Here is a 72,089-nt window from a genome sequence, read left to right on the forward strand (position 1 = left end):
GGGTCCTAGAATGCTCCTAGAATGCTCCATTTCCTTTCCCTGCATATCTTGACTTTTTTTTTTTTAGCCAGTCGTGGAGCTTGAACTCTGGGCCTGGGCGCTGTCCCTGTGCTCTTCAGCTCAAGGTGAGCACTCTACCACTTGAGCCACAGCACCACTTCTGGTTTTTTGAGTGGTTTATTGGAGATAAGAATCTCAAAAACTTTCCTGCCAGGGCTGGCTTTAAACCCTGATCCTCAGATCTCAGCCTCCTGAGTAGCTAGGATTACAGGCATGAGTCACTGGCGTCTGGCTATAAAATAGTATTTTAAGGAAACTGAAATAAACATCAGCTTATGAACGGCATGCGGAAGGATTTGAAGGGGAACCAGTTGGAAAATGAAATTATGAATCTGAAGATGGAGATGGAAAGATGGATGCCCTGATATATTCAGGGGCTATTTTTAGCAGTGATAGGGATCTCATTTAGGGAGTAATTAATTAAATGTGCCTCAATATTTTCACTTGTTATGATGAGTGTGGCTTGGGTGATCCGTCTTCCTTGTCAGCTCTAGTAGAGTGGCGGAATTTCCCGTCTGAGATGCAAATCAGGCCAATATTCATCAGCCCTTAGCACTTCCGTGGTGACAGGAATTCCTGTGAGCAAGTCCTCTAAGTAGATTAGGACCCTGGGTGTTGTGTGGGCTTTCCACAGCAACATAAGCAAACGATGTGTTATTTCCTAGGAGTCCAACCTGGTGTGGGGCCTAGAGACAACATCGCTTCCCCTTCTTGCCGAAAATAAGGCTGCTGTGATTTTTCTCTGACCTTCGCCCTTTACAATCTAGAAACATCGGCTTCTTGGTTTTTCTCGTCTTTCAGACATGTCATTCTCTTAGATAACTTGCATTTTGTATGAGTCTGTTTACTGCGACTGTAGTAAGATAACAAAACCTGCTAACTGACAAAGGACAGAAGGTTGATTTGGGCTCACAATCGGAGGCCCAGTGTCTGGAGCAGGTCTCCCTGCTGGCCAGGTACGCGGATGGGTGGTCCAAGAACAAGGATGTGTGTCTGGTATCTTTCCCTCTTGGTAGAAAGCCATCGGGATTCACTTCTGGGGCTGTCTATACTGATGGTTGTATACCACCCAACATTAGAGTCAGAATAAGTTAACCCCAACCTAGTCCTCACAATGAGATTCAGTTTCAACACATGGACTTACATACTTGCCATTCTTACACGTGCCCATGGTATTTATGACATCTTTCCTCCTCTCCTTTGTTCTATCTCCCCATACGATGCTGTTTTGCTTACTGTTATTTACCTGCCTCCTGTCATTAAGCATATATGTTTTTAAAGGGCAGCAGGAATAGGCCTCTTGTGGGGAGTGTTTGGTGGTTTCTGTCTTTCTTGGTTTCATTGTACCTCCAGAGCCAGGATCAAGCCTGCCATGTACAAAACACTTCACCTAGCGTCTGTGCCCATGAACGATTCTTGACAGTGCCTCTCGGGGTTCGCTGGCTATGCAGACACCCCAGTGCTGCAGGAGTCACTCTTCCTATCCATACTGCTGCTATCCAGCCTTCCTATTGTCTGCTGAGCACAAATGAACACTTAAACACGATTCCCAGGGTTATTATTCTATTCTTAGAAGGTTCAATTTTAGCTAAAATTTTAATTTAAATGTACAGTTCTGAATATCTTTGAAAGAGGGAAAAAATCCTTAGATGTGTGTCAAATATCTAACATTTTAGATCAGAATGAAAAATAAAAGGAAGCAAATTCATTGCCAAGTCTGCTCTTAAATACAGTCTCTGTACCTATTTCCCTACATGCTCTTGGTCTGGCAGCCTTCCTTCCTTGTGATCGGTATCTTCTTCCCAGTTAATCAGGTAAGTGAAGTAATAAGTAGAACTCTATGTGCCTCTCTGGTAAGAAAATGCTAAGTTTTTTCTTTCTTTCTTTTTTTGAATCAATTGAGAGAAGCACTGCACACCTAACTGGTTCTTCAATAAACACTTCTGGGCTGACAAACCTAAGCTTCTTGTTTTGTCCTAATGAGCATCAGCTCCTGAGCTGCTGATAGGCAATTCTCTGTCGGCCTGCAGAAGTTGAGCAGGTCTGGAGCAAAGTCAGGACCATTTTCAAGATGAGCCTAGGTGCCAGAGAGATCTAAAGAGGAAACACAAAAACCCACCTGCTGCTCGCAAACACCCTTTCCCGGAAAAGGGTTGGGGAAAGCATTGTGATGTGGTTCTGGTGCCCCCTGGTGGTATTTCTTTGAATTTTCCTGAAACTTCAAAGACACAAAGCAATGGATGGTTCTGGAAATCACTCCCTAAGGAAGGTTTGTCTGGTGATTCCATGAAATTCAAAACATTCATTAGGTAACACTAACGAGGTAGCTTCTAGAGGAAGAAAGAGACAGAACAGGAAGTAAGAAACTTGAGATATCTGCTTTTGAAGGTAACATTCACACAGTGGTTTTGACTAATTCTGATGGGTACAAAGCCCAATTGTTCAGGATGTTCTCTGAGTGGTTGGAATAGCTTACTCATTAAAATATTCTTATTAGTGATTTTAATTCATACTCACATCAGGGGTTTGGAGAGATGCAGGAAGAAAGCATTCAGAGTGGGGTTTTCACCCAGTAAGTGGGGGCTATAAATCAGAAGGGATAATTTGTAAGTTAGCAGCCAGAAGCATGCTCCCCAGTGACTTGGTGACATAAAAGCACCGGGTACAGGAGGTGATTGAGCAACTGTTAAAATCTCCATGAGAAAAAAACGAAGAAAGGGCACTGGTGGCTCACGCTTGTCATCCTAACTACTCAGGAAGTTAAGATCTGAGGATAGCTGTTCGAATCCAGTCCAAGCAGGAAAGTCCCTGAGACTCTTAGTGACAATAAACTACTCAGAAAAAAAAATGGAATTGGCATTATGACTCAAGTGGTAGGTTGCTAGCCTTGAGCAAAGTGAAGTTCAGGGACAATACTCAGGCCCTGAGTTCAAGCTCCAGGACCAACACACACACACACACACACACACACACACACACACACACACACACACACACACACACACACACACACACACACACACACACACACACACAGAGTGAAAAAGAAAAGAAGAAAAAGAAGAAGATGAGGACAAAAACAAAGAGGAGGAGGAGGAGGAAGAAGAAGGAGGAGGAGGAGGAGGAGGAAGAGGAGGAGGAGGAGGAGGAGGAACAGAGGAAGGAGAAGAAAGAGAAGAAGAGGATGAAGAAATACTAAGGTGGAAAGAAATGGTACAATCACCTGAGGACTGGTAAACTCTGTATGTCTGTCCTCTCTGATTTTACCTGGGCTGGAAATTGCAGAAGGCCTGTGGCAACCCGACTCTGAATCAAAGATCAGATTGAGTGCTAAGTGGACTGGAGGCAACTGGACACTGGGAATCGATAGGATGGATTCATGCCGATTCATTAGAAGAAAAAGAAACAGTTTTCACTTAACATCAGGGACCCTCAGATCTATCTTTAGTTAAACTCTTGGAATTTGCAGCTGGGAAGAGATTACATATATGCTGATGCTCTTTATTTTAAATGTTTATTTTTCTATTAGTCCAACTTGGGACATATTTGAGTTGCAGGGAATAGGAATAGATCCATCTTGTCAAGAGGAAATTAGACAGATTGAACTGTACTTTGCGAAATGGGCTTAATAATTCCCCTGAAATTTGTGTCAGGACAATCAGTGCAATGCTTTAGGTAAGTAATCAGTAATAAGTAGAATAGAATTTCCACTCGTGTATAGAATCGTAGGGAATCTGCTCTCCTTGGAAGCGTGGCTGATTTAGATATCTGTATATCTGTCAGCTATTGTAATAAGCCCATGCGTAGAGATTAGATTGGGGCCTTAAAAAAGCCAACATGTGTGATTAGGTTGAGAAAAGTCCTTATCAGTCTAGGTCTTGCTAATCTTTGCAAAGTAGTAATCTGGAAACATTCCATAGTAAACACAGGATACAGGTGTTTTAAATTTATTTCATGCTTCACATTTATGAGTGACCTTTATGTTCCCTAATTTGCTCTGGCAAAATATCATTTTCCTGGAGAGTTCTAGAATGCTTGAATAGGCCAGACTTCTCTGGTAGATTGTATGACTTGGCAATTAGGGGAAAACGGTTGGAATTCCTTTTCAAAATCCTTACCAACTAGGAAGCAAAAGACAATGGCTCTTGGATGTCCTATTAGCTCGTGGCTTGACTCTAGTATGAGGCTAGTTTGGGCAAAAGGCTCAAGACTCCATCTCAACCAGTAGCTGGGTGTGTTGACACCTGCCTGTCATCCTGGGTACTGCATGAAGTATGAAATAGGAAGACTGCAGCTTAGGCTGGCCTGGGCAGGAAACAAACAAGTGAAATCCTGTCCTACAATAACCAGAGCAACATGGGCTGGAGGAGGGGCTCGAGGGTGAGCATCTCTCCAGCAATCGTGAAGCTCTGAATGGAAGCCCAGTACTGCTCCTGCCCCACAATCCTTAGCGAATAACGGCCAGTCAACTCTACAGAAGGAGAAAGGGCTGTTCAGGGGGGCTGAGGGTCCTGATCCCTGAGCAAGAGGGGAAGGGACAGGAAGGGCTGGAATTCTAGCCTTGGTCTGTTTGGTTGGCTTCAACTTGAATGTTGCCACTGCTTAGCAGATCTGGATGGCGTTGTGGTTGGGGAGCTGGTTGTACGTGTGGGAGGGTGCTTCACAGGTCAAAGGTCAGCATCTGTGTTGGGCCACTTGGAGGTGTAAGAGTCACCGAGATGGGCCACACAGGGTCAGAGGCCAGGCACCATGTGCCTGGATGGTCTAATGAGCTGGAAGGTTAAAATAGAAAGCCATCTTGTCACTGGCTCTATCCATCTGGCCCAAAGCTGAGCTTCAGGAAAAAAAGCCACCAGTGCCACCAATTCTCTAATCAGAAGACATTCATGTGGCAGGTCTACGCTCCAAGGATGAGAGCCTGATTTCTTAGGAATCATGTAGCAAAACACTATTTGGCTGCAATTAAACAATAACCTTCCTTGTAAGCAATACATTTAGTTAATTTTGCTTACATTGGATCACTCCTGAGACCTGAAGGGAGGCTTCACATCTTTCAAAGAGCAGACGCGAGAAGGACGTTGGAACAAGAATGTGTACCTGAACCAGGAAGAAGGCAGAATGGGGCTCTAGCAGAGTGGACAGGAGTCTAGCATGTCTCCATCTTGCAGTCCCTGGCTGGATTCATGTAATCTGAGCTAATGGGTTAATTACTCCATTAACTTATGCAATTAATTAAATTAGGAATTGTTTGGAAAGCAGTCTTATAGAGAAAAATCTGCTCAATCTTTCCCGTTGTTAGAGTGGTAGATCAAAGTCTATTATTCCATTTTCTAGTATCTTGTAACAATGTCAATGTTTAAAGTGAACTAGCTAGCAGGCTAGTGGGCAGGGATACTTTAAGTTGTGTGAATAGATAATTACTATATAAATATCATTCATTTTGCTAGCTCTTCTGCTAGGTGGGACAGTGGCTTGTAGTGATTTATTATTCCTGATACCCACAGAGCCCACCATTATCAACTCCAAATGGTTGCCCAGCCATGGTGGATATGGTTGAAAGAAAGAGCAGTGGCTCACGCCTGTCATCCTAGCTACTCAGGTGGCTGAGATCTGAGGGTTACGGCTCAAAGCTAGCTCAGGCAGGAAAATCCATGAGACTCTTACCTCCAATGAACCACCAGAAAACGGGAAGTGGTGCTATGGCTCAAGTGGTAGAGTGCTATCTTTGAGCTGAAGAACTGAGGGACAGCACCCAGGCCCAGAGTTCAAGACCCATGATCGACAAAGGAAAAAAAGAGAAAGGAGTGTGGGTTCTTCATGGGTCAATAATTGGACCTAAGCTAGGTTTCCCCACTGACTACAAGATGTAAATTAGAATTGATGGGGACTTCTTAACCTAAAAAAAAGTTTCCTGCTATGTAACAAAGAAAATGACATCATACAATTGTGAAGAGGAATAGAGATAATTCCATATATTAACATGTGCCTGACACATGATAGAGATTTAGTATTAGGTTTTCCTCTTTTTTTCTCTCTCTCCCTTTCTTCTCCTCTCAGTCTCTATCGATCTCTCCTTCTCTCTGTGTCTGTGTGTCAGTGTGTCAATCTATCTTGGTCTTTCATCACCCCCCCACACACATACACACACAACGCAACTTTCTTCCATTGTGGTCATTGCTGCTGCTCTAAATTTGAGGTCTGGGTCAGAATACCAGTGTTTACCTAAAATTACACAACTATTATTATAAACAACAAGAAGGACAGTGACTCATCTGAGGGGAAAAAATAGTATGTGAATTCCTTCTGCACCAGGGGGCATTTTAAAATTACCTGTCTTCCTGCTCTCATTCATCAGGGAAGATCTTAAGACTTTTATTGCCTGTTCCCAATGAAGAGTCACGTAAGGTGATTTTGTTTGTCTGTTTATAACTTCTCCCTTCTGGATGGAATTTTTGTTTTTTTCTAGTACAGACACTTGTAGCGTGTTTGCAAGTTGTACAGAGGACAGGCAGTTTGACTATGCCAGCTCTGAGCTACAGGGGTGATGGCAGCTGTCACAGTCCCCTGGGATCTGCCAGGACAACCTCCATCCCAATGGAAGGTGCTGACCCACAATCCCCTCTGGCACTGGGACATTTGAATGTTGCTTCTACAGATGCGAGTTCAATTTTCTTCTAGTTGGTTAAAGACATTTTTTTGTGTGTGTTAATCTAGCTTGGCATATCCCCTCCCCCCCCTCCCCGATCATTTTGCTAACCTTAGATGCAGCATCCTTCCTCTTTTCCTGGAAGAGGATCCTTCTTTCCCTGAGCCGGCTTGGGCTTGACTTGTGATTGACAAGCTTCCCTACCCCCGCCCCGGCCCACCACGACCAGCACCCCCTGCCTGAACTCCTCTCTGCTTTCCCTGTGCTCCTGTCCATTTTGCATATTTTTATTTGCTGAGTAGAAACCATCTTTCACCTTCTTCCTTGGTAACAGGAGACCATCTTGTTCAAGTATCAGGTAAGCGGCCTGATGTACAAGGCAGGACAGAACCTCACCCACCCCTGGTGTTCATGCTGAGAACAAACAACCAGTATCCACCCAGTTCTTATAGCTTGGCACCCATGAGCTTAAGCTTGGGAACGTGGGATGTGGAGAGGTATCTCTGAGACCTTCTGGGTAAGGTCTTCTTCTCCATAGGATAGAAGGTTGCGAGGATGATGGAGGCACGGGCGCATCTGTGTGTGTTGTGTTATTAGTGTGTAGATCTATGTCTATATATGTATGTGTGTGAATGCATATACACATAGGCACGCATGTTCACATCATTTTTGCATTCTTTCCCTTCTCTCTTTGCTGCTCTGCTCTTCCTCTGGTTAAACTCACATAAGGAGTTCCTTCTCACGGCTTCACAGCTACTCTCTGTGACTGAGAGAGTCACAAATACATTTACCAAAACCCTCACATCTTAAAGCTGAGTAAAATGCCTGGAAGTAGTCACCTCCAAACATCTAAGCAAAGCTCAGAAGCCATTGTTGAAATGGTGATTTGTAGAGTCTATTCCTTGTAGCTTACGTGTGTGTGTGTGTGTGTGTGTGTGTGTGTGTGCGCGCACGCGCACGCATGCATGTCTGTGTGTGTGAGTGTATGTTTGTGGTGTGTGTGCATGCACGTGTATACGTGCTTTATACTATATGTGAGACAGAGTGTTTAGAGTTTCAGAAAGAAGACAACTAGCCTTTGACAGCTGTGCTGCCACAGGACAGAGAACAAAGAGTGATTCCAGATGTCTGGGAAGAGTGGAGGAGGTTCCTTGAGAATTCGAGATTATAGGGAAATCACTGCTGTCTGGTACCCGCTAACATAAACTCCTCTATTCAACATTCCTACACGATGCTAGCAAGTTAAAATAAAAGCATGGCAAACCTGGAAAGAGGAACATGTTCTGGACCTGAGCGAGTCATTTTTTTCCATTTGCAGAGAGAAGCAAGACTTCCACATGGATTGTGAAATGCACGAGCCCAATGACTTCCATGTTTTTAGAGGAAGTTGAAAATCATAAACAAATCTGAAAGGACCGGAAAAAAAAGCAAATGAAAACAGCCTAGTAGTATAAACTCCAAGTACCAGTAGAAAGTCATGCAGTAGAAAGGACACTCTACTGGAAATAAACTAGATACAAAGGTAATGAGACTTGAGTCCTCATTTGTAAACACACTTGGCATCATTTGCAACCATAACAAGAGTCATCTTTTATTTCTTTCCAATTTGAATACAAGTACCATAAATAATAGCCAGAGACAGACTCTCAAGATGGCTTTTTGAATGTCAAGGCTATGTGTGATACCGAAAATACAAACAAAAGGCTGAAAACTAAGTTCCCAACTGTATGCAATGGTTTGATTTTTATCTTTGGCATTGCTGTTACAGTGCTTTGGCCAAAAGGAAGCATTCATGCCTGGCTTTCATTGAGGGAGATGGCCCAGGAGAGTCTGTGGCTCACATCTGTGCATATTATGGGTAATGATAATAAGACCTTGTTTTTATGTAATGCGAGCATTACATAAGTTAGCATTCACAGGATGAGTGTTGTTTTCTTCTGACACAAATTGAACAGTGTTGACACTCAGTGAGGAACATGAAATTCCCAAGACAGAAAAAGTTGAAGTACCTGTTGGATTCTCCAAGGCCACAGATATGAACTTTGCCCTCTGCTGCCGGACAGGGAGAAGGATGGCAGGTAGGGGGAGATCCTCTAGTATCCAGCAGCTTCCTGAGTTCAAGACCCTGGATGGTCCTATAATAACTGGAGAGAGATCAGAGGACACAGCTTAAGCGTCCTTAGACACAGCTGATGTTAATTAGAAAATCACCCTACAAACCTGAAGACACGGTAGTGGTACAACAGAGAGCTCCCAGGGTACAGAAAGTGGCTGACAGAGATCCACAGCAGGGAAGATAAATAGGCAAAGACAGCTGCTGGCCAACGGGACATTCTGTTTAGCATGGAAGTGTTCCCTGTGTTCTGAATGCTGATAGGGAAGGATTTAAAAACAGAACAAATGTGATGAAGGCACTAGCACTAGGATAATTATAGGAGCACCAGAAGGTCTGTGGTTCAAGACTGACCTAGAAAGAAAAGTTTGCAAGACTCCATCTCAACCCACTGCAGGGCACCATGGTATGCTCCTGTCATCCCAGGGTACCTGGGAGGCTGAGATTGGGAGGATTGTGGTACTTGGCAGAAAAGTCCACAAGACACAGACTCCACAGAGAGGAGAGTTCCAGGCCCCATTGTAGCCAGGAAGGGCAGGAGGTGGGTTAGGTCTCCAGGCCCCGTCTGGGGCGAGGCTCTAACTTAAAACTAGGCTCTGACCCACAGGAGGCATGGCTCAGCGATCTTGGAACAGCTTAGCAGCTGGGAGGCTCTTAATCAAACCCAAGTAACCTCACCTGAGTACCACGCCTGAGTACCTCACCTGCCCTCAAAAAGTAGCCGCTTCTCAGTGGGAAAAGCTCAAAGGCCTCAGGAATTGGAAAATGTCAACTACTTGAAGCAAACTGAGAATTCCCCAAAGCTACAACAATGGCCGGACCTTCATTTTCAAATAGATTCATTCAAACGTCACAGTGGTAGAGGCCTGTATTTCTTTGGAAGATAAATAAGGTTTTCTTCAGGTCGACTGCTCTTTTATGTATGATCTCTACCATGCATCAATCTTATGATACAAGTCAAAGCTGAAATGTGCAACGTATAATTAAGATAAAAATAGTCAATGAAAGCAGGACCAGACATGGGTCAAATTTAAAGATAATATCAATGACTTTAAAGTAAATATGAGAGTTAACAGATAAGGAACCAAGGAAAACAAAATTGAAAAATAGCTCATTTCTGGAACTCTAAAATAAATACACTAGAAATGGAAAAAATACAATAGCAAAACTCAAAAGCTCATTTGGTTGACATAAAGCAAGGTACAAACAGAAAAAAATAATTATAGTGAATCTGAAAACAAATCAATTAAAAGTAACAAGAAAAATGTAAAATAAATGGCTATACATATTTATATAATGGGATCCAGATGAAAATTAGAAAGAGAATACCTTACAAATATTATTCAGAAAGATCAATTTAAGAAGTTTCCAAATTGAAAGATACCAATCTGAAGATCCCAGAGCAGAGCTATTCTAACCAAAACAAATAGAAAACTATGCTCAGGAAAAATTAAATCAGATGGAAAAAGCAATAAAAGATACAGAAAAAGTCTTACACTCTGCCAGAGTTTAAGAAAAAGATAATTTATAAAGCCATGAAAAAAACATAAGCAGCAGCTCATTGCAAGCAATACTAGAATAGAATTGTTAAGATTAGCAGAATGTAAAACAATGAAATGGAAGGGAATAAGATAGAATAAAAATAAAACAGAAGAAAAATAGACTAGGAAAGATTACATAGAGTGGATAGAGCAAAAATAATTCAATGGCAGGTTTAAAATTCTGAAGAAAAAACATTTCAGCCTAAAGTTTATTTGCCTAAAATAGCTTCTATAAACTCAAGATTACAAAATTTGAAGACAGAACAATACTGAAATAGTCCATTCCCAGCAAAGTTTTACTACATGAAAATAATGAAAATAATACTAATACTAAATAATACTAAATTAATTATGAAAATAATACTATGTTAATTAGTGTATAAATAATACATTTATGTATATACACATCACACATATCATCCATCCATCCATACATATATGTCAGTTGCACACTTCCATGTACACATATATAGCTCTTAAATAGCTTTCACTATAAGCATGTAAATCTAATAAATCACCAATAGGAAAGGGAAAAAAGACAGTTATATGCATAAAATTGTCGAATTGATTTTTCACCAAAGAAAGCATGGGTGATCTATATATCATTAAAATTGTTTATTATCATTAGTTGGGTAAAAGAGTTGTTACTAAATTGAGACATTATTTCACACACATGAGAGAAGTTCAAATTACAAAGATGATGCATTTGAGATAGTCCGACTCCATGTTTGAGGTCTGAGTGATGGCTGTATACAAATGTGAGAAAAGCCGTTTATCAAAATGTGTTGCTTAGAAGTTTCTTCTTTGGCCTGGTAGCTTGGCTGTTGCTGATTATTCTGCTAAAGCAATATCAGCAAGTAGAGAAAAGAAAACAGGAACTGCTTTGGGAAAAGGAAGGATTTTTTTTTTTTTAGATGTAAGGTTTTGTCTTAACTGGTTGTACTAAAATGAAATTAAGACCCACTTCAAAAGACACACCTGAGAAGTAACAGAGGAGCTGGGTATGTTTTGCAATTGTCTGGGTACTGTTAATCTTATTTCAAGGCCTTTTAATGGTCACCTTATGTAAATATAGCTCACCCTCTTCAAACTAGCCAATCAGGAACAGATTGTGAATCTGTGCTCAACCAATCCATGCAGAGGAGTGGAGCCTGCTACCTTAGCAATAAATAGAGAGCAGCCTGCCTTCCTGCTCAGGGTGCTTGCTTGTCAGAGTTTTAGCTGTTGGTGCAGCCTTCTGCCAAGGCAAATTTTAGCCCTACTGAGACAGTTCTTTGTTTTTGTGTGCATCCTATGACTCTGGTGGGTCTTGGAGAGTATATTTGTCTCACAAGTCTCCCCTTCCGCCTCCACTTCCCGTCCACATCGAGACAGTCTGGTAAGAAAGCCTGCTTATCCCTTGGCTGATATCCATTGGAAGTTGTGAGGTTTGCACGCTGGAAACTTCACCCAAGTGCCCTAAATGCCATAAAACCCCAGCCAGTCACCAATTCCTGTTTGCTCAAAGCATTTTTTGATCTAGTTGTGGGCTTGTTCTGTTCTCCCCAGGAAGTTCATTGTGTCAGTATTAAATCTTTTTTACAACTTTCTGGTGTGAGACTGACATTGTCTGTCTTTACATTTGAACCAAATTTTGGATGGGGGTCCGTCCCACACATCAGATTTGACTATAGTTCTAAAAGTACAAGACATCAAGCATGTGCAACTATGGGACATTTCTACTTGTCCCAGTGAGTGTGGCACGATTTGAGAACTCAGAGCATTTGGGCAGTTTTTATGAAACCATATACCCAGCTCTCTGCTAGCATTGTTTACTTATGAAATCATATACCTAGATCTCTGCTAGCATTGCTTTCTTTTTCTTTCTTTTTCTTTTTTTTGTCGGTTGTGGGTCTTGAACTCTGGGCCTGGGTGCGATCCCTCAGCTCTTCAGCTCAAGGCTAGCACTCTACCATTTTAGCCACAGTGCCACTTCCAGCTTTTTATGTTTATGTGGAATCAAACCCAGAGCCTCATACATATGGGGTAAATACTACCACTGAGCCCCCTTCCCAGCCCCTAATATTACTTCCTAAAGAGATGTGAAAAGAAATGTGCAAAAATATTTATTGACGAAAATTCACCGGTGCCTTATTCTCTTAGCTCCAAACTGGAATCAACCCAGTGTTCAACAATGGAACAGATCAAGTATGGTATATTCATGGAATTGGATAGTCATACATCAACAATGGAACAGATCAAGTGTGGTATATTCATGGAATTGGATAGTCATACAAAGAGTAAAGATTCATACAGCCACATGATGAATCTCAGAAATGATATGTTGGGTATCAAGAAACACATCCCACACAGATGTGTTCTGTGTTCTGTGACAATCCATCCATTTGAAGAACCAGAAAAGGACAAGAAGAAATCTGAAAGTGGTTGCTTGATGGTGGAGTTAGGTAGCTGGAATTGTCTAGAAAAGGTTCCAGTGGAATTTTGGGTCATTCTAGGAAAGGTCTAAATCCTGTTTTCATTGAGAATTGTGCAAGGGAATATAATTTCAATACAATTTATTTAACTGAACTCTTTCGATCTGTATGGACTGGTATATATAAATTACACACAATTTACGGTAGTTTAGAAAATCCAACTTTTCTATATATTGAGTTAATCAGTATTATTAAGCTTGTATTATCTGAACATGTACACTTGCTTATTATGGGCTGGGAAGTTGGCTCAGTGGTAGAGCGCTTGCCTTGCATGCATGAGGCCCTGGGTTCGATTCCTCAGCAGCACATAAGCAAAAAGAAAAAAGCCGGAAGTGGCACTGTGGCTCAAGTGGTAGAGTGATAGCCTTGAGCTGAAGAGCTGAGGGACAGCGCCCAGGCCCAGAGTTCAGGCCCCATGACCGGACCCAAAAAAACCAAACCAAACCAAACAAACAACCCTTATTATAAAGGAAATAATATGATGAAGTAGGGATTTAATTTATAGCCCTGTTTTCCATATTAAAAAAACCTGGGCTCGCCGGACGCTGGTGGCTCATGCCTGTAATCCTAGCTACTCAGGAGGCTGAGATCTGAGGATCGCGGTTCAAAGCCAGCCTGGGCAGGAGAGACCGTGAGACTCCTATCTCCAATAAACCACCAGAAAACCGGAAGTGGCATTGTAGCTCAAGTGGTAGAGTGCTCTCCTTGAGCTGAGGAGCTGAGGGACAGCGCCTAGGCCCAGAGTTCAAGTCCCACGACTGACCAAAAAACAAACAAACAAACAAAAAAACCTGGGCTCAGAAATTCAAATAAGTTGTAAAGTTTTTGCAACCCTGCTATAAGGCATATATAGATGGAATGAGAGACGAGAGAACTACATTTTTTTTTTGTCACAAATCTCCAGAGGCTCCACCTTGTGGGAGGTGCAAATAGTGAGGATTTTCTGGATGGGGCTGTATCTTTGTGTTGCTGAGCATTGGTGAACCAAGAGCATGAGTTCTCACTATATCTCACACGTCCTGGGATTTGTGATTTGGAAAGCTACAGGCTTTCTGGAAGTCTTTTCTGTGAGCAGCCAGCACACATAAGCCCCAAGAAGTTAATACAATCTTAGAGTATGAGGTAATGATTTATATGACAAGTTCCTCAAGTGTTAAAAAATGCTGTCCAGTCACATCAAGGAGACCACATTCAGAGGAGCTTTTCTCTTCTGCCATGGGAAGCTGATAAAATACTTCTAATTATATTATTCAATCAGTGCAAAGGAAACAGATAGCTTTCAGCTGCTGAGTTTCCTTCCAGTGACCTGATTAAAATGCATCAAGGGAGACAGAACCCAGCTGTCCAGACACTAACTGATAAGCAATAGCTAGTAATCTTTAAGGATTGCTGAAATTAAAAGAAACGTACAAAAGAAGAGCAAAGTTTTAATAGCCAACAAACAACATCTTCTATAGGGCTGCATCTGCGAAAGGATTTTTTTATGCTTTTCAATATTTATGTGCATTTCCTCAGAAGTTGCAATGCAATCTATGCTATCTCCATTTGTTCATGGGAGGAAATACAACACATGTCAGGTGTGTTCATTCAACCACTTCTTTACATAGTGTTGATGTGAGACAAAGGATTCAAAGAGCTTTACCTCTTCTGCCACACGCGGCTACTCAGAGATTTTTTTCCTATAGATTTTATTAGTATGGGTTGTATGAGAGGATTTTATTTTGACATGCTCTATATGTGTGCCCTGTGCCTTGGTCAGATCACCTTCTCCATCATTGTCCCTCCTTCCCTATGCTATTTTTACAAAACAAAGTCAACTAGTTTCATTATTCAAGTTTCACACATACGCACAAATTATTTTGGCCATGTTCACCCTCCTGTACCTTCTTTGCTTGCTCACCCATCTCAGTGCCCGGACAGTAACTGCTTTACATTCCTGCCATCCATTTTCCTTTAGTGGATGCTAATTGTTAAAAAAGATGCAACTGAGTGAAAAATACCAAAGACATTGCATCTGTGAATGAAGATGGCAGAACTCACTAAACTCACTAAAAACTGTTGAATAATAGGGTGGTAATAGGGATGGGCAAAGTGATAGTAACCAGAGGTGACAATCTAATGAAGTTATAAATTTTGTTATCCTCATAATTGTGCCCTAGGCATTAGCATGGTTAACTTTGCATATGAGAAACAGGAGATATATTTGTCAAAGATCAAATTTCACAGACAACGGTATAATTCAGAAGTAAAGTGCTTCACTAATGTGGTAGAGGCCCTGAGTTTGAGAGTTAGCCCAAGAGACACACAGAGAGAGAGAGAGAGAGAGAGAGAGAGAGAGAGAGAGAGAGAGAGAGAGAGAGAGAAAGAGAGAGAGAGAGAGAGAGAGAGAGAGAGAGAGAGATTATAAAGAAAGGAGATGAAAAGGAGGAGAAAGAAGAAGAAAAAGAAGAGTAGGAAGAAGAGAAGAGGGAAGAAGGAAAGAAAGAAGAAAAAGGAAGAAGGAAAGAAGGAAGGAAGGAGGAAGGAAAAGTAAAATCAAGAACATCCTCTGGTGACTCTTTACATGAAGATTTTCTTATTGAGCTTCTGTGCCTTCTCTTTTGAAATGTAAGTTTCTTTAGCTAGTGTTTTTCTAATAGAAATATTTCCCAATGTTCAAGGATTAAAAAATAGACATGACACAAAGGTGTACCTACCCTAATCCATGGGTAAAGTGCTGCACAAAAAAAATTGAAGAGCAAAATGGCTGCTGTATAGTAAGTGCAAAAATACAGTCATCATTATTCTTGCTGTTCTTTACTCAGGAATATGATTATGAATACAATTACATACAACAATGTACCGCTCAGTAAGACTTGGTCCAAATACCTTGTTCTTTAGTTTTCAAGATAAAAACCATAATTGGCGCCCTATTTGTGTTTTCTTCGCATGAAATAACCGAAGAAAATAATAGGCCTCATTGTAATATTTTCATGCAGGTGTATAATATACTTTGATCATTTCTATCCTTCTGTTCCCCTTTCATATCCAGAATAGAGTATACCCTCTTCTGCTTTTGTTGCAAAGGAATGCTGTTACATAATTTTAAACCTTTGGCATCCCAGTATTTTAAAGAGAGCGTTGGCTCTTATCCTTCTATAAAACTGAAGGTGAATTTGTATGTTTGTTACTTGACTGTTAAATTAACACATGTAGAGAGAGGGTTATTCAATATTTTCATACATTAGGGTAACAAAAGAGGGAGGAAGAGGAGGAGAACGAAGTGGAGAATGTGAGAAAAGGTTTGCATTTTCATCCATTTCCAGGTAATGTATATAAATAATTCTCTTAAAGCCCGTTTTAAAATATTCTAATGGAGATTACTAATCCCAGGTGGGTTCTCTTTCTCACAACAACATTTGTTTTGGTCACTTCCTTGTGCTTCCACTTGGACATTTCTGGTAGAGCTGTGTCGACAAATCCTCCCACCTCCTCACAAGTCCTGGTTCTCTGTTCAGTGTCTGAGCATGTTCCTACATCCCCTGGTGACTCTTTGTATTCTTTATGTGAAGATTTACTTATTGAGCTTCTCTGGCTTTTCTTTCAGAATTGAAATCCCCTACAGTCAGAATACTTAATAAAAGAGGGAGAGAAAAGGGAGGAGGATCTGAGAAGCTATTTACAGATTGGCTTTATTTATGATTTTCAGTGTGGTTTTACTTTTAATTCAGCTCGCATCATGGCTATGACAGGGATAAGTTGCATCTTTCGGATCCAGGCAAGTCGGTTCATTCCCAAACCCCTTTCAGTTGCCAAATCTTGTGCTCCTGTGGCAAAGGATTCTTTTGACAATGTTCTTCCTGTCTGCCCAAATGAAAGAAGCAGAGAGTGTGGCCTGAATAATAGTTAAGAATGACTGATATTTTTAATAACAGAATTTTGTTCCTGAAATACAGGTTTGCACTAAACTCTCCTGATGAAGTAAACCTTATATTGTTAAACACAGAAGACAAATCTCAGAGGCCAACATCTCTTGATAAAATGTTTTATCTGAAAGGAAAATAATAATGCTCTAATAGGAGAAGAATTTAAGTTCAGTTCTGAGCATTTATCATGATGCATAATGTTATTCAGCCTGTGACTCAAATAATTTACATCAACTGTACTTCACCATATTGGAAAGTAACAGTCAGTGGAAACTCAGGAGGGCAGATAGAGGCATTATTCAAGAAAGCTGGTACCAGTTCAAGGGTCTTAAGAATCAATAGATTCAATGTAGAGAAGGAGGGGTGAATGTTTCACCTTATCATTTAGTAGATGCAGACACCAAGGAAACAAAGGAGGGGTGATGGGGGTTAACAGAGAAAGCTGTGCTCATCTGAATGGCTGAGTAAAACAGCAGAACAGATGAATGACCTTGGATGACATTATCCTTGACAATGACACAGAACAAACCCTAGACACAGATCATTGTAAGGTTTGCCGAAAGGAAACTGCCACGTGGTTCAGGCAGAAAAGAGTTTATTAGGAAGAGAGCAAACTGCCTGTCCACCCCACACTGGAAGGTACACAGGAAAAGGGTCAACTCCTGGCATTGTTGGAGTTAAGTAGAAAGGGGGTGGGGAGGAGGTGTGGCCACAGAGGATGCGAATGATTTTAGAGTCTGAGAGGTAACTGCTCCCAGGTGTGCTGGTCACCCAGGTAATGCAGATGCTGGGCAGAGACTTCTAGAGTAGGGTACAGAGGTCCTGTATGGAAAACAGTGTAGGAAGGGGAGAAGTCTTCATGCAGACTGACACAGAGAAAAGCAGCCTTCCCAAGTGGACCTATCATTCCAAGCTTTTGATAGTTATAAAGTAAAAAGGGGCATTGATTCTCTTTGACTACTTCCTGCTGGCAAGGAGTGTTGATATTGACATTAGGGGTAGAAAGCTGAGTTGTTGTCTGGTCTGAGAGAAGCCAGCAAGCAGCAACTGTACCTTGGTGGTGAAGGCATGTATGTGTCCTTGGATAAAGTCTGAAAGAAATCTTACAAACCAGGGGTTGAGCAATAAGAAAAAATACAAGGAAGGGTTCAGGGTAGAAAACTAAAGATTGGTTGACTTGGCAAGTTCAGCTAGTTCCTATCTACTGCATTCTAGAGAGTCCTGGAGTTGGTGAAGAAGGTCCCCTAGCTACTTCAGACATCTGGCAACTGGGTAGTGGAGAGCATGGTAGACTGTAAGTCTAAGCATTCAGAAGCTGGGGCTAGATTGGAGTGATTTACAGCCTGATGAGAGGCCTTGGTAGATGTGTGGATTGTGGAGTATATACGGGAGACAGAGGAAGCTGCCAAGGCAAACTGTCCTGAGTCGAAGACTCACTTTGAACCTTAGGCATGATCATTAACTATTTCTCTTGCTCTCTGGGCTCTGGTTAATTTTCAAAGGACTTGTACAAAGTGACTCCATTTAGGATGTGACGTCATCTCATCTAACTCTTTCCAGTTGACATGTTTGCTCATTGGCCTGGGCACTGTCCCTGAGCTCTTTAGCTCATGGCTAGCACTCTACCACTTTGAGCCAGTGTCATGTCTGGCTTTTTTAGAGCAAGTTGTTGGAGATAAGAATCTCAGAGGGATTTTTTCTTCCCAGGCTGGCTTCGAACTGCGATTTTTTGACCCACTGAGCTTTTGCCACAAAACCCTTTTTATTTCCAATTAAAGCAACAAGGAAATCAAATAGAATTAGTTTTATAGGCATGAGTTACCTGGGACCTATTGAGAGCCAAAGTTACATCCGATAAACTTGTAAGAGTCCATGCCCCTCTGTAGGCCTACCTGTAATCATCACAGAAGATCTGTAAATGCAAAATGAAATAGCAATTAAGCAATCATATTTTCTTATTTTTTTAACTGAATATAAGGCACTAATTAAAACCACTATTACCAAGTCAAACCTTTGTGATTACAATGAAGAATGAGGAAGATGTTTCAGTTTTCAAGGCTGCCCACATTCTTGAGAAACAGACATATAAGGACCTCAACATAAACAAATAGCTATTATTGTGTATAGGTGGATATAAAGAATTTGAGGCTGGTTTTACATCGATATATATCTTGATCTTATTTAAATCATATTACATACTAACTTTATTCATTACATACTAACTTTATTCATAAGCTCTATCTTTAAAGACATAATCATACCATCTGCTACATACTCAAACCTTTTGGGGTTTGTCTGTCTCCCTTTAATAAACATTTAAGAAGATCATTGCTTTCCAAATCCTTTTCTAGACAAAGGAAATAATTTTTTGTTCCCTCAATTGCTTTCCTATAGGTTTCTTTACTAACTTCCCTCCTTCTTTTCCTTCTTTACATTTCTCCTCACTGGTTTTCCCCATCACGGCTAGCTAGAAGCAAGTCTGGATCTCATTCCTTTTACTTCTTTTACTGATAAAGATTTTTCCCATTTTCCTTTAACAAGAAGCACACTTAATAACTAAGTCCCTTCACACAAGTTTCACATTAGTTGCAATTCTGTCAAAAAGCAAATAATTTCTACACCATGATGTATTGTATTGTAATGAGATTACTTTGGACATGTTCACCCACACACACATACTTATGCACATAGGTTTTAAGGAGTGCATAAATGAATATCAGCTGTAGACACTTTTGGAATTCCAGCAGCAAAATGACATTATTTTGTCCACATGGTCACTTTTAGAGTTAAAAATTTTAAAAACCAACACTTTTGCCAACAAACACAATTTTACACAGCTAACCAAGATCTAGATAGATAAGGCATATTAGTATACATGCCTGGATGTACAGGACTTCTCATCATTTGCCATTGAATTTGCAGAAAGTTAAAAGGTGTTTTTAGTCCTTTAGTGAAAGGGACATCTAGATCTGGTAACGATGGGGGGGTGGTATTCTGTAGAACATAGAAGGGCAGGGAGTAGTTCTGTAGAATGTGAAAGGGTATGTTCTCATAGGATGTAGAAGGGGAGGAGTCTGATGGGTGATCAGAGGTTATGGATGGAAGGTATCCCTGTCCACCTTGTGAATTTTAGAGTGAAGGTCAGATCCCCAGGTTTAGGCATCCCTGAAATGGGAAATGACCAGCCAAGGAGGTGTAGAAGCCCTCTGGTGTGGTGCCACAACTAGACAGACAGAGAGTCAGAGGCTTGTAGTCACTCACCAGACATGGGAGGGACATCACTCCCCAGACACAGGGAGGAGACAAGGTGGTGACTGTGTAGCCAGCAATGGTAAAGGCAAGAAGTTCAAAGTGGGGTTCTTCCAGCTTTTGGCAGTTTGGTTTGAAGAGGGGTGGTCAAGGAAGCAGATTGACCCTCAGGAAGAGAAGGAGGGGGCGGGGAATCCAGCAACTCCTGACTCTGTCCCCTCCCGGGTTTTGGTACCAGAGGTAAGATTCACTGAAAGGAAACCACCACATGGTTCAGGCAGAAGAGAGTTGATTAGGAAGAGATCAAACTGTTGGCCTGCCCAAAAGGGTCCACCCCCAGCCGGGTTGGAGTTAAGTAGGAAGGGGGTAGGCAGGAGGTAGCTCCTGTCACAGCGGATACCGATGTGATCTCAGAGTGTGAGAGGTAACTGCCCCCCTGTGTGCTGGTCATGTAGGTGATGCAGGTGCTGGGTGGATACTTCTAGAGTAGGGAATGTGGGTACTGCAGGGAAAACAGGGAGGGACAGGGGAGAAAAGTGGCCTCCTCGGGCAGAACTATCAATCATTTTGGACTTGAGTCCCAGGTCTTCTATTTCCTACCTATGGAACACTGCAAGGGTGTGATGATTATGTCTAATTGAAAAGCAGAAGTTAGCAAACAACACTTTTAGATGTGCCAGTGAGAGCAACAGAGCAGAGATGAACTGCCCCGGTATGGATGGCAGCATCCCATACAATGAAGGTCTGCATGGATACTTTTTATATAAAAAGAGAAAGAGGAGAAAGCTAACTAGCCAGCCATATTCTGTTCTGCCATCTTCCTGATGGTTTTCCATCATCTGATGTCTGAAATGTTTCATATGGGAGAAAAATAAAGTTTCCTTCCCTTATGTTCTTCTGCTCAGATATTTTGTCAAAGTAGTGAAAAAATGGCTAACAAAGACAATTGTGAGATTGTGGTGTTTATCTAACTCTGTGGTTCCAAACTTTGAATTGACTAGTTTGTGGAGGAATTTGGAAAAGCTTGGAGATGTGGACTAGAAAAGGCCTAGAATGCTGTCTTTAGAGCTAGCTTAATTGATTCTGGAGGGAGTTTAGAAGACCATCATGCTGATAGAAAGTGCAGACAATAAAGACTGAGCGTGTCAAACTGCAGAAAGGAACAGAGACAGAAGCCGTTTAAGTTCACTGGTGTTGAAGAACTTGTCTGTATTCCATCCTGGCCCTGCCCCTGGTGACAGGCTGCAGTGAAAGGTGAGGGGCTAATGTGGCAGAAGAAATTTCAAGGCAACCAAGCATTCAGAATGTGACATGTTTATTGCTGGGAGCTTTAAGGAAGGCTGGCAGTGGGAATTGGAACAAAAAAGTCAGAGGAAAGACTTGAAACAAAAATGTAGTTTGGCAAGAAAAGGCGCTCTTTGAACATTGTAGATAAGGAGGAGGTTGAAGTCATGAAGGCCATGGAAAGGAAGCCAAGTGCTTTGCATTAGAACTGCAGGAAAGAGGCCTTGAATGCAGCTCAGGAATTGGCCAGACCCCACCCATCACTAGCTCAAGGATGTCACAATTCTTTGAGCAGGAAGCTCAGGGAGCCCAGTGTTTCCAATGTTTGGTTATCCAGGCACTGGTAGATGGATGCAACGAAGATCCAAGGTTACCCAGATACCCATGGCGGTCTCTGGTATTACCCACATGCCGAGGGTTTTTGCAGGCATGTAAACGCAAGAGTATTAAGTGGTAGAGGCTTTCAGCCAGCTATCAAAGGATTCAACTTCCTCATGAGAAGTGTCAAGAGACTTGTTTCTGTCACTCTTCTGGCCATGAAATGAGTGAATCTGTGTGAGAAAATAGTGTCTGACATCTAGTAAGATCTGTTTAGATGAATGATCTATCTTTATGGTATTAATTACACATATTATAGGAAGGAGTCTTTGGTAGTCAGAGACCTATTTAAATATGAAAAGGTCACAGCCAATTAAAACTGATCTTTGTCTCTATCTCCTCCTTGCCTCTTAGTGGTCTCTGTTCTAAACTCTGTCTGTTTCAGGTCCATTCTCCAGTAGGCAGCAACTGTGGCTACTATCTTTCAGAATAGTCAGTCTTATTATTTTTTGTGTGAAGAAACTCCAAGCTTTATGTCAATCCCTACCAAAGCCAGACCATGAAAGATGGGGCACTGAAAGTACTGTAGCCTTTTCTCGACTCTGCCAGCATTTGTACTTCCTCTCCTCCCATTGTCCTCCACTCATCCCCAGCCAAATCAAATCCTGACTGCTTCTCCTCTTTGCCTACCTGTGATACTCATGAGTGGCTATATTCCGTGGTAACTTTTATTCCTTTTACTTTAGGCCATTTCCTCATAAACTCTCTTCTGAAAAAACATATACTTTTTGAAGCAATAACAAAATTACATAAGCAAGAAAATCTTACTCTTTCAAAGTCTGGATAATATATATATATAATATATATAATATATATATATAATGTTGATTGCATTTTAATAATGCAATTGGTTCACTGCTGAATTCACTGAGCAGAAAGCACCTGAGTTCACATCCCCAATGGAGCATTCATTGCTTCATTTTAAGTCACCCTGGATTGAGTTCCTCTAAAACTCCAATCTTCTTTCTTTACTTCTAGTGTTGGGTTCCATATTTATTTAAGAATTTATTCTTTGAATTTCTCAAGTAGCTTTTCTCCTGCATTGTCAAATATAAACTTTTACCCCTAACTGAACCTGATGTAACACAAAGACAAAATAACCAAACATAAATAGATTATAATCGTCTCAAAATAAGAACTCACTCAGGTTGCATTCACCAAAAGTGATTCAAAGAAATAATCTTTTTTTTTCTTTTTCTTTCTTTTTTTAATTTAATTTAACTTTATTTGTGAACATACTGTACAGAGGAGTTACAATTACGTGGGCAGGATAATGCGTACATTTCTTACCAAGCATTGCAGCCTCCTCCTTTGTTTGCCCTTCACATCCCTTCCCAGCCTCCCCCATCCCCCCCAATCCCAATCCTTCTCCTTCCCCCCCCCCCCCCCCGCACCTACGTTGTAAAGCTAGTTTTGGACATGACAACTTGTACTTCTCATTGTTGCAACAGGTCCACTTGTATCCTTAAACAACTGGTTTTTCCCCATCTCCTCCACAAGTTATACTGACATCAAATATAGTGAAAGCAGGGGTTATACTGTGGGGGAAGGATATACAAAGCAACAAAGAGATAATCTTATAAATGCGTTAGAAACACATGCATGAAAGAAAAAAACATTAAAATACACATCTAAGGGTTCATTTTCCTGACATCACATTATCTGACTTTTTCCGCTTGACTCATGCATATACTAGATATTACAAATAAGGGAAACCATGGGACCTATGTTTCTTTGGGCCTGGCTTACTTCACTTAATATAATTTTTTCCAAGTTTTCAAAGAAATAATCTTTATCTCCTGATTTGCTTTACTGTTATTCTTTTTTTTTTTTTTTGTCGGTCATGGGGTTTGAACCCTGGGCCTGAGTGCTGTCCCTCAGCTCTTCAGCTCAAGGTGAACGCTCTACCACTTGAGCCACAGTACCACTTCCTGTTTTTCTGGTGGTTTATTGGAGATAAGAGTCTCACGGACTTTCCTGCCCCGGCTGGCTTTGAACTGCAATCCTCAGATCTCAGCCTCCTGAGTAGCTAGGATTACAGGTATGAGCCACTGGTGCCCGGCTTTTACTGTTATTCTTAGTGAGTTCATTTTTTTTAATTAATTAATTTTTTTTATTGTGAAAATACTGTACAGAGGGGTTACAATTACATGGGCAAGATAATGAGTACATTTCTTATCAAGCATTGTAGCCTCCTCCTTTGTTTCCCCTTCCCATCCTTTCCTATCTTCCCCCCCACTCCCCCCAAATCCTCCCCGCCCCCCCAAAGTTGTAAAGTTCATTTTCCACATAACGACTTGTACTTCTCACTGTTGCAATGGGACCACCTGTATCCCTATTTAAACGACTTGTTTTTCCCCTTCCCCTCCACAAATTATACCGACATGAAATACAGTGAAAGCAGGGGTTATACTGTGGGGGAGGAACATACAAAGCAACAAAAAAAAATCTTATAAATGCATTAGAAACAATTGCATGAAAGAAAAAAAAACATTTGAATACATATCTTAGGGTTCATTTCCCTAACATCACCTTTGTCTGACCTTTTCTGCTTGACTCAGACATATACTAGATATTGCAAATAAGGGAAACCATGTTTCTTTGGGCCTGGCTTACTTCACTTAATATAATTTTTTCCAAGTCTTTCCATTTCCTAACAAATGGGGCAATGTCATTCTTTCTGATGGAGGCATAGAATTCCATTGTGTGTATATACCACATTTTCTTCAAGAAAAAAGTGAGTTCATTTTTTAAAGATCTATAAGCATTGCTTTTTGGAGAACCTATTCTGGGCAAATGTTTTTGTCCTTTAGCCTTTGCAATTTGCTTTTGAGAACTTCCTTTTGTATTTCTGGTGGTAAGAAGAAGTACTTTTTAATAAAAAAAAAAAGATTTAGAGCCAATGAATATTTTCAAAAATCTTCTAAATCACTGACAGAGCTTAATTTAACTCTGAATGAAAGCATGTCTTACAGAATTGAATTGTAATTAAGCTTGACATTTCTAAGAAATTTATCTAGTTAATTATAGATGTTATTTATTTATGTATATATCTTATTATGCAATTTGTTCACCCAATATCAATTCAAAACTATATCCACGCAAAATTTATTTCTCACCGATTCCACATGTGGCTGAATTGAAGTTTCTCTCAAATTACTGAACTAAGGAATTGGTACTACTATTAAAGGTATTTTTTATACTTTAGAAGTCTAATAGTATAGAAATGTTCTCAAGGATATTTTTATGAATAGTGAATAATAGAGAGATACTGTTAAAGCTAATGAAAAATCTAACCAAAATAATTAGTTCTATATCTTACATACTGAAGCACTCTGCTAGTTACTTTGGTTTTATCATTTGAATTATTTACAGGCATCCTAGAAATAATTATTTTACAAATGTCATAATTGGTTCATTAATTTTGACGATATTCCTTGCCATTTCATAGCTGTAGACGCTAACTGAGGTTTCAGAAATGTCTGCCTCTAAGGTCTGCTCTCTTTCTTTCTTTCTTTCTTTTTTTGTCAGTTGTGGGGCTTGAACTCTGGGCTTGGGCATTGTCCCTGTGCTCTTCAGCTCAAGGCGAGAGCTCTACCACTTCAGCCACAGCACCACTTCCGGTTTTCTAGTGGTTTATAGGAGATAAGTGTCTCATGGACTTTCCTGCCTGGGCTGGCTTTGAACTGTGATCCTCAGATCTCATCCTCCTGAGAGGCTAGGATTACAGGCATGAGCAACTGGCACCTGGCTGCTCTTTTTCATACTCTGCCTTGTCTTTGCTTTTAACCAAAATTATTTTGTGTTATTGTTGCTCCAAGTGGTTTAAAATTGTTTAATTCCTCCTCCAGCATATGATTTTGTGGTTAGCTGGTAATAATCTGGAATTGTCCTTTTGGAACTGTTGAGGACACATTTTTTCATGTTCTGTTCTTTAATAGGTTCCACTACAATAATTAATGCAGGTGTCAGGGCCAACATTAGGCTTCAGTAAAGATAGCATTCTCAGTGCTTCACTTGCATAACCAGCTGTGGGAGAGTAGCATCGTGTAATTGACAGCGGGCTCCTGGAGTTTCTGAGATGTGGAGCACCAGTGCAAGACAGAAGCCTAGCCTATGGCTTTCAGTGGTGTCACTCCTTCTGGTAAATAAAAGTGAAGAAACCATGACATTTCTAAAACCACAAGCCCAGAGTCAAATCTAACTCGATTGATTACTGTACTTAGGCACAGGACTTGATTGTGGACCTAGTTTGTTGTCCTAACATAGATGCTGTGCAGAGAAGGTTTACAAAGTCTCCTGTGGTTAAGGGAGAGGACCTTCAAATATAAAACATTATTTCAAAGTACAGTATATTGAACTTTATTTCAAAGTACAGTATATTGAACTTTATATACCGTATATGGTTTGGAGACATTACCTTGTCTGTTTCTGAAAATGTTTGCCTTTCTCAGTCCCTTAAGGCCTACACTTAAAATTTAAGAAGGGATGTGATGGAAGAAGAGCTGAAAGTTAGATAATATAGAAAATTGAGAGTGCATCCACAAGGTTTCTACAACAAATTGGTAACAACAGATTGGGAAGACAGAAGAGCCTCCCTGGGCAGCAACAGCAAAAGCACTGCAATGCTTTTTTTTTGGGGAGGGGTCCGGTCATAGGGTCTCAACTCTGGGCCTGGGCGCTGTCCCTCAGCTCTTCAGCTCAAGGCTAGTGCTCTACCACTTGAGCCACAGTGCCACTTCCGGCTTTTTTCTTTTTGCTTATGTGGTGCTGAGGAATGGAACCCAGGGCCTCAGGCATGCAAGGCAAGCACTCTACCACTGAGCCACCTTCCCAGCCCCTGCAATGCCTTTTATGCCACAAGGATGTCTGGAGCACCAGCCTTGGTGACCCCTTCAGTGAACACAAATGGTTGAGGACCATAAGAGGGGTTCTGGGTGTCAAGACAACTAACTTAATGAGCATTTAATTAAAAGTGAAGATAAATGAATGAGCTTGAATCTCCATAGACAGCAGCAGAGCTAAGCTCTGGTCCAGTGTAGAGCAGGAATATCAGATATGTACTGTCTTGATTTGTTTTTGCTACTATAACATAATACTCAAGGCTGAATATAAAGTAGAAAAAAGCAGAAGTACATTTATTATAGTTTGGAGTCCATGATTGGGACAAAATTGTCTGTCTGAGGACAGCGATTCTTTTCTCCAAGGATGCATCTTCTTTTTGTATCCTCTTGGAGAAGAACTCTGGGTCCTCATGTGATAGAAGGCAGAAAAGTAAGTTAGCCAAAGACCACATGAAATCTCTTTCTTCTGGGTCAGCCTCGTGGAAAGAGAGGTGCACCCATGGCCACTTACTCCTCAAAAGTCCCGCATCTTAATAACAACACACTGGAAAGACCTGAATTATGTATAGTGGGATATGTCTAAACCATAGCATGTACTTACACGTTTAGACTAGGAGTGAGCAGATAAATTACAGAATAGAAAGGAAATATGTTAAAGTGCAGTCAAGCAAGCCAGTTTTGACTTGTTTTTGAATAGAGAGCCCTGCAGAGAAAGAGGAATGAGTCTAACGTTTTAATACGATCTTACGATACCACTTAATTCAATTCAGTGCATTTTGTAATATCTATTTCAATGTCACAGATTTAATAAAGTTTAACATTAAGTACGATTAAAGTGAAAACTCATCTTAGGATAATGAGCACCACTGGTAAGCTATAATTACAGAACAGTTTCTCAGTTCATGAAACTTTATGCATTTTTCATCCTGAATTATGTATCTTATATAATATTTTGCAGAAGAATGTTGAGGCTTCATTAAAGGGATTTTCCCCCAAGTTTGAACTGCTAACAATAAAGGGTGATATTGACTATTTTGTATTCTAATTTGCTGAATTGATTATCTATTTTTAGCTTATAAATAAAATAGGATTACAAGTTATTTATTTTTAAATTACTATTATTTATAATATAATTTATTTAATACATTTGTATTAAATTCAATGCATTTTATTACTTAATAAAATTGTTAAATCTCGCAGCTCCAAAGAGTGTCAACTGTGATTAAATTCAGATTATGCTTATGTTCCTTATTTTTGTGAATTATAAATGGAGCCAGATAGTATCTAAGAAAACAAACCTGAAAGATTAATATTAATTTAATAATATTTAAATAACAAATTTCTAAATAATTGGTTTTCAATACCCCAGGTAGATAGTTTGATCCTAAAGCAGGTTATTGGGGATTCCTTTAAAGAGGTATGGTGTCACCTGCTACTAATCTTCTCCAATTGAAAGGACAGAGGACATATGAGTAGCATCGACCCCTAGGTGTCAGAACAGGACTGTGAGCTTTGGTTTAATGTAAGCAGACTTAGGTACCTCTAAGGGAATTTTGAAATGGAAGCCGTCTTGATTGTTTCCTGAGTAGGATGTTGAATAGAATGTAGAATGCCACTGCTAGAATCCCTATCTTAGTCATGGAACTTTGGAATCTCACAATTCCTATCTACCTGTCTAGTCAGGTCTTCTTTTCTATCTCTTGGAGTGAAGATTTTTGCAAATGTTTTTATATTTAAAGGATAGTTGTGGCTTTGTTATGCCAAGGGAGATAAGTCAGGAAGAGAGAAAAAGAAAGCACTTTTAGAAATGCAAACATGAAGTAAAAAAGATAAGAAGTAATACCCTGTGAGGAATGATCCAAACAAGCAGAGATTGATAGAAATGTTCCAATATAGAGACTAGTATAATAACACAGAGAATAATAAGTGTACAACATGCTAAAATTGAAATTTAACTTAATAGGAAAATATCATTGATGCAAGATGAATCTATCTATATATATATATATACACACACACACATATATATACACATATGTGTTTGTCTATCTATCTATCTATCTATCTATCTATCTATCTATCTATCTATCTATCTATCTATCTATCTATCTGTCTATCTATCTAGTCGTGGGGCTTGAACTCAGTGCCTGGGCACTGTCCCTCAGCTCTTCACTTTGCACAAGTGCTCTAGCACTTGAGCCAAAGCACCACTTTCAGGTTTTCCTGAGCAATTTATCAGAGATAAAAGTTTCACAGTCTTTTCTTCTTGGCCGGCTTCAAACCATGATCCTCTGTTCTCAGCCTTCTGAGTAGCTAGGATTTCAGGTGTGAGTAATCAGTACTCAGCTAAACTAGTCTTATACACAGTTGTATTTAGGATGAAATGAGTCTTAAAACAAATGAACAAAAAACCCAAACTCTTCTGATAGACTCAGAAGAGACACTGAGAGATGTACGACAGTGGTAGAACAGGGCAGAAAACTTTATCAAATAATTAGAAAGTAGCTGCTTCCGACAACTGGAAAAAGAAATGAACTAAATTTATGAATGTGTGTGGGCAAGTTTGTGACTATCCGTATTGTTTTCTGTGTGATGGGATTGGAAAGGTTTGAGGAAAATAAATGAGCAAAATTCAAGAAGCTAAAGATTTAGATTTCAAAATCCAGCAGAGATGGCTCAAAACAAAAATCCTCTCTGAAGAAGAAATGGCAGAAGTGAAACAAATTTCTGAGACAGATGGCAGCTGCACCCACATTATCTACTACTAGAATTGCCTAGAGAGAGAATAGAATAAAAGGAAGATGGCTGGAGACAAATCTTTGAGAAATTTCAATGCTTTTGACATCAGTTACTAAATATGAAAATGGCCAAAGTAAGTTATAAGAAAAGGGGAACATCCACTGACTTGGGGAGCAAAACAGAATAGTGTTAGAAGTGATCTATTACCATTGGGGATAGCTGGGAAGGCCAGGTAGCTATTTCCCTCTGCAGGGTACGGGGTAAGTACTTGAGTGTATGAAATGAGAATTGGCTCTACTCACTCAATTACTCATGTCAGGAATATAAAACTAATGATTGTCAGTACAAAGTAACATGGCTAGTGGGAAAATGGAAGATCCGCGAGGGATAGATAACTGGTCTACCTCCTAAGACTTGCTGAGCTCTGAGACTTCAGTCTCTTTTCATTGATTTTCTTCCTTTCTATAGTCAGAAGGTCCCAGAAATTTGGATAAAATCATTCACCGAGTTCTTTGTTCTCTACAAACAGTAACCTTCATATTAAACACAGTGTTTTTCTCAAATTGATATCCCTAAAATCAAAATTCCTCTTTGAAAGATATTATTTCTTCCATCCTTTCTATTGGAGTAAAAAAAATAACTTATCAGTTAAATAAATTGTAAGGAACAACTCAATAAGATTTAAGAATGTAGACATACTTACAAATAACATATAGTACATTTGGGGTATTGATCATTTGGAACACTTTCTGGACAAGATAAGCTTAATTTTGGCCTCTGGCTTATCAGCTATAAATTAGAGAACTTTTCCTTAGTTTTGAAATTCTTGTAGAATCACTTGCAGTCTATTCATCTGGGTGTGCTTCTATACTCTGTAGTCTGCATAAAATCAATTCATATTGCCTAATGAAGGAGAAGAGTAGAATAGAGTATTTAATGCTGTGTATCTTTCTCTTTTTGTGTGTATTTGTATTTGTGTGTGTGTGTGTGTGTGTGTGTGTGTGAGCATGCATACACTCTCGCACGTGTGCACGTGTTAGCAGTGGGGCTTGATCTCAGAGACTGGGAGCTGTCATTTAGCTTTTTCACTCAAGGCTAATGCTCTACCATTTGAGCCACATCTCCACTTCTGGCTTTTTACTGGTTAATTGGAAGTAAGAGTCTCATGGATTTCTTTGCCTGGGATGAGTTCAAACCATGATCCTCAGATCTCAGCTGCTTCAGTAACTAGGATTACAAACATGAACCATTACCACCCAACCTGTTTTTGTTTTTAAAGTTTTAGCCAAGACTTTTGTTAGTATAACAGAATTAAAGGAGAGGTAAATAGAAAAAAAATTCCGTATCTCCATGTAAGAAATCAGATTTGAAGACTAGTGAGAGTTAAATACTATTTAATTCTCTTTTCTACTGGTGATAACAGGTGATAAACAATTAGCTTCTATGGCTGTGGCCATTTTTGTTGTTGAATTTTTGTGGATATAAACATGTATTCCTAGGAGTAGAATTGCTGAGTTGTGTGGTTCATTTTGCTTAGCTCTGGAACTTGGCTAAATTTTTAAACAGTAGCCAGAGTCATTTTCTTTCCATTTGCAGCACGTGAGAACTCTTATTTATTGTATATTCTCAAGAAAACATGATGTTGCCAGTCCTTTCAATAATAGATGTTCTGGTAGACACCTAGTTGTGGCCATACCTATTGCTTTGTTTCCTTAGTAATTAGTCCTACCATAAATGTTGCTAAGTGAACATTGATAATTTCAGCATGATTTACTGAGTAGTTTCAAACTCTTTTGCCCATAGTCATTTTAATTGGTTTTTTGTTTATTTTCTTCTTCACATAAAAAATGCTATCTTAATGCAACATAAGATTTACTGTCATTTCATATTATATTTTGAGTTATTTTTAAAGGTAGTTGCTCATTTAAATAATGTAACTGTCTTCTTGTCATTTAGTTGTATTTATTTGTATGTGTGTGCATATTTGCATAGATGCATATGTTTAGATATACATAAACAAATTTGTCACAGGTGTGTATAAAATATATAACATTTTTATTATTTTCTTTCGATGCTGACTTTAGTGAACACTAATTTGTTAATTTTTGTTGTTAGTGTTATTTGTGTTCTGTTGAAAAGTATTTTACTATTCTCTGTTTATAAAAATGTTTATAACTTGGGAGCTGGGCACCGGTAGCTCACACCTGTAATCCTAGCTACTCAGGAGGCTAAGATCTGAGGATCAGGGTTCAAAGCCAGCTGGGGCAGGAAAGTCTGTGAGACTCTTATCTCCAATTAACCACCAGAAAACCAGAAGTGGCACTGTGGCTCAAGTGGTAGAGCATTTGCCTTGAGGTGACAGCGCCCAGGCCCAGAGTTCAAGCCCCATGACCGACAAAAAAAAGTTTATAGCTGTTCTCCTAAAAGCTTTATCCTTTAATCTTTTATGTTCCTATCTATGACCTACCACACATCAGCATTTGTGTTTGACATGACAGCAGTAAAATAAAGTCTCTCTTCAGTGTGTATGTCACTGGTCACCACCTCTATCACCACCATTGAAGTTATGTAGCACGTTGTACTTTTCACAGCTGTGATTCCCATTTGTTCCATTTTCCAAGAATGTTTGTCTATCCTGCCACCAATTCCACATTATCTTAAATTCTATAGCTTCTTAAGATCTAGTAATAAAATGTATCCCAACTTACCTGTGATTATAATTAGAATTGTTTTAATTCTACAAAAATACAACCTGCTCTATTTTGGATAGTGTTACAATAAACCCAGGCTTTATTTGGAGAGCAAGTCTCTAAAGCATCTTGACTCTCTCCTTCCATATATTTACTATATTTGTAGATTTAAAATTTCCACAGTATTCTTGTTCAGCTCTTGTTACATTTTTACATTTGATAGACTTCTAGATTGATGTTTTGAAACACTATTTTCAATGTTTTTGTATTTTATTTAAAAATTAGACTTTATATTGATCTTACACAATGTAGCTAAATTTACCTATTAGTTTTGTCCAAGTTATCAGGATTTTCAGTTAAATGATTTTCAATTATATAACTATGATTGCAGCAGTAAGTGAAGGACTTTTATGCTCTTACTTCTGGTTTTTCTGTTTCTTTTTTTTTTTTTTTGTCGGTCATGGGGCTTGAACTCTGGGCCTGGGCGCTGTCCCTCAGCTCTTCAGCTCAAAGCGAGCTCTACCACTTGAGCTACAGCACCACTTCCGGTTTTCTGGTGGTTTATTGGAGATAGAGTCTCACGGTCTTTCCTGCCCGGGCTGGCTTTGAACCCTGATCCTCACATCTCAGCCTCCTGAGTAGCTAGGATGACAGGCGTGAGCCATCAGTGCCCAGCTTTACTTCTGGTTTTTATATTTTTATTTTACTGTTTGTACAAGCTACAACCTGCAGTACAATGTTAGAGAAAAATTGAGGTTAGTGCCCAAACTTGTCTTTTTCTCAATGGGTTGTGAAAAAGCACAACGGTGTGTTTATTTTATTTTATTTTTACTGTACTTATTCCTATCTTCTTACTCCTTAGTTTTCATTTTGGAAATCTAAGCCCAGGGAAGGTCAAGACCCTCCTTCAACATCTTATCCTGGGAAGTTTCCTCTTTGTGTTTGTCCAGGTGGCCTCTTTCTGTAGAAAACCTTTTGATGACACACAAAGGAAACACCCCAGAGAATCTGCCTGCCATATTCCTAATGTTACCTTTAGTAACATATTCCTAATGTTTACCTTTAGTGTGACAGGCTTATAAGAAACTATCTTCTTAAAAGTTTATAACTAAATGTAGCTTCCACCTATATGGGAGAAAAATGCATTCTTTGTTTCTCAGTGCTTGATGTACTTCACTTAATATGATTTTTCTCCATTTCTTTGCAAACAGTGCCCTATCATTCTTTCTATTGGATGAATAAAATTCCATTGTGTATGTATACTACAGTTTCTTGATCCACTCTCATCTATTGAGGGGTGTCTGGGCTTACTTAAAGGAATAAGATTATGTCTATCTATCTATCTATCTATCTATCTATCTATCTATCTATCTATCTATCTATCTATCTATCTATCTATCTATAAAATACACACATACACAAAATAAAAGTATCTCCTAAACAAGTAACATGAGTTTGGTACAATTTATTCAAATTTCATATTAGCATTTATGATTTTCGATAAATATGTCTGATGTTCTTCTTGTCACCAGAAGGGGTCGCTCTGACCTAAGTGAATGCACTTGGGGACTGAAGTATTGCATTTCCTTCAGAAATTAGCAGGCTCTACAAAGCCATGGTCAGATACATTCTTTTCTTTCCCCTTTATTCTGAGGAGGTAAAAGCAGTCACCTCCTGCAATTGGGAGCAGATGTTTCTATGGCTCATGGCTCTCTCTGCAAAGAAGCTAAGGTATCAGGCATAGATAGGCATAGGTACAACTAACTGTCCAACCTTGGAAGGGACTTAAACTTGCTTACTGTTTTCCCCTCTCCCCCACAGAGGTGGGGCTCGAACTCAGAACTTCACATTTCCTCAGCTTGCTGGCTCAGCTGCACTTCCTCCAAGCGTCTCATGTACTTTTCTGCTGGGGCTGGCTTAAATCAAAATACTCTGCAGCTCATCCTCTTGGGTGGCTGTGGGTACAGCCTTACCAACCGTACCTGGCCACTTGCTTTTGTATTTATATTGCCCATAAGCTTACTGGTGGGCATATAACATTACAAAATAGAAAAGCCCAAAATATTTTTTCCTTAAGTAGTTTGGAGTATAAAGTTGGCACATATGCACATTCTGTATTTATTTATAGAGTGCAAATTCACCAGGGACTTTTTACCTACAATGAGGAATATAGTTTGTCTGCTTCCCCATGCTGTCTTCCTCAATTTGAGCTTTTCCTTTTCTTCATTTATCTTTTCAAATAAAACTCTTATCTCCAGTTAGCTACCAAAAAAGAAAAAAAAAGCTGGAAGTAGAGCTATGGTCAAAGGCTAGAGTGCTAGCAATAAAAGCTCAGGAACAGCACCCAGGCCCTGAGTTCAAGCCTAAGAACTGTCTCTCTCTCTCTCTCTCTCCCTCCCTCCCTCCCTTCCTCCCTCCTTCCTTTTCTCTCTCTCTCTCTCTCTCTGTCTCTCTCTCTCTTTCATACACATACACATTAACATAAAGCTCTAATGAGATGTCTAAGTAGAATTAATATTACTCCCAGTTAGTAATCCTAGGGTTAGAATATATGATTAAAGAAAAATGACCTTTATAATAAATTAAAAATCATAACTCTATACCATAAAGAAAACTCTTAAAAAGAGGGTTTAGGAAATAGTCCATATACCCCTGGAGGCACCATGACTGTCATGAATGTTGATGAAAAAATGGAGGCTGTCATTAATCATCAGAAAACTATATTTAATGTCATATTGATTGGTTTTAAACTTACAAATTAGTGTCAAATGAAATGTTATTTTTAAAGATGATGTCACTCATTCTTTTTTTTTTTTATTGTGAGAATACCGTAAGAGGGGTTACAATTACATGAGCAAGGTAGTGAGTACATTTCTTATCAAGCATTGTTGTCTCCTCCTTTGTTTCCCCTTCCCATCCCTTCCCATCTCTCCCCCCCCCCACACACACTATCATCTTTGGAATATGGATCCATGGTGTGTTATTATAAAAGAATGCTCAAGAGAATTTAAGAAAGTGTGGCCCTTCTGAGAAACAGCTTGGCTTCATGTTCCAACACTGAGCATTTTTTTTCTCTTTGGTAACATAATTATGTGTATAGAAAGAAATAGGGCATACTAGGTTGGGAATTCTAAATTGTCTTTTGAGTCCGTGTTTTTAATGGATGCATGTCTATAACCAGTCGCTAGAGAGCATCATGGGTTTCACAATGCAGTCACTCAGAGAGGCTTTGTGAATTATTTACCATCTACTACGTCCTTTTATGTTAACAGGTAAAACGAAATAATCGACTCAAAGATTTAGTCTGTCTTTTACATTTGAAAAATGAATTCAGTACCTGACATTTTTTTATAACAATATAGGCATTCTGTCCCTATTGTAATCATGTTTAACAGAGTGTAGAACCATTTGCCATGTGCCAACCACTGTGACTCATTTAAAAACAGAGGAGCAAATTCTTCTCTAGTATACTCAACTTTTATTTTCATTTTTTCCTATAATAACCCACGTTTCAATTGCACTTCTTTCATTAATTTCCACTCTTTTGGAACATCCTACATCTTAAAGTTTGAAAAAGTCTATCATGGATTGTATTCATTACTTTTCTCCTATCTGACAGAAATGATCTAAGGGAAGAAATCCTTAAAATATTTATTATTACCTTCCAGTAGTTGTACTAGGGAGTTGCCATGCCAAAAAAGTGGTTTATGAGTATACGAAAATCTTGATCAATGGTACCCCTTTCAATATTCTCCTCCATTTCTTCTCTACTCACCCCTTCCCTCACTCTTCTTAATTTCACAGGCTATACATTGGATTCTTGACTACATTCTCCCTGTCTTATTCTGGGTGTAACACGAAGGGAGTGCTAATCATCTCAGATAGACCAGGACTCATATCTGTCCCTAAACACTCATGACACTGTCACAGCTAACTTTATTTCTTGGTCTACTTATTAAGATTTGTTGTATGCCATGTTTGAATTTTAAAAAATCTTCCTCATTTGTTTGAAATCTTAAACACTTATATTTATATGGCTTTTGGCTATTTTGTTGGAGTTTTAAATTTTCTTTTAATGAACACCACCTTCATATCCTCCAACAACAAAACTTCAGGGACCTACTTACTTCAGCTAGGCCCCCATTGGTAGTTTCTACCCTCTCCCCAACAGTGTCACCAGCTGGTAACCAAGAGTCATCCGTCATCTGAGCCTGTGGGAACTTTCCATATTTAAACCGTAACACCAAATGCCCTATTCTATTTATCTAAATTTCAATTCATGAATTAATTAGAATTTGTGTTTTTTAAAAAAATTTCTTGAGACTGTCTATCCTACTTTTTTCAGCTGGATTAAATTATTAATGCTATGAGTGCACAGTTAACTGAAATGACAGAGATTCATTGCCAAGTCTGATAATTATGAAAGCAAATTTTATACCTACATTAGTGAATTAAAAGCTCATGAAAAATTCCGTCTAAGCCAGGCACCTATAATCCTAGCTACTCAGGAGGCTGAGCTGTGAGGATCACAGTTTGAGGCCAGCTCAGACAGAAAAATTCTCATGAGACTCATCTTCAGTTAACCACCAGAAAACCAGAAGTAGAGCTGTGGCTCAGAGTGGTAGAGCATTGAGCAAAAGACCTCAAGGACAACACCTAGGTCCTGAGTTCAAGCCCCACAACAAAAAACGATCAACAACAAAATCCCATTTAATAAAAACAGGCACATTGCAAAAAATAAAATAACATAAAAGAACCTCCAGTTCTCTGAGAACTATTGAATTGTCCTTACTTTAGAGGTAAAAAGGAAATGATACTTTAAAAGTCACGTAAAGAATGAATGGCTATAACTGGAATACTTTTGCAGCGAGAATTTCCAGATGGCTTTGACTATCTTCCTGAATAATATGCAGTGAGCCTGAAAATCATTTCATAAAGATTTCACTCATAGATTTCTTGTAAGATGATATGTATCAATATACTATCATAGGACTATCATTCTTCCAGAACATGCTGTACACTTGAGAATTCACACACATGGAGTTAAAATATTCCTGTATAAGCAACTGAAAGGAACAATTCTTTTCAACTATTGATGGTTCAAAACAAGAAGCATCGGAGTAGCTGGAAATAATTTCTTGGAGATAAATTAGCCAATAGCATTTTTTTATGATTGGTGTTTATCAGATTTCATATTGTTTTGTTCTCAGGGAAGTTTCTTTCATTTTTTGAAAAAATGGAATTCATGAGATAAAGGGGATAGAGAATATAATCAAAATTTATGTTATGCTCCAGTTTGGTACATGTTTAAGTTTGGAAGATACTTAAGGGGTATCATTGTTCCTAAGGTTTAAATTCTTCACTTAACCATACATCTAAAACTGAGGTTTACAGGCCTCACATTCTGTACTGGTTAGCATGGTAACCTGCAATATAGAGGAGAAAAGAGGAGAAAAGAACTGTGTGTGGATTTAACAATATCTACAGGAAATCCTGTCCTGAGGATTTCTATCAAAGTCAAACATTTTTAGATGATCTCATGCCCAAGTGAAGATCTTTTCTTTAGCTTAATCATAGGGGAATAGTAAAGATCCGCATAATACAGACACAAACGCCAGATTTGAAAAAGAGATTAAGAGTATAGGCTGATTGTTTAAAATACTCACTCTCTAGCTCAGGGTGGCCTTAGAGATTATGCAACTTTGATCATCATGACTGCTTTCACTGAGTGTCACTCTCTACTAGTATTCCTTCACTTCCTGTAAAAGGTAAGGACATCATGCATTGAGAAGGTTGAGAGGGTTGAAAACCAGACCAAGTCCTTCAGCTTATTTCTCTGTCTCCATTGTTTCCTTCATGTTAGTTCCTGAGCTTTAAGGAAGCTAAGCTGCAAATTAAATATTTATTTAATAATTTTCATTTCTACTAATAAGCTAATTTGATGGCTCTTTTAAAGCTAATGGAGTGAATAGCTTTGAATTTGACTCCGACTGAGAAAAGTACATTGAATCCAACAGATGGCACTGTGATATAAATTAGTAAAGTTGCAAATTTAAAGTTAAAAAAGCACAGATACCAACACCAGAATCGCAATGTTTTTTCCCCTCCCTCAAGCAGACTTTATGAAGCATTAATCAATTGAGAGAAGCTAATAAAATGCCTGGAAAATGAATCCCAATGTTACTTAAATTATGGCTGTTTGTCAGTAAACAGAGGAAATATATGGGCCAGTCATGGAAGTGTACTAAAAGGCAAGCTGGTCGAAACAGGCTTGGCCCATGATGTCCCTTAGAGAGACAAGAAGGTGGGTATTTGTCATTGTTTTCAGGATGCATTTCATTATCATTTTCTTTTTCTTTCAGAGAGTTGAGTCTTGACAATCCCTGGGCTGAAATCAAGCTAAGTAGTCTACAGAGCAAATTCGTTTGTGAATTTTCAAATCCTGCCAGCTCTTTGCCTGTGACATTGGTTGGTCTCTTTTAATATGTCAAGAGAGTGTTAGTCTGCCACAGTGAACTAACATTTATTTTTGTTCTAAATTAGAAAAACAAAGGGATTGAATCAGCTTGACATGACATTTAGCCGAATGCCAGCAGGGGTGCTTTTATTAGTGAGAATGAAGAAAGAGAAGGAAGGAAGCTATTTTAGGATAGTTCCAGAAAATGCCAGAAAAAAAAAAGCTGTGTGGAATCTTGGACAGTCTGGAAACATGTATAAAAGACTCCACATTTTTCAGAGTTGTCATAGATCTTTTTTTTACGGTGAATGTGGCAGTAGCTTAAATAAGAATCCTCAGAGATAACCTGGGAAGTCTAATTTCAATCAGGTTTAATGTCTGGTACCATGAGCTTACTCATGTCAATGGTGCTTTTACATATTGATATACTGGAAAACAATGTGATTTAGAAGCAAACATACAAGATTGCAAGTTCAGGACAAATGGTTTGTATTACTTCACATCCCTGGATCTGTATTTTCATTTTCATACAGAAATGAAGAAGAAGATGGTTCCAGAGTCCCTACTAACAGTAAAACGACCTCCTCCTCCTCCTCTTCCTTCTTCTTTTCTTTGTTTTATTTTTTACTAATGCTGAACATAATGCATGTTGTAAAATTTAATGACCTTATTACCACAAATGAGCATTTGTATTTTAGAAGTAAAGGTTGAATCCTTCCCCGGTGAGTCTGTGAACATGGCTGCTAACTTGAGAGTTTGCCTGTATCAACAGTGTTTTTGGAAATAAGGTTGATATAGGAAGAGAGACTCACCTTCATTTACGGCAAGTCTGGCTTCCTCCTTCTCCAACTCATTCTCTCCCTCCTCTGTTTATGGAGCAATTCCTATGTGATAGGCCTTTTGCATGTTATTGAAGATGGGGAAGTCTCAGGTAAAATCTGCTGTTGTAACGTCAAGTTTGATACACGTTTGAGTTATAAACATGAGTATGGAAGGACAGCATGCAACCCTCGGGAGCCATATCTATCCAAATCAAAGGCAGAGCTGTCCTCCCTGTATTGATCACTTTTGGGGGTTTTATTGTTTATTTACTTAATTATCTGCTCATTCATTTATTGTTCTCCTCTTTATGTCATTGTACAAAAGGGTGTCAAGTTAACATCACTATGTCTTCCTAGCCTCTTTTCCCAGGAGGTTTAGAGACTGCACTTCCGTGTTCTGAAAGGCTTTTGGTCAAGATGAACATGCCTCCATCAAATCTGTATAACTTCCCTCTGCTTACTATAACAAACGTAACAGCTTGAATATATCCGGCTTGAAGCAGCACAAATTATTTTTTTCTCCGAGTCAAGGTTTGGGCAGAGCTAGGCTTCCTCCACACGTTCTAGGATGGAGGCCATCTTTGCCTTTTCTATCTTCTGTATTGGCTGGCAGTTCTTTTTCTCCATGTTTTAATGACACAACTGAGATATTGGCTTTGGGTCCTGCACCACCTTATCTTTTCTGTTGTATCTGCAAAATACTCTTTTGGTGAAGACACTGCTCACTGCATTTTAGGCTCACTTGCTGTTACAGGACTGAACAGAAGTGATGACATAGGCAGAAATCACATTTCCAAATGAAGTCACGAGCACTGGTCCTAGAGGGACATGGGTATCTATGACGCACCCTGCATGCCAGTATGTGATCATTTTAAAAGTTACTGGCCAGGCCGGGCACTGGTGGCTCATGCCTGTAACCCTAGTTACTCAGGAGGCTGAGATCTGAGGACTGAGGTTCAAAGCCAGCCCAGGCAGAAAAGTCCATGAGACTCTTATCCAGTAAACTGGAAGTGGTGCTGTGGCTCAGGTTGTAGAGCGCTAGCTTTGAGCTGAAAAGCTGAGGACAGCGCCCAGGCCCAGAGTTCAAGGTCCATGACTGCACCATTACCACCAACAACAAAAAATGTTACTGGCCTAAGAGAATAGGAGATCAGGGGGACAAAGTAGAAATAGAGTCCTTGTAAATACATGACTTCAGTTATGAATAATATAGATATTTACTAGGAGAAAATAAAGTATGGTTTTATGAATATATATGCTCATGCATCCCCTTGTAATGATACCTGACACAATCAACTGAAGAAAGTTGAATTTAGGGGGACCACAAACTGTGGGTACCTTGGACTGTGCATAAATCTCATTGCAGCTGGTAGTTCCATTCTCCTGCCAATGAAACCAGAGGAGCCTGTCTTTTTCAACCTCTCAGAGAGGAAACGGAGGCAGTTGATGGGGAAATGGGAAAAAGAAGAGGGGAAAGTCAAAAGAAAATGCAAAACACAAAATCTGAACAATCTCAGAACAAAATAATTAGGTTCTGAATTATTGAAAACGTGAAGAGTTCTTGACAGCATAATGATTCCACTAAATTCTCTTCCAATTTTCTTCAATTCAAAATCAATTTCAAATTTACTTGTCTTGCTATTAACAATGACATATTTAATATGAGGGATTTCAAGCAATGACAACATGAAATATTTTTATGATAGATTTATTGCTAAGCCCTCAAATAACAAGTCAAACTTTTAAAGACAAGATTTACATTTTTTTTTCTGGTTCTTTCAGTCATGGTGAGTTTTCATTGACAGAGAACTTGTTTCTGTAAAAATGTAAGAGATAAGAGAATGCTGTTTAAGGTCTTAGAAATTGCAACTGAGGGACCAGTCACTGAGTGACAATTGAGGGAGTATGGTCTTTATTTTCTCATAGTTTAATTCAATAAATCATTAATTTGGTTCTTTACTCCTTCCTTCTTCTGCTTCTTCTTTTGTCTTCCATTCTTTCTTTTCTTTTTTCTTTCACTCTCCCTTCCTCCCTCCCTCCCTTTTTCCTTTCCTCCCTCCCTCCCTCTCTCCCTCCTTCTCTCTCTCTCTTTCTTTCTCTTGTAATATCTCAAAATTCTCTTTTTTCCTCCCTATTTTCTGTCTCTTTTTCTCCTTCCTTTCTGCTTTGCCCTCTGTGTAGCTTCTTTTCTTTCTTTTTGGATTTGAAGTCATTATACTGAAGGCTCAAAATTCATTAGTGAGGGGCATTTTGTAAATCTGCTCTAAAAGACTCTAATAGGCAGAATCCAAGTTTTATATTTTAAAAAGCTCAACCTACAAGTTTGTGTGCACAATCAAGAATTATATATGTATGTCTCAAAATGGAAGGAAGGGAAAGTGACGCTGTGGCTCAAGTGGTAGAGTGCTTGCCTTGAGCTGAAGAGCTGAGGGAGAGTGCCCAGGCCCAGAGTTCAACAACAACAACGACCAACAACAACAAAAAACAACAACCAAACTTACACTTCGAAATGGAAGGAAGGAAGGGGAAGAACGCATACACACACACACACACACACACACACACACACACACACACACACACACACACCACACACACACACATTCCCAATATAACTCAGGAAGTTTCTGGCACACATGAATGAAGGTGAGCATCTGCCAGCATGAGTAGTTGAAACTTTGGGTGAATTTCATACTCTTTGCTGTCAGTCCAATTAGGAGCAGATACCTCTCCCAGGCAGTACAAATCTGTGCTTCCTGCCAGCCCAGTTGGATTTCATCTCTCACTCCTCAGCAATTGGATCTAATTTTCACATCTTTGGAGGCAGTGTGTTGCTCATGGGCTAGACTTTAGTCTTTCTCTTTTGTTGATTTTATTACTAGTTCTACTTTGCCCTACTGTTTATATTAATCACATTTCTCTTACTATGTGAAAGTACTGGACATAATCAACTTCAAAAAAAAAGAACCAAAGTTTTATTCTGGCTGATGCTTTCCAGGGTTTCAGTGCACGATGCATTGACCTGGAGCCTTTGTGCCTGTGGTATGCATGTGCAATATAGTGGTGAGCGTGAAGTAGAGGAGGCTATTTACCTCATGGCGCTAAAAGCAGAAGAGAACCCGAGAGTGACCAATATCTCACAATATGCCCCAAGGGGATGTCCTTAGTGATCTAGAACTTTCCTCTAAAATTACTTTCTAAAGGTTCAACCTCTTTCACATAGAACCATGTGTTCACAATCAAGACTGACACACGGGCCTCATTTCAAGGTGAGGACACAAAATTTGTGTGTCTTCTTTGTTCATCTTTGAACACATGATTATCTTGTAAGTATAGAATCTCTCTAATATCCAACAAAGTCATAAGCAGTAGGGAGATCTTGAAACCCAAGAGGTTATCAGTATAGTAGAAATTCTTTCGGTTTGGTGTCAGAATCCTCTCCATCTGGTGTAAGGCTTTATACAAGTTATGCTCAATGTTATTCTCAAAAGAGCTGTTCTTAGGATGGGATTAGTGTAGAAGGCCTTGTTAGTCACATGTAAAGTGCTAGCATTAACTGGTATATTTTTCATCTCATATATATATATAGTGTATATAATAACTGAACAATTCTACTTTAAATGTTTTGGAAATAATTACTGTGTAACTTCATCTATTATTAAGAGATAATATTAAAAGGAAAGAAATACTAGAGGGGCAAAGCTCGTCATTCCTAAGGATACTTTCTTCAATCATAAACATACAACTTTATTTTTCGTCCCAGCACTGGAGATTGAATTCAAGACCTCATACATACTATACAAGTATCCTAACACTGAACTACATACCTGTCCAATTATACCAAATTCTAATGTTGCTAAAATCTAATTTTTAGCAAATTTGGCTTGAATACATTCCATGATCAAGATTAAATATTTTCAGTGGGTCCCAATTCAGTAACATTAGGGGGTCTTTGACTGGCTGATGTGCTTTCAGGTATGCACAAGACAGAAAGAAGCACATACAAAACAGACAGAAGAAAAAGAATGAAAATGTTGAAGATTTTGTTTTAAGAAAATGAAAGAAGGCTTTTCTTTCATCTCAGGGAGAAGTAACTTTGTTGATAATCTCTTAGCTCAGCTCATTGATTTTTTTTAACCTAACAAACCCATAAATATTTGTAGAAACTGAATCTGAGCCATTCTCAGACTCCAGGCATTCACTCTCAGTGAATATAAAGTTTCTCTGTACAGAGAACTCATTTGCAAGCTTGCATGATCATTGTAGTGTTTGTCAGGTGAATGCCTTGCAAGATGGCAGTCATGCCCCAGAAGAGAGGTCTTTGCTCTGTACAACTGGATCTTGCTTTTTGCTTGTTAGCACATGAAAACTGGCCATTTCCATGTAAGTGGGTTAGACCTGTCTCTAAGATGGCTTCACACAGACTGCACCAAGCATGCTATCCTAAGACACCAGAGGTTAGTTCTTCATTCACACTAAACAGAACAATGTCCAGAACACAGGGAAGCTATCATTTCCATGATTGCAGCCATCTCTAAGTGCTTACAAATCTTCCTGGAACACTATTCTGGAGGGCCTGGAGATGGGATGAAGATGGGGAGTCTCCTCATTATTGGTAAGTTAGATCCCAAGAAACAGATTCCCCTAGGTGAAGACGAAAAGCTGTACAGGCTAGAATTGAAAAGCTTAACTTATCTTAATTGTTTTAGAAACCATGATGACGTACACGTCGTTATGTTGAAAATGAACTTTACAACTTTGGTGCGGGGGTGGGGGGGTGGGGGGGAGGGGGAGGCTGGGAAGGGATGGGAAGGGGAAACAAAGGAGGAGGCTACAATGCTTGATAAGAAATGCACTCATTATCTTGCCCATGTAATTGTAACACCTCTGTACAGTATTTTCACAATAAAAAAAAGAAACCATGATGACATATGCACCTAATACAACTTGTGAAATAAAAACATGTGACAACTCAAGATGCTAACCAAGATGTGAAAAACCAAACTCCTGTTTACACTTGATGGGAATGTGAAGTAATGTATTCATTGGAAAATGACTTAACAGCTTTTTAAAAGCTTAGTTTGTAATTACTGTATGACCCTATAATTGTACCTTTGGACACTTGTCCCAGCGAAATGTCAACTTGGATTCATGTACAAACCTGAATACAATACTCAAAGCAGCTTACTCCTGGAAGTCACACAGATGAACTCTTGCATATACAGGGTACACAACTAGTACTGGTGGTGGACAGACCAATATGACACACACAACTTTTACGATTCTCCAGAGATGACTTTATTTCCTTAACAAAATATTCCTTAAATTGCACTATTTCCAAATGGAAAATAAATTAGTAGGTATGAGGAGTTAAGAACTATGGTGCACGTGGTGGGAGGTGGATATGATTTTACAGTAACATAGGAATCCTTGTGGTGTTGGAATTATTCCATACAGTTAGATGATGAAGGGTTCATTTACCTGTATCTGTGGCAGAACTACTTAGAATTAAAAGCACACAGAAACACACACACACACACACACACACACACACACACACACACATACACACACACACACACACACACACAGAGGCAAAATAAATCTGGGGCAATCTGAGCATGTTTTTGATACCAGTATCTTGGTTGTGATATTGTACTGTAGATTTCACAAGAGAAATCATTAGCCAAGCAGTGCAAAAGTACACAAAATACTGACAAGGTATGTAATGGGAGGTAAATCTTAGGTGTATGAGAGGAGAATTCCACGTGTAAAGCCAGCCTGCGCTATATAGGGAGTCCTTGTCTTAAAAGCAAACAACTACAGAAAAGTATACAAAAACCTTCCTGTATTATTTCTTTCAGTTGCATGTGAGTATATTATCTCAAATAGCTGAGTTTAAATTTAAAAAGGGTAAATAGATGCTTGTGTTATTTTTAAACATATGTGATAAACATCCTCTTTAGCCTACTTAAAATTGCTACTTTAGAATATGCAAGCTTTATACATTCATACAAATAGTTGTTATACATTTTGGACTGAAAAGATACTACCTATCATTTGGCTACCTATCCATATTTTAATGCTATGCCATATGTATTCATGGGCCATACATATGTTTGTATACAAATGTTTGTTTTGCTTTCTAAAAGTTTTAGTATTCAGTCTTATGATCATTTGTTTCGTAAATGATTAAAACTATGGCATATCGCTGAGAATCAACATGTTTACTTCTCTGTAACCTTAGTAACTGGATGAAAGGAATATATCTTCCACAGAGAAAGGGTGGTTTAGCAGAATGAGCAGTAGCTTTGTGACAGGTCCCAGCTTATTTTCTCTTTCCAGTCTAGCCAATCGCTGGATGACTTTTCCCAAAGAAATCACTCAGCGTTCTAACAGGTAGGGTCGCCATTTTCTCGTCTATATCACAAAACTTATCACAGCTGTCATATAGGACTGAGACATTTTGTGCATGGGTAGGTGCTTAATAAGTCACAACTGCTCTTTTCTGGAGGCCAGAACAACGTTTGAAGTGCTACAATTGTACAGCTACAAGTCTGTATTTTTGCTGAGAAGGTCGGGCACTTGGTTGAGCAAATAGCCTGTCCATTGCCAGGCCACGAATCATTAGGGGGTTACTAACAAATGAAAAGAGCTCCTAGTTTGAAATCTCTGCACAATTCCATTCACATTCCACTGAGTCGATTCCCCTCGGTTTAGCAGCTTGGTTTCATGGTTCTTCCTACGCCCACTTGCTAGCTAAGAGCAGCTTTTAACTTAGTGTCTTTATCAAGTTCTTTGTCAGCAAGTTGGAGCAGATTTTCCTTCAGATTTCTCTAGCCTCTCCTGTCTTCTTTCTGGTCCTCATCTGGAGTGTTCTAATAGTTCTCTAAGCAGTTTCTCTGCCCCCACACCTATCTGTAGTTCAATCTATGCTTTATAGTACAGACAGAATGGGATGGCTAAAAATAAGTCATTTCTTATTTTATTATGCAGCTTTTGATATTTGAAATTATTATCCCAGTGAGCAACAACATGGCCTGAGGGGAGCTTATTTGCAAAAAGAGGCTTAGAAAAATTGAGCAAGGATAAGTCAGCTTTCGGTATTTACAGGGAGTGTTTCCTTCCCCTTCAGACTTGTCCAGTAAGATCCAGATTCACTTTGTGTGGGGAAGAGAGAAGAGGAAGAACTAAGGACAGGAAGAAGGAAGGAGGAGAATTCTGGTGAGACTAGAGTCATGAGACATTATCGCTTTCAAATTGTCTGTGAACATATTGGTTGGGTAGGTAATTGCAATATAGCCATTCAGTTAGCAAAAGGAACAGGTATTGAAATACATTTAGATGGGGAATTAGTTCTAATGTTCTGTTGCACAGTAGGATAACTGTAATCTGCAATTAGTTATTACACATTTCAAAATAATGAGAGGAGAAGGGTTTGAAGGTCAATAGCTCAGAGAATGGAAAATATTTGGGGAAATGAAAATGCTAATTACTCTGATTTGATTATTATGCAGTGTCTACATGTATTACTTTAAAATGTTGTACCCCCTACACAGGAACAAATATTATATTAGTATATTGAAAAAGATGTACAACTTTCCAAGGAGGTGAAAACAGATTCACACACTGAAAAGCAATATTTTGGGTAATGGCTTTGGCTAGCAAGGTCTCTATATGCTGTCTCATTTAATCTTTAAAGAAAAATTATGAAGCAAAATTTGTCATTCTTGTAGTAAACAAAGTAGGAATATTGAGGTTGAGAGGTGAGCCATAATGTACATTTCATTATTTATCAAAGGAGGAGAGTGGTTTGTGATGGCATGTTTTTAGGGCTTTGTTATAGTAAAAGGATGTGATTGAACCTTCTCTGCATGTGTGCACACACACACACACATGCACACATACACACATACACATACACTCTCTCACTATAACCATTTAGAGAACATGCTTGCTTTTCCTTTTTAAAATGTCCTCTATTCCTAGAAAAAATATGAGGAATAATCAACATTGGCAAACAACAGAATAAAAGTTATTTTTAACATCTTCACTGACTTGAATGGTGAATTTGTTTGTTGGAAAAGAATTGAAATTTTACAGGGAAATAAAACTTTCAAGATAAATTGTACAGAACAATGTGTTTTATTTAGGCATTTTATGCTTGCCTGGTTTGTACTTTGATCATATTCATCCCTTATCTAAATTCTTCCTCCCAATAATCTCCTTCCCTCCAAGAGTCCCTCTTCTGTTTCATGAGTTTGTTTGTTTTTTAAAATCTAGCTTCTGCATATTAGAGAATATATATGACATTTGCTTTTGGAGTTTGGCTTTTTTTCATTTAATGTAATATTCTTCAGTTCCAACTGTTGTCTAGCAAATGACATTAATTTTGTTTTTATGTGGCTGAATGTAGTGCATGTATATCACACTTATATAAATTTAATTTTTATTGTAAAGTTGATGTACGGAGGGTTTACAGTTGCATAAGTAGGTTCATGAGTGCATCTTTTTTGAAGTGTTACCCCTTCCCTCATTTTCTCCTGCTTCCCCCCTGGCCTCCTTCAAGTTGTAAAGTTCGTTTCCAATATAGTGTCTATTGAGTATTACTGTTGCATTGGTTCACCCTTTGTCCTACTATTTATGTGATTCCTCTTCTCTTCCCCAAATCAGATAAAATTACATACAAGACAATAGGTATAGAAATAAAAAAACAGGGAATAAACCAAAGGAATACATAATCACAAATAAATAAACCAAAGGCATAAATAAATAATAAATAAACAAAAAAGAAACAAAAAATAACTGCAAACAGTACAATTAAAAAAAACTTCTTGTTTCTATTTCTTGGAGTTCATTTTGATAAACACCATTGTATATGGTTATATGCATACAGCTATTGAGCCATTGTGATCCATTCCTAAGAATATCCTAGACACATTACAAATGAGGGAAACCATGCAGCAAATGTTTCTTTGGGTCTGGCTTACTTCAAAGTATAATTTTTTTTCGAGTCTTTCTATTTTCCTATTAATGGGGTGATGTCATTCTTTCTGATGTAAGCATAGAATTCCATTGTGTGTGTGTGTGTGTGTGTGTGTGTGTTTTGATCAATTCATTCACTGAGGGGCATCTGGTTGATGCCATATCTTAGCTATATATACCACATTTTCCTTAGCATTCATCTCTTAAGGACACCATGGGGCTTAGCTATTGTGAATAGTGCTGCAATACACATAGATTTACAGTTGTCTCTCTACTGGGACCTGATTTTCATTCTTGTGGGTATGTAAAAAGGAAGCAAGATCATATGGCTGTTCCATTTTCAGTTTTTGAGTGACTTTAAGTCTCAAAAATTTAACAGTGAAAGATGGGAGAAATTTTTGTCACCTGATCATCTGATAAAGGACCAATATGCAGATTACATAAAGAAATAAAAAAAAGAAACATCAAAAGAAAACATAACCTGATCGACTGAATTGACAATTCTGAAAAGATGATGTACAAATGGCCAATAAATGTAGGAAGTAGCCTTTTTATAGTAAGCTGCAATCATGTTAGCATTCACCAAAATTGCAGTGAATTGGTCAAGAGGTAACACCTGTATCTTATGATGTAAACTATTAATTTTCATAGAGCTTAAGCTGAAGTATGTTTTGAAAGAAGGAAAGTATTAATTCAAAAGGAAAAAAGACTTTAACTTACAAACATCTGCATTTAAAAATGAACTTTTATGAATGATAAGCATTTCCTATTGGCCTGTCAAATACCCAAAGATGGACTCCTAACTAATTACCTTTTATATTCCCAAATTAAATCCTCCTGTAGTGAGCCTGATAAAGATCATAGAAGCAGTTGGAGAAAACCATAATATTATCTTCCCTTTCTAATTTACATTTATTGAAATGAATTTTCTTTCTTCACATTTTCTCTTTTATTTCACGAAGCATGGTTTTTAAGTTGGTTAACCACCATTATTAAATGGAAGTACATGCAAATGAGAACAGTTTTTCTTTGAGAGAATGGTTTTAATCTTCAAAGAAAAAGTACTATCAGATACATTGGAGAGGGCTTAGATATAGCAGGCCTCCTGACTGTAGGCAGTCAGAATGCTGCCCAAGTTGTGCAGGTTACAAAACAGAGTAGAAATGAAGGAGGATACAGAATAAGGAGCTAAACGTTGTGAGGACAAAGATGTGGGGAGTGGGTTGTACTTGGAGCCATGTAAGCTACCTCTGTGGCTTTGTCCCGGAAGACCCTTGCCATTCAAATATCTTCAACAAGTGTTGTAACCTGTCTAATTAACTTTCATTAATTAGATCAGGGCATATCAAGTGGAGGAGTTCACACTGGGAGAGTTCTCAGAGAAATAGAGCCATCTGTATTAAAAGCCAATTCAGGACCTCCAGTTTCTTATGAAAGGGCCAGGTATTTTTTTAGACTACAGAAATGAAAATGTTGATGGATCATACCGATAATCCTAGATACTTGGAAGACCAGTGGGATTATAGTTCAAGGCTAGCTTGGGCAGAAAAGTCCACCAGACTCAGTTATCAGTGGAAGAAGATGTGGTAGTGTGTGCCTGTCATCTCAGCTAAAAAAGGAAGCCTAAAATAGTAGAACATGGTAGAAGCATGTGCTCTGGTAGGAAATGAGACTCTATTTCTAAAATAAGCAGCTCAAAAAAGGGCAGTAACCCATGTGCCTAGCAAGTACTGGGAAGGAAGAATGGATGGATTGAAGGAATGAAAGAAAGAAGAAAGAAGGAAATAAAGAAAGAAGGCAAGGACCTCATATCTAAATATACTTAGAACTCAAAAAATTAAATCCCCCCAAAACAAATCCTCAAAGAAACAACTGCCCCCTTAAAAAGTGGGCTAAAGACTTAAAGAGAGACTTCTCTGAAGAGGAAATAAAAATTGCCAATAGACACATGAAGAAATGCTCAACATCTCTGACCACAAAAGAAATGTTTGTCAAAACAACATTGAGATTCCACCTCACCCCAGTTAGAGTGACTATAATCAAGAAACGTATACAGTGAAAACAGGGGTTGTACCATAGGGAAAAAACATACACAAGAAACAAGAAAATCACATAGTAAATTATAAAGACATTAAAACCAACAGCAAGAAAGATAAAAACTCTTGTGTCCCTATCTTGGGGTTCATTTCGCTTAGCATAATCTTATATGGTCATATTTGGGGACGGGAAGGGAAATAACAAAATGCCAAAACAAGGATACAGGTTGACCCATTTTAACAATGAGATGTACAAGACCTTATGTTGAAAATGATCTTTATAACTTCGGGGGAGGGAGGGAGAAGTTGGGGAGATGGGGAGGGAAGGAATGGTAAGGGAAAAACAAAGGAGAGGGTAACAATGTTCGATAGGAAATGTACTCATTACCTTACTCATGTAACTGTAACCCTTCTGTACAGTATCTTTACAATAAAAATATATTTTAAAAAAGAAACCTAATAACAGATGCTGGAGGGGATGTGGACAGAAGAGAACCTTACTGCATTGTTGGTGGAAGTGTAAACTTGTTCAACCACTCTGGAAAGCAGTATGGATGTTCCTAAAAAGACTCCACATAGAACTCCCTTGTGACTCAGCAATCCTACTTTTGGGCATTTACCCAAACAATCACAAATAAGACCATATAAAGCTACCAGCACAACTATGTTTATTGCAGCATTATTTACCATAGCTAAGATAAGGAACCAACCCAGATGCCCCTCAGTAGATGAATGGATCAAGAAAATATGATACACACACACACACACACACACACACACACACACACACACACACACACACACACACACAGAGGAATTCTATGCTTCCATCAGAAAGACTGGCACTGCCCTGTTTGTAAGGAAATGGAAGGACTTGTAAAAAATCATATTAAGTGAAATAAGCCAGACCCAAAGAAACATAGGTCCCACGGTTTCCCTTATTTAAAATAATTAGTATACATATAGGATAATCTTAGCAGATGAACAGAATAGCTCAATGGCTATGTAATATAACTATATAAGGTGATACTAAGTGAAATGAACTCCAAGACATGGACATAAGAGGGTTTTTCTTTGTTGTAACTGTTTTTTTAATGTACTATGTGGTTTCTTTTGTGTTTTTTCCCCCTTATGGCTTATCCTTTGTTGTCACTACAATTAATTTCGGTACCCTGGGTATTGTATATGCGTTTATCTGAATTAGGAAAGGGAAGGGGAACAACAAAGTGGTGAGACAAAGGGCAAAGGGGGAACCATTGCAACAATGATACGCACGAGACACTATGTTGAAAATGATCTGTACAATGATCTGTACACCTTGGGGGGGATTGGGGGAGAGAAAGTGGGAGAAAAATGAGGGAAAGGCTAACAAGTTCAACAAGAAATGTACTCACTACCTTACTTATGTAACTGTAACCCCTCTGTGTATCACCTTGACAATAAAACTAAAAAAAAGTAAAAAGAAGAAAGAAAGAAAGGAAGAAAGAAAGTTCCATCCATCCAGTAAGCTGAATATAGTAACGTGTGTCTGTCACCCCAGCTACATGGGGGTGATGGAAATCCGCGTTGTTCTCATAACCCAAGATGACGTTCATGGCCCACTGGTACCCCACCAACTCTCAGAAAAGCCCCCAGCCCACAGCAGTTCTCAGTTAAACCTCACCCCCCAGCCCTATCTGAGTGTGAACGTTGACCTGAAATGGGACCTTCTACTGCAGCTGCCTGATTTCACAACCAACAGCTTCCTCATCTTAATCTACCTGGACCCGGGACATCCCTCCCGCTGTGCTCCTTGTATCTCCTATTTGGTGTTACGCCATGCTTCTCTTCAGCTCTGATTAAAGCCTGACCTGATCTGCCCTAACAGGAGGCAGAAGTAGGAAGATCATGGTCTAGAGTGGCCTAGGAAAAATTGTGATCTACTTGTAAAGAAACTAAAGCAATGTAAAGGGAAGTGGTAGAGTGGCTCAAGTGATAAAGCACCTACCCAGCAAGCCTGAGGCCCTGAGTTGAAATCTACGCTACCAAATAAAGTAGACAAGGAATAACAACAACAATGACAACAAGACTGTATCTTCTGGATGAAGGGTGTACATGGGATTCTCCATGAACACCCCGCAGCCAGGTTCTAATTCACTCACTCACGGAGAGCTGAGACAATGTGCAGTTGTGTTTCCTCCTTGGGCAGCAAAGGCATTAGACATTTCTGATCGAGGCTGGATTTCCCAGCTTAACCAAAGCCAGACAGGTTGGCTTGATTGACGATCAGTATGTGAAGCAGGAACATCATCAGATTGGTAGATCAGAGGAAGAAAAGATGAGAGCAAGACGTGGAGTCAAGTTTTGAATTCAGAAGGATGTGCATCTATGGGAGGAGGCAATATCTGATATCAGTGCACCAGCACCCATTACCAAAGCTAAAGGCACAAAGTACGTAGGAATCTGCAGAAACAGTTGATACTCGGCTTCATTTCCTGCATCGGTGGAGCAAAGTAACTGAAGACTGAGATAGTGATTCCAGGGATTCCAGGCTTAGTCACCTCAGAAACAGAAGCGAAAAGATTGAGACACAGAGATCTATTGAAAATTTTCTGCAAAAAATTCTATATCAAATGACATGCAATAACATCATACTTGTGCCATTTGCTTTTTCACAGAAATGAATGGGGCTCTAATATCTTTCCTTCAGCTGGTGCTTCATCTCCAAACCAAAAGGATACACATAAATGTGTATCAGGTATATAATACATTTTAAGGTATTTCTGTACGGTTCAAATTAAAGAAAGCATAAGTTGGTGATATATTGACAGAACAATTTTGAACATGACCAGATCTTCAAAATGAAACTAGGAACAGGGAATTAGCTTTACTCACATTAAAAAAATACAGGTAACAACATATGGGGGAAAAAGGCGAACTGAAAGAATATGAAGAATCATGGGAAATCCTATTTTTCACTTTTAGAAAAAACAGCTGACAATTGTTTAAAATAAAATCTTAGAACATTCCAGATGGGAGACATAGGAGATGGTGAATGTTGTGCTTTTCTCTGCATATTTTGATGTTCCATCAATTTGAAACCCCTTGAGTTGCAGAGTTAATCTCTCCAAAGCCCTTCCTTTTTCTTCTGCTTACTTCTTTATTATGTTTCCTATGTACAACTGCATCAAGTTTGTAACCATTGCATTTCTCAGAAATATTAACTGAATTAATCTGTAACTTGGTTGACATCTTTTGTTGGCCAATACTTTACCCGAGTGCAAATGACCATAATGTATATTCATATATATTTATATTTTATAGCCCATAAAGTGTTGTTCATTTTTATTACAATTTATGTTAGACTGAGGACAATTTTTATACAAGAAAGTGTAAGTAAGGAAGGGAATGGAAACTAAGAAGGAAGAAAACAATTTTTATATCGATTTAAGTTGGAGCCAAAGTATGGACTTCCCCATAGTTTCAGTATGTACACCTATGTTCTACCTTCTAGTCTCAGAATGGAACACAGATATCCTTATTCTGTAATCTTATTTTCAGCCCTCATAGTGTATTTATCCAGTTGGATAAAGCAATATTTATTAAATAATGTTTGGGAATTCAGATTTTCAATTTTGTTCTAGTCTTCGCAGCATCTCATAACTTAAAAATAATTCCAGCTTATAATTTAGCTAAGCATCAATGAACTATTAAATATAAGCTAAATGTATCAGAGAGTAACTCTTGCAGCTGGTGACAAATGCAAATGAGTGAAATTAATGAATTTTTTTTCTTTTCAGAAATCCATGGTACATTAACAACAACAAATGTGCTTATAGAAAATGTTGTTTGAGGGTATTGGAAAATTATCCCAATGAGCACTACTATAATTACCATTATGAATTAAAATAATAATAGCTCTTTTAGGGAATAGTAAACTCTTTCCTGAGAATTTTTTTCATGATTTCATTCTTAGCTGAACACTTTTTTATCCAAAGTCAGAGCAGATGGGAGAGATTATTTTTACTAATCATCATCAAGAAAATAAATTAGAAGTCATACTCAGAGTAAAGAACCAGGTGTCTAACTACCAATAGAGAAATTTGGAGAGAAAACCCTATGTCAACACTCAATAGGGTTCAGTCAGCAGCATATTGAGATAGAAATCTGAGATGACGATTAATGGCCTCTAAATAAACTTGCAATACCCAAGCTGAAGGAAAGTCTTAGAGCAAAACTCAAAGTAGGGAATTGTTCCTAGTGTGACATAGTCATATATGGAATGACTTAGGTCAGTAACAGACATTTTATTTAATCATATACCTATTTCTCCAATGTTAGGATTGAGAGTGAAGTCCCTCAGAACCATCGGTTAGTCTCATGTTATTACGATACTCTGTTATGCTTTTTGCTTCAGGAAAGTATCATGCAGGAGTCAAAAAGAAATGCACAGTCTTCATGCTAGTCAGAGGCGTTTGGTGAATTAGAAAAATAAAGCCATGTTGATAAAGTCCTTAATGTTCAGCTTATGGAAATCAAATGCTGTGGGAGTTACCAGGATGGAGAGTGTCAGCCAAGGAACTTCAGAAAAGGTTGACCTGGGAAAGAGGGGCTTTTCAATGTGTTTTCCATTTCAGAAAGTTATATTACCATCAGGGTAGAAAGTACTTTCTCTTGGGGTTTCAATCCTAGCTGTTTTCTTCCTCTCCTAAAGAGTAAGCAGCAAAGGCGACCATGCTGAACGCTATACATATTAACCAAGCATGTACATTTTATACAGCGCATTATCTAACCATTGATATGAATCACAATTTACGCAATAGGAACGATGCATTTAGATAAGCAATATCGAGCACTTTCCCTCTGACTACTCATAACTTGACTTGCAAATTCTGCCTCTCCTAGTGTTAGAGCCTGTTTTCATGACCATTTTCTCCACTGGAATTCATCATGATGCCAACATGATCAAGAGATGCTAGATTATTATGTTTCTTCTGAATTCCCACTTCTAATTCCCACAGAATTGGAATAAGGACAAAAGCGGTGATGGAGTCTGAAAAAGGCTTCCTGACTGTGGTACCTGCTTCAACTGTATGCAAAAGGATGATGCAAAACCAGTCAGAGCCCGGTGGGACTCTACACGTCAGATGGTAATCCTAAAAACGCTTTGGGGCCATCCTGGCTATTTTCATTTATATCATAGTTAAGGCAACTACAACATCATAAATACTAACTATGGAGAGCACAGTTCCATAGGAAACAGTCTATGCAACATTTCAAGTACAAGGAACCAACTTCATACATTCTGAGCTCTGGGGCAGAAACTTGGCTAGAAATGCACAAATGCATGGCAGCTGTGTGTTCTTCTTTTCTTTTCCTGAGAAGAGCAGAACTAGTAGCAGAAGCAGACATGTAAATACACAATTATAGAAAAGATTATAATGTGATAGACTCTCGGAGAAGACAAAAAATACAGTTCTGGGGAGATTTTTATTTTTATTTTTTGGTTGTGGGGCTTGAATTCTGGGCCTGGGCACATGAGCCACAGCACCGCTTCCAGTTTTCTGGTGGTTAATTGGAGATAAGAGTCTCATGGACTTTCCTGCCTGGGCTGGCTTTGAACTTTGATCTCCAGATCTCAGCCTCCTGAGTAGCTAGGATTACAAGTATGAGCCACCAGCACCTGGCTATATACATCTTCTGTCAGTATCTTCTTTGTTCCCTTTGCCACACGAATTTTTAACAGCATTTGTTTAGATGTTCATTAATGTAAGACTAAGAAAATGAAACCCAACAGTGCCCAATGGAAGTGTTATTTGTCAGAAAGACACAGAACCATTTATGCTGCTCTACTACAGACTGGCATGTGTAAAGAAGCTAGAGATGATTAGCATATAATTATGAGAAATTCGAGCAACATACCCATAAGTAGATGGAATATTAAGGGTTATGGGGGTAGTCACGTCTGTGCTTTGGATTATGTTTGTTCATAAGGAAATATAGTACACCTAGACAGCCAAGTGAATGTCCTCAGAGAGGGGGAGATATGTGTGGGTCAGTGTGCTTTAACCGATGGAGACACAATTCAGTGATTCCGTCCCACAGCAAGCATCTGTGGGGCGGAATGCCTGCCTGATTTAAATCGGTTTTCCACAGAAGCTAAAAACAATGTGTTTCCTACTGGGCAGCATAGTGTATGAAACATAGCATATTCCTGTAACTGCACCCTATCCTCAGTTTCCTTCCATGTCCTTAGAGGCGGTAACAGGTACCTGGAAATGCTGTCCTGTGGGTAAAATGATCAACAGGCATGCAATGTATTCAGGGAATAGTAAATGATCTTCAAATATTAATTCCTTCCTCTCAGCATGTTAAACTTTCATCACACAAGATCAGAAGTGACAATATAAATGGTGAACTACGTCAGGGGGTGTTTGAAGCATTGTGGCGTCATGGGCAGAATGCTTGATTTTATGGATTTCGGTGTGATGCTGACAAGTCTAATACTGTCTCTCTACTCGTGATTTCTTCATGATTCAGAGGTGGCTAGGCTACTCATTCTTTCTTGCTTGGAATTAAGGCACATTTTATTCTATCTGGAATTTGGTAACGTGCATTCAATGATCGTCAGCTTTTTAATTGTTCATTCTGTTGTGCTTATTACTCTTCCTATCAAATTATAAGACACTTCTGAAGACAGAACACATTTCCTGTGACAGCTTTCCTTGTCCCAGAATGTTTGTCAAGATAAGGGGACACACGAATGATGATGGTGTGAGGCACGTCATGTCTGCATGGGAAAGCCAAGATTTATAATGTCACTCAAGGACATAGTTACCTTTCACACATGTAATCATCCATTAGCAAGCAACATTGTCTCCTCAAATCCTGTGACCCCCCCATCCAGAGTTTTCATGGCTAATACATATTACAAAGGCTTACCACTTTTCTCAGGGTATGCTTCTGCAGAAGGAAATGGCATCACTTTTCTCCCTGAAGAAAAATTCAGGTGAGATAAGCAAGAGTGATTCGTGCTAACCTTGTCATTCCTTCCCCTTAGTTATGTTGAGAGTCTGAAGTCTTTCTGCTAGTCCATGTCTGCATACAGAGTCATGCTTTGACTACTGTGTGATGGACATCTCACGACAACGATGCCAACCTCAGAGCCACTAGTCTCCTGCCACAAGCAATCACAAACCTAATGCATTCACAGGCACGCATAGGCATCTCCCTCTATGTGACATCTAGTTAATATTATTCTTTACTTAATATCATTCTTGCTTCTTTAATCTCTGCATTGCTGGGTTATTCATACACAAGTATTTCCTCCACTTCAATATATTCAAATAATAATTGCATGCCATATTATGCTCCCTTTATATAACACATATATTTAATTCTCATAGGATTTCTCCAAGGTTTATAAAGTAAAAGTGTTTTCTTCTCTTTATGGAAGAAGAAATGGAAGCTCAATGATGTCAGAGCTTTCTCCAGGAGTAAATGGCGACTATTTGTTTGAGATCAATCTCAGACTGAGGTCTGAATATTTGCAGTGCATAGTTTACAAAAGCTCCATTTTTCTAATTACCTTTATTTCTCCTATTTGAGAAAATTGGTTAACTTTACATTTTTTCCTCAAAACAGAACTAGTTTTCTTCTAATTTCAAAATGTGATACATTTACTCATGTTAAGTGGGAAGTAGGCTTCATTCACTCACTGATGTAATCCATCATCCTTTAGCTAAGTAAAAGTGCACGAGTCAGATAAAAAAAACTTAAAAACACAACTGGCAACTTAAAAATAGCTGTTTTCAATGATGCACACACTAGAAGTTGCTAAGTTTGGAAATCTATAGGACAGAGGTGTCCCTCCATCCCTCCTTCCTCACACTCTTTGCTGTTTTCTTCTTAAATGGACACATGGATATTTATTTTATACTGTGGTTATAGTTCAAAGCTGCTTTGTTTATCTCATTCAGATTGCTCTTTCAGTTGACTCTTCCATTGGCTCTTCTGTTTGTTTAACACATGCACCTCTTTTTGGACTTTCTTTTGAACCGTTTCATCATTTGCACAATGATCAGGGCTCACTGTGAACATTTCCTGCCCAGCCTTGGAATCAGGCCTTGGTCTAAAGATCTAGATTCTTTTTACTGAGGGCTAATTTTAAAAAGTAGGATCTGGGCCCTAGGTATGTGGATAAAACTTGTGTCTTGTTGCTTTTAGGTTTCTTCCTAAAAGATGTACCTAGGGATTGTGTGTTTGACTGTGCATATATTCACAAATATCAACAACATTTTTATGTAACCATCTGCATCAATATTAAGCCAAACGTGGTTTGTCTTCAGGGTTTTCTGTTCCTGGTATGTCATATAGTTGGAATTGCACAACAGGTACCTTCTTTTTTTATTTTCTAAACCAGAAATGTTTAGAAAGGAACTTTATTGCACCAAGAACAGGTATCTTCTTATAGATGCAAATGTATAAATATATATTTAACACCCAGATGTGTCTTTTTTGTGCTTTCATGGTGTCTTTGTGGTTTTTTTTTACTGTGTGCAGCTTTCTATATGGGTAAGTTTTTTCAGTGATTTGGGTAGCTATATTAATTCACTGGAGAATCTGGGACTCAAGCCTGACATTTTCCTTCCATTGGAAGCCATGAAGCAGAAGCTTGTCCCTCAGAAAAGCGTTTCCCTTTTTTATACTTTTCCACCTCACCTCTGATGGCAATGTTGTCTGTCAATCTGTAGTGTCGCTTGGCTTGTAGATACATCACACCAAAGTCTGCTGCTCTTGTCTCCTTTGGATCCTTTCTCCTCCTTCTGCCCACCACTCTTCTTGAATTAAGGCCTGTCCTCCTGCTGTATGACCTCATCTTAACTGATTAGATCTGCACTGACCCTCTTTCAAATTAAGTTCCCATTCTGCGGTTCTGGGAACGACATGAATTTTGGTAGATATGCTTCAACACATGACATTATGGCAGGGTGTTGGGTTTTATTTTGTTAAACCTGTAAAGAAATACTCAACAAGCTTAGGCACCACACAGTGCCAATTTATTCAGACTTTCTAGGTGGCACACATTTTTTTCCCTCAGAGGTAAGATGCTAAAACATAGAGATAAGATGTTTCAAGAATCAGTGCTCTGCTCTGGATGGATAAAGTCTTCTTAATGTTTACTCTTCAAGGAATCAGCAGTTGTTTCATAGCTCAGCTCCAACATTTACTAATCATGTTATGCTGAGTTAGTTACTTATTTTAAAAATTAATTTCTTCTTTCTCATCTGTAAAATGGAGTAACTAAGGGTTTCTGTCTGTAGGAAAAATCCAATATGGAATGGATTGGGTGCCATGAAAGAAAACTAATGTAAAATGAAAGAAAGAAATTTCCCTCCTGAAAAAGCATGACTGAAAAAGTATGCATATATTCACATGAATACAGATAACAAGAGAAAATGCAATGCTTCTGACCCACAGAGATGCACTCGTTGGATTGCTCCCACATACAGTGTTTGCTTGTGGGTCTGGATCACTGGCTAGAGTTAGCTCATGGCTTGATTTGCTCAGGCTGTTACACCCTGCCTTGGACGTGGTGGCTTACCAGTGTTCACCATTTATTCCCTTCCATTTGGAGCCCCGAAAATCCCAAGCAAGAGCTTGAGGCTGGTGTGATCTTCTGCTAAGAGCTGTCGTCTGGTTTGCAGATGGGCACTCTCTCTCATCAGATTGAAAGTGGCGAAAGGCACAGGAGAGAGGCTTCTAGAATCTTCTCACAAGGGCTGCACTTTGGTCACCTGATTACTTCTAATGAGGCCCCATCATCAATGCCATCATCTGCGAGGTCTATAATGTAATCAAACATATATATATATACACATATGTATGTATTTATATTTGTATATATATGTATATGTATATTTATATACATATGTATATATATATTTGACAGGTACAAAACCATTCTATTTATAACAATCATTGCTACTTCATAGTTTAGGTAAAAGGATAGCAGACAAATGTTAGTGATACTGCTTTTATCTTAGGCACTATGACTCTACTGTAATTAACAAAAGAATTCTCATAGACATTTAGTTTAGAAATGAAGTTCATAGAAAGTTCATCCTCTAAATGTTCTTCTGGATCAAACCTTCCATAAGTCATGTACATGACATGATTCATGGGGGTATTACAAAAATACTGTACATAAGCCATCAAAGACTCTTTCTGACATGTGGTAAGTAGCATGCATTGGAATTTCTCTTTTCCAAATTATAACTTCCTAATAATGTGTAGAAAAATGTTGTTCTATGCTGCTGCTCCAAGTTTCTTTCACTAATGCAACTATTGTTTCCTGCTATATGTGCTGTGGTATGCCTGTTCGCCATGATACATTGCTCTAGGAATTATGTCTTAATGGATTTGCCCTTTTGAGGTGAAAAGCAACCTGCATGTCATGCTGAGATCAAAAGAAGTCTATTCTTCACTCTTCTGGAACATTTTGGATAAGAGCACAGTGAGCATGACATGTTTGCACATTGCTGTGCATTAGAGGAAATTGAAGTTTCTTTGCATTTAACCATTGCCCCTTCTCTGTTATGTATGAAACATGAGAGGAGCAGAGAATGGGAGCAAGTCAGAGAGAGAGAGAGAGAGGTACAGAAGTGACCTGGGTAAGAACTCTGTTCTCAAATTTGGGGGTACTTATTTGTCCATCCAACATATACTTATCAAACTTTATGGTCTCCCTTAGAAAACTGAGAGTTTCTGCCTGTGCAGTTCTTATATTCTAGCAAAAGATAAAAGGCAGCCACACAAAACCTATACCTGTCTCTAACAGAGCTAAGTGGAATGTAATTTTGATTCTGGAATATAAAGTTGGAGGTGAATAAACAATATAATTTCTCTCGTGGAGCTGGTGTAACTACACGAGGGACTGTCTCATTAATCATCATCTCTATTTTCTGGCTCATGTATGGAGCTAACTTTCAAAACAATTCTTTTTGTTTTTCTCTTTTGACCCAGCAAAGGAAAGGTTATTAGCTGTTGGTAAAGAGCAATAGGTGGCCATAGGGACATCTACTGTGCTCAGGGAGGGAACCCAATTAATTTTTGTAGTAAAACTAGACTCTCTTGGTTTCTTTGTTCTAGCACCAACAGTTTCATGCTTCATTTGGGATATTTTTCTTCCTCTAGGCAAAATGAACTAAGATTCTGCTTCTAAGCAATTTGCTGGCTATTTGACTAGAGACCATCAGCTGGATATTTGGATAGCCTTTTCTGCCAACACACTGAGCACAATTCCATTTGGAAGGAAATGAAAATAAATATGCAATTCATATTTGAGTTAGCCATCATAATTACCTATTTCTCTTCCTTATGCCTAACCAGCTCTTAATTCTGCATCAGGAGGTTTGCATTTTACACACATTTTGCAATGACTCTATGACTTGGGCAAATCAGTCAGGGATAATAAATTCTGAATGACAGTCAAGATAGGTACACTGCTCTGAATTGTTAAAGAGTGTTTGGACCACAAGAGTTCTTAATTGAGTTATTATTCATTGAAGTAAACTAAGACACACATTATTTCTGTTCATTTAGTGATTAGCCATTTTGGCTCAGAGTGGCAAAAGAGATACACTTAAGAAAAGGAAGTGATGCTTATATTTGTTGTTGATTACTGATTTCTCCCACCATACTTTTCACCGTTTTATTTTTTACAAAGCAACATAACCTGTGCACTTAATCTTCTACTCCTATTGTTATAATGAATTAATTACCTATTATGAAATTACATTTTTTCTTTTCCTTGCATACATTTTTTTATCTTTTGGGCATTGTGGATATTCTACCTAGAATAAAACTTATGCCAGGGTGTCATAAACTTGTTTTTTATGCTTAAATATGATACAAAATACAATTTATTCAGATATTTCATAATACATCGAAGAAGAATGCATTGTATTTGTAATAAAGTACAATGGATGAATAGGGAGTCCATGTAATGCAATAGGTTTGTAGGAAGAACATGGTATCTCAGTTATTATGATCTTAGTTTCAAATATAGAAGAAAATGTAGTAGGCCTCCAATATTAGATGCTTTCACTCATATTCTTTATATGAAACTTATACTTCAAATAAGCACAAACCATCAAAAGAATAGGATAGAGCATTTGAGTAAAAGTTTGTGTGGAGTTATTATAGAGTTCCTTATACTATTTGACGTGGGATTAAAGGGGATGTCAGAGTGGATATTAGGGGAAAAATAACCAAGAGAGCTACCCTGGCCTCATCATTCAGAGTTATATCTGACATTTCCAGGAAGCCAGAATAAAAAAAATTGCTGGACACTTACATGTTTGCCTTAACACCATCCACAGGTTTCTGAAACAGTCCCTGCCTAATACCACGTGAGTCCCATAGCTCTGATCATGAACAAGTCATTACTAGATGAGGTTCAGCAGCAAAGAACCAAGAATAGCAACATTATGATGGTAAGCTCATCAGCCTTTGTCTTTCTCTCCTGTCAGTTGTTTGGAGGGGGAAGTGGAGGAAGGGTAGGAGCACCAAGGTCCTTCCCTTCTACTCATTGTCTCTGGAGAATCATGATTCCAAGTTCAAGGTCACATCTGCATCTAAGAGAACAGCTAGATGCCAGTCCATCCCCTATCTCCCTGTATCAAACAGCACAAAGGGACAGGAGAAAAGGGGAAGATAAAGAATGCGATTCAACCATTTATTCCCTTTCTAAGGACATTTTTTCCTAGAGATTTTACACATATCTTTTTTTGGGGGAGGTCTGATCATGAGGGCACTGTCCCTCAGCTCAAGGCTAGCGCTCTACCACTTGAGCCACAGCGCCACTACTGTTTTTTTTTTCTTTTTGCTTATGTGGTGCTGGGGAATCAAACCCAGGGCCTCATGCATGCAAGGCAAGTGCTCTACCACTGAGCCACCTTCCCAGCCCTTTATACATATCTTATTGGTCCATATTTCGTCAAATGTCAACTTTTGGTTGCACAAGAGACTAGAGAATACTGTCTTATAGAAAAATATACCGTACCCTGAACTAAATCAGGCCACACAAAAGAAAGTACAGCTATGGGTAGCCAAGGGCAATCTCTGAGCCCATACAGGCTGTTCCAGCCAAAGGGGCCAGAGAGGTGGTGAGGTATTTGTAGGAAATAGCAAGTGCTGACATGAAGCGGGATGGGTTTAGGTAGCATATACCTGTCAAGCCTGCTACAATCAGGAAGGAAAACTCTTTAGTTACATTAGAAATCAGCATTATCTACTTGGACTTTGTTAGAATGAGGCTACTTCCTCCCATGGCCCACGTCCCATGTCCCAGAAATTCATCATGATAAATGCATAAATTATTAATGATTTCTATGCTGTGAAGCACACCAGCTCTGGATTGTAAACTATGAATGTACCATGCAGCTTTTGAAAGTGTGCTCAGAAACCTGGAAGATGGTATCATCACATGTGAGAGAATGCGCTTTTTAGCTCTAAGGTGCAGAAAGCTTGAACTCGAGTAGAACTTCCAGAAGGCCTACACAACAGCATTAGTAAATCCAATACTTGAAAGTGTTCCCCTTTGAAAAAAAATGTGTTGAGGGCTGGGAAGTTAGCTCAGTGGTAGAGTGCTTGCCTTGCATTCATGAGGCCCTGGTTCAATTCTTCAGTACCACATAAGTAGAAAAAGCCAGAAGTGGTGCTGTGGCTCAAGTGGTAGAGTGCTAGCCTTGAGCTGAAGAGCTGAGAGACAGCGTCCAGGCTTGTATTGTTCTTTTTTATTTTTTTTTAATGTAACTGGGTTATATTCATAAAACACATAAAAAGCAGTATTTTACTAATATCAAAAGTGTAATGAAGCTTCTAATAAATCTGTCAAGTGTTCAACTTGACATTCTGGTGGTCTCTGAAGGGTTCAATTACTCTGTAGTACACGGGTGTGCAATTGAAAACATTTTTTAAATGGCAAAATTATATTCAGAATTACATTCATACCAAAAAACAGTTGCAGGAATGCCAATGCACACTGTAGGGGTAGAGTTGTATGAATCCAGTTTGAAATTAAAATGATGTCCTAACTCTCCAAGATTTTGAGTTCAGTTCACGAATGTGAAGCTTGGGGGATGAGTTTGCAATGGTGGAGATTATGCTATGGCTGAATTCAAAGACAATCTGGAATTCCTGACCCTGATCCTGTGCAGATCCTATTACCTCCATAAAGCTTTGTGCTTATGAGGCAAGAGAAACACAGGTTATGTTCATGCTACAGACACAGGACTTTTACAGACACTGAATTCAGTAGTATTATAACTATAAGTCCAGTCTTGGTCTCAAGCAAGCTTCAGCCTGGAGCTTTTTGTTTTTTGTTTTTTTGTTTTTCCTGGTCCTGGGGCTTGAACTCTGGGTTGGGCACAGATTGAACTTCTTTTGCTCAAGGCTAGCTCTCTATCACTTAAGCCATAGTACCATTTCTGGATTGTCCTGAGTAGTTTATTGGAGATAAGAGTCTCTGGGACTTTCTTTCCTGGCTGCCTTTGAAGCACCGTTCCTCAGATCTCAGCCTCCAAAGTAGATAAGATTACAGGTGCCTGGCTACCATAGAGGTCTTGGAAATGCAGAATCTCGGGGCCATTCCAGTTTTACCGAATCACAATATACACTTCATAAGGTCTGAGGTAATTTTCATGCACACTAGAATTTAAATGAACCACTTTAAATAATTAACAGAAAGTTGGACTAGCATTTTCATAATGTAATTGTGGTTGTGTAAGGAGGTGGTTGGGTGTGAGTGTTGAACCTTTGTGCACAGAAGAAAACTTCTCTACTGTAGTCTACATTTGGAAATACATAAAAGTAGTTGTCCTTTGACAGAAAAAAAGACAATAGTAATTTTGGCGGAAGGATTGACATGGGACCGCTGTGCTCTGGGAGTAACTGTACAGAAGGGATTGGTCTGACTTAGGAGAAATAGACAGGAAAATGTAAAAGTGACAAATCAAAGTCTTGTACAAAGAGGCTGGAGTGAACGTGCAGGGTCTTGTTTTTGTTGCAAAGTATATATTTGTAGAATAAAGAAACAGATTTATGGAATTGGCATCCAGCTCTCTCCATACTCCTTTTCTCTGATAGGACAAAATCTCACACCCAGTTCTGTCACCCTGAGTATAGTTAGGAGGAAAGAATAAAATATAATTCTAAATACAATGCACTGCAAAAGCCTTAATTACCCACGATGTGGGTGTGAATGCTGTGTAAGAACAGAGCATTGTGGGAAAATGAGATTGTACAAAAGCCAGGAATTCATAGAGACTGAAACCGCTTCACTGGGCGCTGACAACCAAGTTGCCTGCGTCCCATGAGACAGATCATGCACACATACCAGTTACTCAAAATACATTTATTTCCTGTATATTGGAAAGGAGGACAAGAAAAATCTCTGGGGCATTGTAAGGCACTCCCTCACTCCCTAGGGAGGTTGTTTAGAAAAGAAGGAATCTGGTCAAGTGTTCCCAGCATGTATCTTAGCTAAGGGCCGGGAGAAAGCGGCCTGTAAGGCCTTGTGCCTTTAGGTGCTATGCCCCAGGACAGGAAGACTTTAATGAACTGTTGCAGGACATCTTATCTCTAGATTGGATTGGAACAAAGCCTGGACTATGGATGTCCATTTTTACCTCTGCACTCTTATCTTCCATGCTACACCTGGAGCACATTACGGTTGAAACTTTTAAGTGACATATTGGGAAAGCTATGTGGGTCCAAGCTCATTTTCATTGACAGCTGTTCTCTTCCTTCCACATGTGGGGCATAGCACTTTCCATAACGGTCCTGAGCTCTTGCTTATTATTTGACAGTCTAAGACACAATACATGTCCCTGGCCTTCAGGCTCTACCCTTTTTCACTCATTACCCAGCTCCATTCTGTTCTGGTTAGGGGCTCAATTCTGGTTGCTAAGCAACCTCTGGCACCCCCCCCCCCTTGAGTGTACCCATTGCTGTCATTTACCCTCTCTAAAATTGATAAGGCAAGAGAAATAGAAAGAGGTTGACAGTTGAGTCCAGGACATTGGAGTTGGACATTTAGTATGGATACTGGACAAGCTAAGTGGTTTTGACTGACCTTTCTCTGGCATGGGGAGCTATGTGCACATGCTTTTGACAATGTGACTTTAGGAAATGCTTTCGACTTTACACACAAAGGTAATTAGGACATGTGAGCTGTGACACTAACGTAGAGAACACATGGCTCAATTCGTATAACACTGTAGAAAAGGCTGGAAGGAATGCTCTCTTCTTTACTCTCTTGATGCTCATGTAACTAGCTCTGCTTCATTTTAGATGAAAGTGTTCTCTCTTATCTTCTAAAGTGAAACAAATTAAAGATCAATAAAAGGTTCTCAAAATAAATGAAAGATCCTCAAAAACAAATGAACAAGTAAAGATCCTCAAAACAAATGAAATATCAAGCAGAGACAAACCCATGCCATTTCTGTTAAAGACTGAATTAAATATATCAGCAATAATACTAGATTTTGAAGTTTCCTATACTGTTAAAAATGAAACATGAATACTATTCTTTACTGAGTGTAGGTATGGTGCTTCAAGCCTCTAATTCCAGCTACTCTGTTTTGGGGGGTAAGGCAGAGATAGGAGGAACGTGGTTCAAGATTAACCTCGGCAAAATATTAGCAAAAATCCTACTTTTAAAAACAAGCTGCCTGTGTTGGCACATGCTTGTGACCTCAGAAACTCAGGAGACAGAGGTAGGAGGATCATACTCCATGGATATCCACGCAAAAAAAACAGAGACTTATTCTGGAGACCACTCAGGCAAAAAGGCAAAACCCAGAGGTGTATCTAAATAACAATCTGTAGCCCAAAGGCTAAAGACGTGGCTCAAGTGGTAGAGTACTTGCTTAGCAAGTATGAGGGCCTGAGTTCAGACTATAGTGTTCCCAATGAAGGAAGAAACATACATATGTACTCCTTTCTCTATATCCTCCTTAGTATTTATATTTTGCTATTCTTCAATTAATAATTTTATTAGCATACCTTAATGTACAAGGCAAGAGCAGTGATCTTGTGACATTTCCATTCATCCATACGGTGCCTGGAATGAATGTTTCCCCCCTATCCAGTTCACGTATTGTGCTCCTCTCCCTGTTTATTTTCTTTGGGGAAATGCTAAGGCTTGAATTTGTTAAGTAGGTACTCCATCACTTGAGCCATGCCTTCAGTCCCTTTTTTCATTAGCTGTGTTTGAAGTGAGGTCTCCCATTATGCCTGGGCTGGCCTGGCCCTGCAATTCTCCCCCTCCTTGTCTTGCCCTATGTCTGTGGGGAGGACAGGCTCATCCCCTGTGCTCCACCATTTTCCTTCCCCCGTGTCCAGCCATTGCTCTGCCATTGCTGGGAGATGGAATCTAAGTAAACTTCTGTTGGGCTCAGATTGGCTAACACCGCAATCTCCACATTCACATGAGCTGGGATTGTAGGCTTGATCCACACAGCCCAGGACTGTTCACAAGTTTGATTGTTTCATTTTCATACATGTATATAAAGTACTTTGGCCCTACTCATTTACCTTCATTCTCTCCATCCCCCTCCCTCCTCCTCCTCCTGCTGAAACCCAGTCTGTAAAAGAGTTGCTTCACTTTACTGTCATTCTTTTATTTAATGTATATTATTTGTATGCAGTATTTTCACTATGGTAATTTGCACATGCACATATTGAATTTTAATCAGAACCACCTCCTTTGTTGCTCTTTCCGCCTGTCTAGTTTTTTGTTTTGTTTTGTTTAGTTGCTTTGGTCAGTTGTGGGGCTTGAACTCTGGGCCTGGGCGCTGTCCCTGAGCTCTTCAGCTCAAGGCTAGTGCTCTACCACTTGAACTACAGTGCCATTTCTGGCCTTCTGAGTGGTTTATTGGAGATGAGTCTCACAGACTTTCCTGCCAGGGCTGGCTTTGAACCGCAGTCCTCAGATCTCAGCCTCCTGAGTAGCAAGGATTACAGGTGTGAGCCACTGGCGCCCAGCTTTCCCTGTCTTTTCATCCCCTGTTACTCAACAGCATTCAGTGAAATTTCCTATTTCTCCATCAAACCTGGGCAACATCTGTTTTGATATGATTTTCTTTCCATCATGCTTTTTCTCTGTTCCCTTGTGATCCTCCCCCCAAAATCCTACAGCTTCAAGCAAATACATATATGAATGTGTATATAATGTACATAGATGTACATACTTTCCTTTAAAGTCTCAGTTTCACAGATAAGCAAAAGCCTATGATCTGAGGTTTTTGAGCTTGGCTTTTGGTAGTAGCACTTTTACTGGGATTACACAGAGTCACACTGTGGTTTTGATTTGTAAATTCCTAACCGTTAATTATATGGAGCACATTTTGTATTAATACATGCTTTCTGATCTTTAGTTCATTTTAAAGTTAGCTTTGGTGGTTTACTAATTTAATTATGAAATTTATTTTTCCTTTAGAAAAATTAGGGTCCAATGATGTTTTTTATGTATTTTTATATTCTTATTTCTACCCTACCTAAGAATACTACTTTTTTATGTAAAATTCTCTGAAGTACTGTGGTTTATCTGCTAATTATCTGTCTTCTTTCATAGTCTTATATTAATAGCACAGTGATTTGACCTTAGAATTTTAGAAACTATTCATTGTCTTCCTGAAGCAATTGCTTTTTTTTAAAAAAAATCTCTTTCAATATTCTCTTGTCTATTTTAAAGTAGACAGTGTTCTAAATAAAATTCAGAATAAATTGCTATGTTGAAGTACTAATTACCACTGAATGGATTTTATATATTATTCCTTCCAAAATTTGTATTTCATTTGTCAAGTCTTAATGACAAGATCAGGCTATGTCATTTGTTTGACTCAGAACTTGTTTTACAGTAATAAATATGTTCTTATACAAAGCTATATTTTAGACTTTGTAGTTTAAAATTACTTTTTTGCTAGTATGTAATTTGAGTTCCTATGAAATAGAGTGTTTTCTCCATTTCTCTTTCTTTCTCAATGTTTTGCTAAAAAATAGATATGCATTTGTTCTTAATACCAGGAATTTTGTGTATTAGAAAAATCTGATTTCCTGTTTGCAAATCATAACTTATAGATAATGTCCTAATGTTTTTAATATTTATGCCAGCAAATTTATCTTCTAATCAATTCCATATTTTAAAATCTATTAGGCATAACAAATGGAAATGGTAGGACATAGTCTCTGATTTAAATTTAAATTATTCTATTTTTAAAGTAATAAATATAATTAGTTTTTACTAGTCTATGTTACACTTAAATTTCTCATGTGTCATTATGAATATATAAGCTTCCTTTTAAGACTATTCTTTGTGTGTGCGTGCACACATGTGTGTGTATCAGTCCTGATGCTTGAACTTTTGAACTCAAGGCCTGAGTTTTGTCCTTGAGCTTTGTTATGGTCTAGATTAGCACTCTAGCACTTGGGCCATAGTACTACTTCTAGCTGCTTCTTTTCCTCTTCCTTCTGTCCTCCTCCTCCTCCTATTTATTTATTTACTTGTTTGTTTGTTTATTTATTTATTCATTCTTTTTTGGTTATTTTTAAATAAGAGTCTCAAAGACTTTCCTGGCCTGGCTGGCTTAAAATTGTGATCCTCAGATCTCCTGAGTAGTAAGGAGTAAGACACTGGAGCTCAGTTTATTCTGTGTCTTTATGAGATCTTACATATGATCATATAAAATGATGTTTATCAAAATAATCTCCAAGAAAGGGAAATAAGAGCTTATGTTATTTTGCTTTTGTTTTTTGTTTTCTCTCTTGTGGCAGTTCTGGATTTCGGTGCTTTTCATCTTGTACATAAGTTTATCTGTCCTGAGGAGGGTGAGGGGGAGCACAGAAATGGTGGGACAAAGGGTGAACAAATGCAGCAGTGATTCTCACTAGACACTACATTGAAAATGAACTATACAACTTGTGGGGAAGGGGGTCAGAAGAGAAGAAATCTGGGAGAAAATAAGTGAAGAAGTGACACTGTTCAAAAATGAGTGGACTCATTACCTGACTTATGTAACTGTACCCTCTCTGCACATCACCTTTACAATAAAATGAAGTAAATAAAAATATCGTCTTCATAAATTTTATTGAGATTGATTACATAAATTGTGGGATAGTGATACTTAGTTAAAGTCACAAGCACATGTTAACCTTCACAAGGCAAACTGTCATTATCATGGTCTATAAAGTTTGTGAATTCTATAAGCTTTGACAATACAATTATTTCCTCCGAATTAGATGATATGTACAGTTCTTTCCTTTTGCTTAGCGTAAGTCAGATGTTGATGAAAATCAACTAAGCAACTCAAAGGCAGCAATGGGAGGGAGGGTATGAGAGGGAAAGAGGGAACAGCTTACAATAAAAATATCTTAAACAAGTTATTGTATAAAATGTCACAATTGCCAGGAGCCCGTGGCTCATGCCTGTAATCCTAGATACTCGGGAGGCTGAGATCTGAGGATCATGGTTCAAAGCCAGCCCGGGCAGGAAACTCTGTGAGACTCTTATCTCCAATAAACCACTAGAAAACCAGAAATGGCACTGTAGCTCAAGTGATAGAGTGCTAGCCTTGAGCTGAAGAGCACAGGGACAGGGCCCAAGCCCAGAGTTCAAGCCCTACAACTGACCAAAACAACAACAACAACAACAATAACAAGTCACAATCACAAATGGTATTTGGAATATTTAAATCTTTTCTTATGCTCTAGTTATTTAAATGACCTAATTATCTTTTCTATTGAAACCAAGTAAAACTACATTATAAATCAAATATATCTTGCTGATAATTCCAATGAATATTATTTTCAAATGCATAATAGTAATTAATCTTCCCATTTCTATTTATTAAGGGTAAATTTTATTATTGCAAGAAAATTTAGATTATTAAAAGGAATTATGCAATTCCTTTAGGATTTATATTGTTCCACAACTGTCCCTTTTATTATTTATGTTTATTTTATGACATTTATTCTACTGTAGCATTTTAACATCATGTATACTGATTGTTGGCTACACTTCTGGAAAAGTCTATGAAAAAATTCCTCCAATAAAGAGAAAGTGTATAGTCCTAAGCCCTGGAATGAAACAAATACTACTGTCACTTAATGAGTGAACTGGAAGTTGCTCCTCTTCTTTTGGATGAGAAGAAATCCATATGAGATCCTGACTTCTCATGAGAGAAGCTGAATTACACGCACCCAGTTAATACAAACTTAAGTTCCTGACTCTCAGATATTGAAACAAGAACAAAAACAAAAACAATGTTGGAGGATATTTGTTACTTAGGAACAGACAATATAAATCCCTTTTCTCAAGTCATTTTGGTTCTTATGCTGCTTTGGTGTGAATTGCTTCTCCAACCTTAGAATTACACACACACACACACACACACACACACACACACACACACACACACACACACGAGAAATCTGAGTCTGTAGGAGTGGAAGATGGAGAAATGTTATATTCATGTAAAATAACAGAAATATACAGACTGAGATCATTGGACTGTTTATGAGCTTAGAATTTCTAACTTTGCCAGGTGCTAGTGGATTACATCTGTAATTCTAGTTACTCAGGAGGCTGAGACCTGAGAATCATAGTTCAAAGCCAGCCTGGCCAGGAAAGCCTGTGAGACTCTTATCTCCAATTAACCACTTTAAAAGTTGGAAATGGAGCTGTAGCTCAAGTTGTAAAGTGCTAGCTTTGACCACAAAAACTCAGGGACAGTGCCTGAGCCAAGAGTTCAAGCCCCAGGACTGCCATAAAAAAATGAGAGAAGAATTTCTAGATCTTTTGAACTTACTCTTTTCCATGTGGAC

At 38.7% G+C, this 72,089-nt stretch overlaps 1 long non-coding RNA gene across 2 annotated transcripts; it reads right to left on the reverse strand.

The window, feature by feature from the left end:
• Nucleotides 1–8,776: 8,776 nt before the first annotated feature.
• On the reverse strand, nucleotides 8,777–28,086 carry LOC138822448 (uncharacterized). Of its 2 annotated transcripts, none has more exons than XR_011370465.1 (3): nucleotides 28,035–28,086; nucleotides 18,562–18,651; nucleotides 8,777–8,850 (listed from the first exon to the last, which is right to left on the reverse strand). It is a non-coding gene; the product is annotated as an uncharacterized lncRNA (long non-coding RNA). The 2 variants fall into 2 exon arrangements; XR_011370464.1 differs by lacking the exon at nucleotides 8,777–8,850 and adding an exon at nucleotides 16,567–16,677.
• Between the last annotated feature and the right edge of the window lie 44,003 nt (nucleotides 28,087–72,089).

Source organism: Dipodomys merriami, unplaced genomic scaffold (assembly GCF_024711535.1).
Source record: "Dipodomys merriami isolate MVZ:Mamm:240054 unplaced genomic scaffold, mDipMer1.0.p SCAF_110, whole genome shotgun sequence".
In the NCBI taxonomy this organism is placed as follows: Eukaryota; Metazoa; Chordata; class Mammalia; order Rodentia; family Heteromyidae; genus Dipodomys; species Dipodomys merriami.